This window comes from Podarcis melisellensis (assembly GCF_964234715.1).
Source record: "Podarcis melisellensis genome assembly, chromosome: 8".
NCBI lineage: Eukaryota > Metazoa > Chordata > Lepidosauria > Squamata > Lacertidae > Podarcis > Podarcis melisellensis.
The window spans coordinates 16,747,650-16,819,738 of NC_138540.1; the positions used below are offsets into that span (position 1 = coordinate 16,747,650).

A 72,089-nucleotide genomic window follows, 5' to 3' on the forward strand; every position below is an offset into this window, starting at 1 on the left:
TCATCCTCCTTGAAGCAGACATGAAGCACGGGGCGTTTCATGACGCCACTTGTCAATCAACTGATAGGAGGTTATCAGCATGATGGTTGGAGTGTCAAAGCCCTGCATTTGCATGCTTTTCCAGCCCCTTCAAGGAAGGGGGCTTCATCACCATTTGAAGGAGTCCATTCCACTGTCAAACAGCTTTTACCATCACAACATACTTCCTAATGTTGAATCAGAATCTGCTTCCGTGTAATGTGAAGCCATTGGTTCTGGATCTACCCTCCAGAGCCTAAGAGAAGAACCTCACGCCATCCTCCATGTGACAGCTGTTTAGATATTTGAAGATGGCTAGCATATCTCGTAAGGAACATGGTTAGCGCTGTAGTCTAAACCACTGAGCCTAGGGCTTGCTGATCAGAAGGTTGTGGTTCAAATCCCCGCGATGGGGTGAGCTCCTGTTGCTTGGGCCCAGCTCCTGCCAACCTAGCAGTTCAAAAGCACATCAAAGTGCAAGTAGATAAATAGTTACCTCTCCAGCAGGAAGGTAAACGGTGTTTCTGAGCACTGCTCTGGTTTTGCCAGAAATGGCTTAGTCATGCTGGCCACATGACCCAGAAAAACTGGGTCTGTGGACAAATGTCGGCTCCTTCAGCCAGTAAAGCGAGATGAGTGCCGCAACCCCAGAGTCATCCGCGACTGGACTTAACTGTCAGAGGTCCTTTACCTTTTTAGCATATCTTCGGCCTTTCTCTTATGCAGGCAAAACATACCCAACTCCCTCAACAGTTCCTCATAAGGCCTGGTTTCCAGACCCTTGATTATCTTGGTCACCCTCCTCGGCACACATTCCAGCTCATCAATATTCTTCTTAAACTGTGCCAGCAATAACAAGACACAATACTTCAGGTGTGGTTTGCCCAAGGCAGAATAAAATGGTACTATTACTTCCTTTAAATGGCACACTATACTTCTGTTGAGGGACGCGGGTGGAACTGTGGGTTAAATCACAGAGCCTAGGACTTGCCGATCAGAAGGTGGGCGGTTCAAATCCCCGCGACGGGGTGAGCTCCCATTGCAGGGGCAGGGGGACTCTTGCTGCACTTGAAAATTAACAAGTCATGGGGGAAATAAATTAACAACCCCCACCCTGCACTTAAGGATGGAGTTGCATGACCAACGTCTCATGTCGTTGGAGAACCAATGAGGTGGTGAGAAAGATTAGGTACCATGGGGAAGTAATCCCCTGTGCCCGGAAGAGTCTTGGGAATGAAGTTGAATTGGCTGTACCTACAAATGAGCCATGGAATCTGCTTAGGAGGTCCCGTTCCAAACAGCAATGCAATTTAACACATGAACCATAACACAGGTAAAATTAATGATCAGGGCAACCCTGGCCAGATGGGGATGATCTGGGGCATTTAGTACGAAGTTCGTTGCAGCCTCATTAGCCAAGAATGGTGCATGTTCCTTGCCATGTGGTGCTTAAACAAACTGAACTGTAAAGTGTGTCCACTTTGTATCAAAGAGCTCAGAGTGTTCAGCTACGCTGAATGTCCTCTCTTTACTACAGAGTGGACACACTTCCCTGTTCAGTTCGTTTACCACCACATGCCAAGGAACATGCACCGTTCCAGGCCAAATGAGGCTGCAACGACTTTTGTAATAAATGCCCCAGATTGTCCCCATCTGGCCAAGCTCACCCTGACCATTGGTTTTACCTATGTTATGGTTCATCTTGCTGGGACCCTCTAGCAAGTCATCCTCCTTGAAGCATACATGGAGCACGGGCTGTTTCATCACACCACCTGTCAATCAACCTGACAGGAGGTTATCTACATGATGGTTGGAGTGTCAAAGCCCTGCCTTTGCATGCTTTTCCAGCCCCTCCAAGGAAGGAGCCTTCATCACCATTTGAAGGAGTCTACTCCACTGTCACACAGCTCTTACCATCACAGCATACTTCCTAATGTTGAGTCATTGATTCTGGACCTACCCTCCAGAGCTGGAGAGAACAAGCTTACACCATCCTCAATGTGACAGCCATTTAGATATTTAAAGATGGCTAGCATATCTCCTGTCATTCTCTTATCAAGGCTAAACATACCCAACTCCCTCAACAGTTCCTCATAAAGCCTGGTTTCCAGACCCTTGATTATTTTGGTCACCCTCCTCTGCACACATTCCAGCTCATCAATATTCTTCTTAAACTGTGTCAGCCATAACAAGACACAATACTTCAGGTGTGGTCTGACCAAGGCAAAATAAAATGGTACTATTAGTTCCCTTAAAGTGCACACTATTCTTCTGTTGATGCAGCCTAGGATAGCATTAGCTTCTTTCTTGCTGTTACATCACACTCTTGGCTCATGTTTAGCTTGTTGTCTACCAAGACCCATAGATCCTTTCCACATGTAGTACTAGCAAGCCTGGTCCCCCCCACCACCACCACCAAATTTCATCTGATTTCAAAAGGGGAGACCTTTCCAAAACGAGGAGGTTGGGGAAAAGGAAACAGAAAGGCAAAGTCAAGAGCAGGCATAGGCAAACTCGAACCTCCAGATATTTTTGGCCTACAACTCCCATGAACCTTAGCTAGCAGGTCCAGTGTTCAGGGATGATGGGAAATGTAGACCCAAAACATTTGGAGGGCCAAGTTTGCCTATACCTGGTCAAGAGTGTTAGATAACTCCAAAATGCTTGGGAGTTGTTTAAAGATACAATATGAGAAGCTCAACTTGAGTTTATGCCGCAAACCAGGGTAGGTACAATGAAGGCCAAGGGCAAACAGGCATAAGAATCTAAGTGGAAGAAGCTATTGGAGGCAAGAAAGCTTCCTTCAAAAAACTGAAGTCTTGTCCAAAAGAAGAGAGCAGTAAGGAACACAAACTCGGGCAAGGATTTGGGACCAATACAAGAAATTATTTCACCATGCAGCACATAGTGAAACTATGGAACTTGCTCCCGCAAGAGACAATGACGCCCACCAACCTAGATTGATATAAAAGAGGTTTAGACAAATTCATGGAGGAGATGGCTATCAGCCGTTGTGGCTATGCTCTGCCACCACAGTTGGAGGCAGCAATAGTGGTTACTGGAAAGCACAGGAGGGGAGGGGGCTCTTTTTCTCAAATCCTGCTCTTTGGTTTTAGAACAGGATGTTGGACTAGGTGGGATTCTGGCCTGATGCTGCAGAGTTCTTCTTATGTTCTTAATGGTGCATGACTCCATTTCCAGAGCGGAATGAACCAGAAGAAAAGTCAAGGAAGGAGAATGAAGGAAGTCCACTCAACCCTGGCAAGGAGCTCCATGAAATGGCTAATTGCTCTTCCAACAAAGCCTAAAAAGGGTTATATAAAGAAAGCAGAGAGCACCATCTCGGGCAGAGCCAAACACTTCCTCACTTCTTTTCCTCTCTGCTGACCAAAGGGAGACACCCTGATTCTGAGCCATCATGAAATGGTCTATCCTGCTAGCTGTAATGATCCTGGTTTGTGCTACAAGAATTTTGGCTAACGAGGAGAGCCACATTGAGGACCAGGCTGGCGTCCTAGATGATGTGAGTAGAATTAACACTGAAAGCAGTGGGTGGGAGAAGGTCTTGACACCTGGAAGCTACCACCATGTCTTGAGTCATGGTGTTTTCTGTGGAGGCTGGTCCAAGAGGGCAACCAGGGCTTAGCCCTACCAAGAGAAATGCCCAGCATTTATTTATTTTTAACTGCATTCAGACTCTGACCCCCCTCCAAAGGTATTCGAGGGGCAGAAAACAAAGGACATGGAGGAAGGGATGAAGAATCTCTAGACGGGAAAACAAGTAAACTATTTTTAAATTTTACCAGGCCAATGTCCAGCACATCTTGAAGCGCCATACGTCCTCCAGTAACACCAGGGGCAGCAGCAACAGGGGCGCATTGGGAGGCTCTCGAGCCAACATTGCAGGCATCATGGGTGCTGATGTGCCCGATTTCGGTGAGGACGTAGACAACCGTATTGGAGAAATTACTAGAATTAATACTAAATGCTGCGTATCTGTTTCTTTGTGTGTGTGTGTGTCTGTGTGTGTGTGTGTGATCTTATTTTTATTTTATCAGTGCAAATGGCTACAATCCAGCCAAACTATTTGGGTTAAACGGGTTTACTTACTGATTGGCCAGGCAGCTCTTCTGAGCATGCTCAATGCTCTAAGGCCGCACCTGCACAGGGTTAGCTGTGGTTTTGACTATCATTGGAAATAACCCAGCGGACATGCTCCAAGTAGGATCAGCAGGAGTCACATATGGCTCCACATGTTGAACCCCTGTGTATTATTTTTTGGAACTCCCAATAAATAATCCGTAGTCCTGGTGAAAATCAGTTTGGCTCCTTCAATAAATTCTGAGATCGCTTCTTTGAGCTTTTTCAGGAGTGACTCTCCCCCACACCCGTGTGGAATGCTCTCCCGAAGGAGGCATGTCTGGCATAATCTTTACCTGTTTTTGGGTGCCAGGCAGAAACATTTGGCTTCTTAAGGGTGGCATTGTGACCTGTTTCAGTGGGGAAGGATCTCAGAAGCTGTATTTTTAGTTTACATTGGACCTTCCAGGTTGCTTTTAATGTACGGCACTATGGGTCACCCTGTGAGAAAAGCACACATGATGGTGATAGTTTAATTAAATTTATTCATTGCTTGTTAGGAGAAAAGAGATCTCCAAGTGACCTGCTAATGCCTGCATTGTGGGAGTTTAGACTAGGTGACCCATTGTGTCCCAACTGTACGGTTCTATGATTTCATGATCAGTTGAACAGCATATGATTAAGGGGTGGGGGTGGGGTGGGGGAGCCTATTTCATTTGTTGGACCCATGGCCATGGGTAAGTAGTTCTAGAGCCAATTACAGGCAGAACCCTTCCTCTACAGAGATGAGTTCTGCAAGGGCAAAAGATGAGAGGAAGGGAGCTGACTGGCAGTGCCACCCCTTGGGTCTGTTGTAATTAAGAAGCTGGCAGGTGAGGTGAAGGTTGATTGAGGTTATGGGGCACTGTGCCTCATTCATCCTGAGACATTAGCCCATTCCTGCCCATAGCATTGGATACAGCCCAAGGAAAACAATGAGCAGTCCCCCCCTCCCCATCTACTACACTGACCTTCCTGAAGCAAATCGAAAAGATGTTCAGGGGAGGAAAGTTACTGATAAGCAAATCAATGTAGGGAGGGTAGAAAGCCACTTCTGCAGCAGTGAGGCCTTAACCTCTCTTCTTTCTACAAATAGGGTCTGCTGCTTCAGACCTGTCTTAAGGAAAACGTGTCATCATTCAGTGAAGCCACACAAGACAAGGAGCCAGTGCAACAGATTAGTCCTCATTGCGGATCTTCCTCCTTGGCACCTCAACCCAGAATGCAGAATCCCAGATTGATCTAAAAATCAGTTCCTTTGGACCCCACCCACCCACATATCTGAGGACCTTGATGCTTATGGATTCGGTTCAGTTCCAGGGTTTATTTGTGGGGAGGGGGCAGGAGTTCTTCATTTCATGCACAACTCCACTCTGCCCCCCATCCCAAAAGGCTCTGGAAGGGGTTGAATTGGAGCCCATTTCAGGGAAAGAATATGCATAGCCATAACCACATAACATGAACCTACACATTACAATAGTGATGGAAAGAGGAGCTTAACCGAATCTGTATGACATCAAGCAATCTACACACTCCTTACTGTACAATCCTACATAGAAAACTATCCTTAATATAACTGCAAATAATGAAACATTCTTTGTTTTAATTTCTGTTGTGTAACCGATGATCAAAGTATTGATTGATTACCAGAATCATGGAAAAGGCTATTAATAACTCTGATGTTTTCATTTCTTTTCAGCCTTGGCACTCTTTGCTATAATCTCATATAACACAAGTGTAATACAAGGAATAAAACATTCTTTGTTTCAATTTCTAAAGTATAAGCAATCAATTGTGGCAAGAGGAGAAAAGCTTTAAAAAAACTTCAATTGATGTTTTGTTTTCACATAATTAATAAAGAGGGCATTGTACGGCACATCGCTCCCTTGTGTATTTTTTCTTAAATGTGTCATTTCTGTCCTTGAATTGTGAACATGCCTCCTGCTCGCCTGGCAGAGAGATGTGTGATTGCGGAAAATGTCAGAGGTTTGCAGCAGAGTTCATTCAGTGTGTAATTTAAGGGTTAACTCTGTTATGAGTAAAGTCAGCAAACCGAGATGGTGATGGTGGAGGCATTGCATTCCTTAGGCCAGCCTATTCATACATGTAGCTACTGATGTGTTTGAATGTCTTTTCCTGTTAACCTTATTATTATTTTTTAAAAAATTAAATTATTTTCAACTGGTTCCTAATGAATACACACACAGAGAGAGAGAGAGAGAGAGAGAGAGAGAGAGAGAGAGAGAGAGAGAGAGAGAGAGAGACCCCTTAGAGGTTTTACTACAATCAAGAGGTATATAAATTTTGTTGAATAAAAAAAGGAAACAAACCAGGGATGATCTTCAGGGAGGTAGCACTTCGTCTGCTTGGCTGCTTAGTACAAAGTTAATTTTTTCCACTCTATGTTTGGTTGCGTGTCTCACTGCCCAATGCAAGTCATGGCTTAAGAATGACCAAATAATAATAATAATAATAATAATAATAATAATAATAATAATAATAATAATAATAATTTATTATCTATTCCCCGCCCATCTTCCTCCTTGGCACCTCAACCCAGAATGCAGAAACCCAGATTGATCTAAAAATCAGTTCCTTTGGACCCCACTCACCCACCAACATATCTGAGGACCTTGATGCTTATGGATTCGGTTCAGTTCCAGGGTTTATTTGTGGGGAGGGGGCAGGAGTTCTTCATTTCATGCACAAGTCCACTCTGCCCCCCATCCCAAAAGGCTCTGGAAGGGGTTGAATTGAAGCCCATTTCAGGGAAAGAACATGCATAGCCATAACCACATAACATGAACCTACACATTACAATAGTGATGGAAAGAGGAGCTTAACCGAATCTGTATGACATCAAGCAATCTACACACTCCTTACTGTACAATGCTACATAGGAAACTATCCTTAATATACTGTAACTGCAAATAATGAAACATTCTTTGTTTTAATTTCTGTTGTGTAACCAATGATCAAAATATTGATTGATTACCAGAATGATGGAAAAGGCTATTAATAACTTTGATGTTTTCATTTCTTTTCGGCCTTGGCACTCTTTGCTATATAGCACAAGTGTAATGCAATTTCTAAAGTATAAGCAATCTAAAGTATAATTTCTAAAGTATAAGCAAAGTAATTTAATTTCTAAAGTATAAGCAATCTATTGTGGCAAGAGGAGAAAATCTTTTAAAAAACTTCGATTGATGTTTTGTTTTCACATAATTAATAAAGAGGGCATTGCACGGCACTTCGCTCCTTTGTATATTTTTTCTTAAATGTGTCATTTCTGTCCTTGAATTGTGATCATGCTTCCTGCTCGACTGGCAGAGAGATGTGTGATTGCGGAAAATGTCAGAGGTTTGCAGCAGAGTTCATTCAGTGTGTAATTTAAGGGTTAACTCTGTTATGAGTAAAGTCAGCAAACCAAGATGGTGATGGTGGAGGCATTGCATTCCTTAGGCCAGCCTATCCAGACATTTTAAATGCTTTTTAAAAATTCTTTTCAACTGGTTTCTAATGAATACAAACACACACACACACAAACCCTTAGAGGTTTTACTGCAATCAAGAGCTATTGAAATTTTGTTGAATAAAAAAGGAAACAAACCAGGTATGATCTTCATGGAGGTAGCACATGGTCTGCTTGGCTGCTTAGTACAAAGGGAATTTTTCCACTGTATGTTTGCTTGCGTGTTTCGCTCCCCAGTGCAAGTGCTGGCTTTTGTTCTGTTTGCTCAGTAAATTAGGAAATGTTATTTTCCATTGGCAGAGTTTTAATTAATGGTGTGCTAAAACCCACCATCTGATTTCTAGAACCTGTTTCTTCCCCTGAGAAAGAGGCATCAATTCTCCTGCACACGAGAAATTCTTTAGAATTAATTCATAAGGACTTCATTTTTATGAACAACAGCACACCAGCAGATAAGCAATTTTTTTATTACATAGTTGGCAGGTACTGCCTTTCCCTGTACTGACAAGGGAAAAACTTAGCTGAGGATGTGATGAGGGGTTTTGAGGATGAGCAGGAAGTTGGAGAGGCATTAGTTGGCAACACCTCTCTCTCCAGGCGAAAGGATTCCTCTCAGATGACCCGTGAACACCTTTTGCCATGTTAACAGATTTGCTCTTTGCTAGGCCATCCAGGCTGGTTTCATAAGCTAGCCCAGGGATTCCTTGTCTGACACAGTTCTGCAGTTTGTACTTTCATCCATATCCCAGTTCATCAAAATCCTACCTGTCAGGGGCTCAGGAGCAGAGGCACAGGAAAGGGAGGAAATGGAGAGCGAGGGGGAGGAATCCGAAGGAAACGTAAGCGATGACAGTGGTCCGAGGTCTCTGAGTCTTTCCAGCGAATCGGAAGATTCACAGAAAGGGGCTCCCATGGTCAGAGCAAGGGGGGTGCCTAGGGGGACACCCCAGGAAGAAGGGGCCAGAGGGGACTCAGAGAGCAGCAGTTGGAAATCAGGACCAGCTTCCCCACCAGAGCGCAGTAGGGGGGAGGAGTCCCAGGTATCGGGATCAGGCTGCTCACCACCAGCGGGAGGAGATGAGTCAGGATTGGCCACGCCTCCATCGGAGAGCGGGGAAACGGTCAAGAGGAAGGTTGGAGGCTGGGCACGCGCGCCAAGTTCAAATGTACAGGCAAGCGGCACAGTCGGTAGCCCGGATAGGGAGCCAGGTCCTAAAGCCCGCCGAAAGGAGGGACAGGAGTCAGGGGGGTCAGCGTCAGAAGAGTCCAGAAAGGAGGAGACCCAGGGGGGCAGAAGGACCCAGAGGAGAAAGGAGAGACGGAAGAGGTGGAGTAAGGCTAGAGTCTTAAATTGGTGTACAGGGGGTGGAGACTCAGACGGAGCTTCGCCGATCTAGCTTCTAGACGTAGAGCTGCACGCTGCAGCTTGTAAATGGAAACTGAACTTCAATAAAGACTTTTGTACATTACTACCGGCTAGCGTTGGTCCTCTGTGAGCTGGGACCTGGAGGCAGCTCTGACAGTAAGCTCCGTCTCTTTTCTAAATACCCCTCGCAACGTGAGTGGACGCAGCGAGGGGCGAAGATTGGTGCTTCGCGAGCTCACAAAAACTGGACAGGATGACTACCGAAGAGCAAATGGCAGCCCTGCAAAAGGCAGTGACGCAACTTAACGTGGAGATACTAGCATCCAGGAAGAGGGAAGACGAAGCAGCTGCCGCCTGCAGGGATCTGCAAACCAGGTTGGATATGCTGACTAAGCAGGGGCTACCGGGACCCAAACCAGAGGGGATTGGGCTGGGAAAGAGAGGAGGCAGCCTTGTGTCCCATTTCGATGGGAGTCTGCAGCAGTACCCTAACTTCCGAGCAGACGTGGTGTTTGCGCTGCAGTTGCTGGAGAAAGACTTTAGAGATGAGCAGGAGAAAGTGGGATTTATATTAACTCATTTGCATGGAGAAGCTAAAGCGTGGCTGCGCAATCTGTGGAGAGATAAGGATCCGGCACTCCAAAGTGCGCATGCCTTCATTAAAGCGATGGATGAGTGTTTTTTATCAACAATAGACGTTGATATCGCCAGAAAAGAGATACATGGACTGAAACAAGGGAGAGCCACTGTAAGGCAGTATCATTCCCGCTTTTTTGCATTGGTCAATGCGCTGGGATGGGAGAAAGATTCAGCTGCAGTCAGAGACCTTTTCTGGGAAGGGTTGAATGGAGCTGTGAAAGACGAAATTGCAAGGGGGGAACGACCCCAAAACACTCAAGAAGTGGTCCAGAGGGCGCTGACGATTGGGGTGCGTCTGGAGGAACGTCCTTGGAGCAAAGACGAAGGGCGTTGGGGACGCACGCCAGCGAGAGCAACTCCCTTCTTTCCCAGGGATGCAGTGCGCGCTCAATCCACGCCTCCGCTGGGAGGGGGAGAGGAACCGATGGAGATAGGTGGTGCATGGGCTCAATCAGCAACCAGAGCCCTAACACCGGGAGCAGTCAAAGCAAAGCCTCCTAGAGGGAACAGGAAGTGCTACATCTGCGACAATGCTCAGCACATGGCGAAAGAGTGCCCCCAGAGGCTCCACAAGCACACTGCAGCCTCAGCAACAGTAACAGAGGCAAATCAGCAGAGAGAACCGCAGCAGGGAAACTGCAAAGTCTGGCTGGAAGCAGAGGCACTGGGGCCCAGCCAGACGAGTCAGTGAAGCAGTCCCCAGAAATTTTGCAGCCCACAGACCCTCTCCCGCCCAAACCAGTGGTGCAACTCACTGCATCGCTCCAGCTACCCAATGGACTCACAATGGAAGTGCCCATTACCATTGACTCTGGTAGTAACGCAGACTTTATAGGACTGGATTTCATTAAGCAACACAGCATAGCGCTCCTGCCAGCCACGCTGCCCCTGAAGGTTGTCACGGTGGATGGCAGGGAATTGCTGGGGGGGCAGGTGGTAAAGCAAACGCCGCCGATGGTGATGCAAATTGGAAATCACCGGGAAGTCATCAGCTTCAATGTCACCCAATTGTCGGACATGCCTGTAGTATTGGGCATGAGTTGGCTGCACAGGCACAGCCCAGCATTGGCTTGGTACCAGCACCAACTGACTTTCGGCTCCTCCTACTGTGCAGAACACTGCATTCTGCCTAGCCCGGAAGGGGAAGAGGATGACCCGCAACTACAATTAGGCACGCTGCAAGCAGTGCCCCACAAGTACGCAGCATTTTTGGAGGTTTTCTGCGAGAAGGAAGCGGACAAGCTACCTCCCCACAGGTCCTATGACTGCAAGATTGACCTCCTGCCGGGGGCGACGCTGCCGACCGGGAAACTGTATTCCATGTCTGAAGACGAACTGCAGGAACTCAGGGAGTTCATAGATCACAACTTGAAGCGCGGTTTCATCCGGGAGTCCAAGGCAGTGGGGGGCAGTCCCGTATTCTTCGTGAAGAAAAAAGACACGCCCCAAAAAAGGCTTGTGGTGGATTATAGAATTTTAAACTCGAAAACCAAGCCCACGGCCTTCCCCATGCCCAAAATCGACAACCTGCTCGCGACGGTGAGAAAAGGACGCATTTTCACCAAGTTGGATCTGCGAGGGGCGTACAACCTTATTCGCATACGGGAGGGCGACGAGTGGAAGACGGCCATGTTCACGCCCCTGGGCACCTATGAATACAGAGTTATGCTGTTTGGATTACAAAATGGATCCCACTGTTTTCAAGCCTTCATGCATCACGTGTTAGCAGGACTCCTCTACAAAAAGTGCGTCTGCTTCCTGGACGACATCCTGATATTCTCAGAATCGCAGGAGGCTCACGAGAGGGACGTCAAGGACGTTCTGCAGAGACTACAGGAGCACAGACTGTACGCCAAGCTGGAGAAGTGCCAGTTCGACATGACGGAGGTGGATTTCCTGGGCTACAAATTATCGGACAAGGGGCTCGCCATGGACAGCGCCAAGGTTCGCTCAGTGTTGGACTGGAAGAGCCCGCGCAATCGGAAGGAGGTCCAGCGGTTTGTCGGCTTTGCAAACTTTTATCGCAAGTTCATCAAGGGGTTCGCTATGCAGACGGCAGCCATTACCGACACGCTCAGCTCCAAGAAGAAGAAGTTCATCTGGACGGAGCAGGCGGAGCAGTCCTTTCAGAAACTCAAGCGTCTCTTCTCGTCCGAAGAGCAACTACTGCACGTGAATCCCAGCAGACCGATGAGGGTTGAAACGGACACCTCAGACAGGGCCGTGGGAGCAGTCCTGTTGCAGCAAGACCCGCATGGGGACTGGAGGCCGTGCGCCTTCTACTCCAGGAAGCTCAGCAAGTCGGAGCAGAACTACACCATCTGGGACAGGGAGTTGCTGGCCATTCATGCAGCATTCAAGGCATGGCGGCACTTCCTTATCGGAGCCAAACACACAGTGCAGGTCCGCACAGACCATAAGAACCTGGAGTACTGGCGCACGGCAAGGTTCCTGAACCAGAGGCACATACGCTGGGCGGAGTTCTTTGCGGATTTCGACTTCAGGATAGAGTACATCCCAGGCGACAACAACGTCATGGCGGATGCACTGTCCAGGAAGCCGCAATACCTCGAGGAGGCGGCACCGGCGGCGGCCAAGCACATTTTCGCACCAAAAGCGTGGGCGTGCACTTCGGCAACCGTGGACCTGGATGCTGTGCGTCGCGCGCTGCAGGAGGACTCCTTCGCACAAGCCAAGATGGAGGAGGTGCACAGTGGCACGGCGAAGGACGACGAGTTCCAGATACGCGACGGATTGCTCATCCGCAAAGGGGCCCTCTACGTACCGGGAGACGACCTACGCGCAAAGGTACTGCAGCAGTTGCACGACGCACCCACCGCCGGGCACTTTGGCAAAGAGAAGACTGTAGAATTAGTAGCCAGAGACTTTTGGTGGCCCAAGATGCGGGGGGAAGTCGCGGATTACGTCTCGAGGTGCGACACCTGCCAAAGGGCCAAGCCAGTGCACAAACCGCCGGCGGGACTGCTGGAACCGCTGCAGACACCGCTCGAACTGTGGGAGAGGGTGGCCCTGGACTTTGTCACGGATCTACCCAGCTCGCGGGGCAAGACAGCAGTTCTAGTGGTGGTGGACATGTTCACCAAAATGGCCCACTTCATTCCGTGCGCGAAGGTGGCCACGGCGAAACAGACCGCCAAAGTGTTCATAGGCCATGTGTTCAAGGTTCACGGTCTACCATGGTCTATCCTGTCCGACCGGGGGCGCCAGTTCATCTCGAACTTCTGGCAGAAGCTGATGGGCATCCTGAACGTCAAGATCAACCTAGCGTCAGCGAGACACCCGCAGACCAACAGACAAGCGGAGTGGGTCAACGCCATCATGCAGCAGTACCTGAGATGCTACGCGAATCAGCAGCCTACGACATGGGTGGACTACCTGCCGCTCGCCGAGTTCGCCTACAACAACACGAAGCACGTGTCCACGGGGGTGACACCGTTCTTCGCCAACAATGGGAGGCATCCCAGAACCTTCCCGGGATTGGAGAGAGTGGGGGAGGGGGAGCCACAGGCAGCGGACGCCTTCGCGTCAGAGTTGCAGGAGGTCCACGAACAGCTCCGAAGGCAGTTAGAACTAGCAAAGCACGCATACAAACTGCAGGCTGACAGACACAGGAGGGTTGGGGAAGACATACAGGTGGGAGACTGGGTTTGGTTAGCAGCCCAGGCAGTGCCGGCCAGATCGTTAGCGAAGAAGAAGCTCGGACATAAGCAGCTAGGGCCTTACCAAGTCGAGGCACAGGTCAACCCAGTGGCCTTCCGGTTGACACTTCTGGAGGGATCCAGAATGCACCCGGTCTTCCATAGATCAGTACTCATGCCCTACAAGGCACCTCACAGATTTCAGGAGCCAGGGATGGCACCAGACCCACTCAGGGAAACGCCCGCAGAGGGGGGGTCGCCAAGGGGGGAGCCCATCAACGAGGTCACAGAGATTTTAGACTCGAGATGGGGGGAAGAGGGGGTTGAGTATCTCCTCGCCAGGGAAGGTACCCCGGCAAGCGCCAACAGCTGGGTGCCGTACTATGAGGTGGAGGAGCACTAGCTCAAGGAGGAGTTCCATGCACTCTTCCCACACAGACATATGCCGGCAGACTATTTCGACGAATATCTTTTCACACCCACACTTTCAGCCAGCACGTTCCAGGGGTTCGCCTCGGACGAGGAACCGGCACCAGACACACGTTCCCCGGAGGGATCACCCTCGGGGTCTGCCTCAGACCGCTCTTATTGGTGGGATGATCGACCGGAGGAGCAGTGGCGCAGGAAGTGGCTGGAGGGTCCTTGGAAGGCAACATCCCCCGAGGAGACCGGGGGAGAGACGGACATGGACGTGTTGGGAGAGGACCTTGGGTTCGAGCACGGAGGCAAAGAGATGGAAGCAGAGGAGATCGACGTCGGCGAGAACATGGAGGACGATCCGGACTTATACGGCTGGATGCACGCCACGGGGGACGAACTGTATCCGGCACTCACCCCCACAACGATGGAGCACCCAGTACCCACACCTGAAGGAGGGGAGGGGGGAAGGGGGGCTTCGAGGGGGGATGGATGTCAGGGGCTAAGGAGCAGAGGCACAGGAAAGGGAGGAAATGGAGAGCGAGGGGGAGGAATCCGAAGGAAACGTAAGCGATGACAGTGGTCCGAGGTCTCTGAGTCTTTCCAGCGAATCGGAAGATTCACAGAAAGGGGCTCCCATGGTCAGAGCAAGGGGGTGCCTAGGGGGACACCCCAGGAAGAAGGGGCCAGAGGGGACTCAGAGAGCAGCAGTTGGAAATCAGGACCAGCTTCCCCACCAGAGCGCAGTAGGGGGGAGGAGTCCCAGGTATCGGGATCAGGCTGCTCACCACCAGTGGGAGGAGATGAGTCAGGATTGGCCACGCCTCCATCGGAGAGCGGGGAAATGGTCAAGAGGAAGGTTGGAGGCTGGGCGCGCGCGCCAAGTTCAAATGTACAGGCAAGCGGCACAGTCGGTAGCCCGGATAGGGAGCCAGGTCCTAAAGCCCGCCAAAAGGAGGGACAGGAGTCAGGGGGGTCAGCGTCAGAAGAGTCCAGAAAGGAGGAGACCCAGGGGGGCAGAAGGACCCAGAGGAGAAAGGAGAGACAGAAGAGGTGGAGTAAGGCTAGAGTCTTAAATTGGTGTACAGGGGGTAGAGACTCAGACGGAGCTTCGCCGATCTAGCTTCTAGACGTAGAGCTGCACGCTGCAGCTTGAAAATGGAAACTGAACTTCAATAAAGACTTTTGTACATTACTACCAGCTAGCGTTGGTCCTCTGTGAGCTGGGACCTGGAGGCAGCTCTGACACTACCATTTATCAGTTTCTAGGGTTTAGGGGGTTTCCCCAAAATCTATAGAAATATGTTCCTGAATATGCAGCATCCCCTGAATTGACCTGATGCTTTGCAAGGGTCACCAACTGACCTGAAAAGACCTGGCCCAGAAGTATCCTGAGCAGTAAAGTCTAGCTGCTCATTCACCAAGGAATTGGTCCATTCTAGGGAGTCCTCAACCCTGAGGCCCCCTTTCTCCCTGACAGCAAGGGAGCTTTCCTTGTGGGAGTGGGACAAAGCTAGAACACTCCTGGAGGCCTCATCCACCAACCTCTCTGTCTCCCATTAGTCACCTTGGCCTCAAGGGAAATGATGCAGAATAATAGCTAAAGGAGCTGAAAGCCAAGACCAAAAAACCAAATGAAGAGATATATGAACCTTTTCCTCAGTTTTGCCTTTTAGTCTGCTCTCATTTTAACTCGCTCCTCCCGTTATTTCTCTCCTTCGAATCCTTTCTTTCCCTTTGTCAAATAAAGCATTTTTCTTTCTTCCCTGCACTGCCCATTACTCTATTTCCTGAATTGTCTGCATAGGTGCCAACTATGCAAGGTCCTGGATGCCTGGGCACCCACAAATTTTAAATGAAGAGGACACCCCCAACATTCTATTGCATGGTGTGTACATGGTCCACAGGGTGTGCAATTGATGTCACACAAGATCTACCCACCCTGGAAGAATGGCAGATGAAAGTGATAGACTATATGGGACTGGCAGAAATGACCGGCAGAATCCGAGACCAGGGAGAAGAGTCAGCGGAAGAGGATTGGAAGAAATTCAAAGACTATCTACAGAAATATTGCAAAATTAATGAATGTTAGAATGATGTCGGATAGAAATTAAGCGGTTTCCAGATGTAATGTTTTAAGAGAATATGGAAAAAAGGTTTAGAAACAGGTTAAAACTTATTGATAAGGATTTGCTGAACTAACAATTGAATTGGAATACAAAAAAGGGAGGTACGAGGAGGTCTGGGAAATAAGTTAATGAAAAATAAGTTATTGAAACTTTGTGTGTTTTTAAGTATTTTTTGTTTTTGTATTTTTGTTATATTTTTCTTTTTTCTTTTTGACTTTTTATATTGTATTAATATTGAAAACTTTAATAAATATCTTTAAAAAAATTGATGTCAGCACGCTGCGGGAGTGCCGACATCACTCACGCACGGACGCATGCCACAGTAACGTCACCTTGCCCCAGGCACCCACTGTTGTGGGGGCAAGGCGACGCACCTGATTGTCTCCATTTGTGCCTTCAATACTTCACCTTTAATAAACTCCCTTCTCTTTTAGTATTTCTGACTATCTGATCTTGTTCAGAGCACAGTTGAGACAAGCCTAGTTAGCTCAGTTGGCTAGAGCGTGGTGCTGGTAATGCCAAGGTTGCAGGTTTGATCCCCGTATATGAGACAGCGACATATTCCTGCTTTGCAGTGGGTTGGACGAGATGATCCTCAGAGTTCCCTCCAACTCAACAATTCTGTGATTCTACTCAAGAATACATGGATAGAAATGCACCCTGTGTGTGCTCAGAAGGGCTCTTTTAAAGCCTGCAAAAGACATGGTGCCTCCAAGAGGTAGGTGCAGGGGGACTGATGTCCAGGGCCCACAGCCAGCAGGGAACCCAGACTTGGAGCTTTCATGTTCTTTCTTTCAGAAGCCCATCTGTGTTCCCGCTGGAAATGAAGTTATGAAGCAGAACCCCCACCCCTCTAGTGCCTTGTTCTCATCCTCAAGTTGTAACCCTTTGAATAACCACAATCTGCCTTTTGTTTTTTACTAGCAAGAAGTACAGATCTTTCCTGGGGTGCGTTTGTCTGCAATCAGGGGCTCCCTAGAAATGATCTTCTGCAATAAGTGTGGGTGGGTCTAAGAGGATTCCCTGACCCCAAATAACAAATGCAAAATGTAACAACTGTTCAGTGAGGCTTAGGCAAGAAGAAGAAGAGTTTGAACTTTATATCCCGCCTTTCACTCCCCTTAAGGAGTCTCAAAGCAGCTAACAATGTCCTTTCCCTTCCTCTCCCACAACAAACACTCTGTGAGGTGAGTGAGGCCGAGAGACTTCATAGAAGTGTGACTAGCCCAAGGTCACCCAGCGGCTGCATGTGGAGGAGTGGGGAAGTGAACCCAGTTCACCAGATTACGAGTCCACCGCTTTTAATCACTATACCAGAAGCTAAAGACTGGGCCCTCAGTGAGAACTCACAGTATATTTAGATTATTGTAAAAATGTATACATGTCTAGTTTGAACTCTCTTTGTGGCTTTAACAGATGTGTGTGTCTGGGAGAAATTCAACAGGTTAGGCTTTTCTTCTAGGAGATTCCATTCTGGAGAAAAGCTTCACTACCAGGTATCAAACTATCAGTGTGTACATAAAAGGGTATATCTTGGGGCCTGACAATTTACCTAAAAAGGGGACACCACTTCGAATATGACATGAAGCATATGCAATTGTTTTGCAGAGCTGTTTCTGCTTTTCAGAGTAGGTTGGAGGGCCCAGTATGTGGGGGCACCTCTGGATAAACATCTTGTAGGTTCACATTCAAGACACCAAACAGGCTTGAAGACCACAATTTATTTGCAATTGCTGAATTTTGACAGGTTCCTTGAGGCAACTGGGGTGACTGCCCATGAAATCAGGGTTCAGGGCTAATGGAAGACGGGAATGGAGTGGAGGTGTCAAGCAGTGGAGGTGTGCCTTTGAGATCTTTTGGGGAACCTGCTGAGCATCTGGGTTGATTGCAATCTGCTTCTCAGTTTTCTTCAGCCATAGCCGCCTCTGCATCTGTGAGGAGAAAGTAGAGGGCATGTGATTCATTTCTCTGAAAGATCAGCCCTCAGGAAGGCAGGAACCACACAATTAGAGAACTGAGAGGGACTTTGGAAGTCACCAAGTCCAGTCCCTTTCATTACAAGCATCCCCAACTTGTGGCTTTCTAAAGAAAGTAGGGGCATTCTTGCTCTCTCAATCCCAAACACAAATCTGTTGGGATTGGGTCCATTGTCCCCCTGTTTTTACCATCAGGAATTGCCTCCTAACGTTCTACCAAAATCTACTTTCCTGCAACTTAAGCCACAAGACCCACTCCTCTCCTCTGGGGCAGCAAAAGATGATTCTTTGCCATCTTCCAATTGAGAGCCTTCCATGGATGTAAAGAGTGTTCTCCTCTCCCCCTTCACTCTTCTATTCTCTAGGCTGAACCAACTATGTGTTGTATCCAATGTTAGTGCCAGTTCAAGTAGGCCCATTGAAATTAAAGAGCATGCCTAACATAGGTCCATTAATTCCAATGGCTCTAATCGGAATATAAATCAGTTGGATATGACTATAACCTTTCCTCTGAGGGCATGCTTCTTGGGTCTCTGCTCATCCTTATTGCCCTCCCCCCAACTCATTCTGAGTCCTCTATTGATTGCCTTCTCATCTTCCTAGAGCAGCATTCACCTTGTTTAATACTTGAGCAAATGATAGACATTCAGCAGGTCAGTAACTTCCCATCATGGATACTTCTTTGTTAGCAAAGTTACACCTGCTGAATTCTTGTCTGCTAGAATTAAAGGAACAGGAGCACTTGGAATGAACAGAACAGCCAAAACAGAAAGCCATCTTGACCAGGAAGTTGCCATCCTAGGTGTTCTCTCTCACTGCCCAAATCACGTTTGAAAGGACAATTCTGCTGAAGCCCAGAGAAAGGGTTGAAGCGTGTAGTTGGCGTTAGTTGATGTTTAATGCCTGAAAAACTTTTCCCTGCTCTTCCATGTGCCCTCAAGACAAGATGTTAGCGAACCATGATCAAGACCATAAATGGTGCGGATCTCATTTCTCAGTGAAGAAGGACTTTTAAATATTTCATAGGAGGAAAAGGGAAAGCTGCCAAAGCATAGAGCGTATCCAAAAGGTTCATCATCCTTTTCCCCCCATCCCCCAGAATTTCCCGGTCCATACCAACCTCTTTTGCTTACATAACTTCCTGTGGGTTTCCAGTGTTCGTCGTAACAAATACATTCCATTTTCCCCGCACTAGAAATAGAAAGAGATGCAGCTTAAGATCTGAGTATGCATCTCCAACACATATTAAAAATGACTGAACAGCTTCCTCCACCGCAACAACCATGCCTCTGAATCCTGGAATGATTGTTTGGATATCAGCTGAAACAGCTATCCTTAAAAATTATTTAGGGGAATTCAAGGCACTCAGAAAACAATAATGCACTGTATCCCATATTAGTCCTCCGCAGAGGAGACTGAATTTGCATCAATGGACGTGACTAAATAGATTCCATGAATCTAAGCCCACTATTTATAGTGTGTGTCCTTTGAGGTAGACGTAGGCTTACAGTGAAGACGTCGTAGACCATTGATGAGCAGAAAATCGGCATCCATCAATTTAGTTGGTTTGCAGGTGGTTTAGCCACAATCTTACATGGGTGCAGAGTGGTTGACTGTGCAATGGCACCAGCCTTCCTGAATGCACAAAGTGCCCTCCAGGTGTTTCATACTACAGCTCCAGCCAACTTGGCCAACAGTTAGAGGTGTTGTAGCATCCAAAGGGTACCAGGTTAGGAGCATGGAGCACACTAATAACATTAATCATAATGATAATAATAGAGAATGGAGAATAGCTTCCTGCTTTCAGCACACCTATGTGATGAACACAGAGTATTCCCGGAGCTTCACAAATCCCCACTATCTGCCTTTCCTTAGCTTTTAAACCAGGAGAGCCTCTCTACCCTTTCCCTGCTGAGAAATTTCCAGAAGGCCAACTGGGTGCCCATTCTTGTGTCCCTGAACCTCCACCTTCTTTGAACTGCTCCTTGTGGGACTCTGACCTTCCTTTGTTTAGGATTTTATGATCTGCTACACACCAGTCTGCCATGCCTCTCCAGGTACAAAGATGTCCTCACCAAGCATCTGAAAGGATTTCCTTTCCCTTTCATACTTACGCATTTGGTGTACACTTCTGACGACCGCAGCCTCCGGCCATTGCACAGCTCATGAGTGCCAGAACAGACACCAAGATCACAAGATTCTTCATGATGAATGGAGAGGGAACTGACTTTGAATCAACTGAAAGGAGAAGCGGGAGGAACTTCCAATTATATTTTTAGTGAACTCCAGAAAACATACAGTAAGCACAAAGCAATAGAGTCCACGAGAGCAATATCTGCAACAACATTTAGAGTCATATTACAAAGGATAATATCACAAAACATCTGAGGAAGTGAATCAGAATCGTAGAAATGTAGAGGTAGAAGGGACCCTGAGGATCATCCAATCCTCTGCAATTCAGGAATCTCAGCATAGGCACACTTGACAGATGATTTAGAGTAAGACTTAGAGCACATCTCTGACATGAGCAAATGTTCTTGAGCAGCATGTAGGCTACTTAGGAATGCCCTCCACTGTGCAGCAGGACCCATTGGAAGTTGTAGACAATGTCCATTCTTGTTCACGTAAGATGACCAACATGCTGTGTCAGATTTGTCTTTAGAAACCTACTCCTCAATCCACCCAATTCGGATAAATGAATCTTTCTGAGAATGCCATGTCCCATGTTTTGTCCAGCCAGCCAACCTTTCATCGAAAATCCAGTTGACTTCCATTGGCTGTCTATCTCTAGTAGTGTCATTGCCCCCCCCCCCCAAAGAGCCTTCAGGCCAGAGGGGAAACATTAGGGAACCCACCCACCCCTTTTTATTCTTTTATACTTTGGGAGTTTCTCAGTACAGTGGTGCCTCGCAAGACGAAATTAATTCGTTCCGCAAGTCTTTTCGTCTTGCGAGTTTTTCGTCTTGCGAAGCATGGTTTCACATAGGAATGCATTGAAAATCAATCAATGCGTTCCTATGGAAACCGCCTTCAGACCAGGTCCGGGGACAGTCTGTCCCCCGACCTCTTCTGAAGGCTGGCGGGGAGCGAAGGTCTTTGCTTCCCCCCCCCCCGCCTGCCTTCCCGGGACAGCGGAAATTCTCCGCTGTCCCGGGGCGATTTAAAAGCCCCCGGGAAGGCAGGCAGGGGGGGACAAAGACTTTTGCCCCCCGCCAGCCTTCAGAAGAGGTCCAGGACCTCTTCTGAAGGTGGGCAGGGGGCAAAAGTCTTTGCTCCCCCCCCCGCCTGCCTTCAAAAGCCGTCCGGGACAGCGGGAAGCACTTCCCTGCTATCCCGGACTGCTTTTAAAATGCTGGCGGTGGGGAGCAAAGCCCCCGCCGGCCTTCCTGGACCTCTTCTGAAGCCCGGAGAGGGGGGGGAAGGCTTTGCTCCCCACCGCCAGCATTTAAAAGAGGTCCCCGGAGATTTCCCTATGGGCTTTCTTCTTGCGAAGCAAGCCCATAGGGAAATTCGTTTTGCGAAGCGCCTCCAAAACGGAAAACCCTTTTGTCTAGCGGGTTTTTCGTCTTGCGAGGCGTTCGTCTTGCGGGGCACCACTGTATACTCCTAAACAGGCAGCACCCCCTGAACAGGCCTGATGCTGTGCAACAGTCACCAACTGACCTTAAAATACCTGGGCTGGAAGAGTCAAAGCAACGTCTTAACTGCCGAAGTAACACACTAAGGGGTTGGCAAAAAGGATATCCCTTGTTTCTAGAGAGAATCCCAATCCTAATTGCTGCTGAAAACAGGAAACATTAGGGAACCCTCCCCACTTTTGAATGTTTTTATTAAAGATTGCCTTGGGTTAGTACATACATTGTTTCATAAATTTTTCTTTAGAGATCAATGATATTCTTTCTGAGACTTTAACGTATAAAGTATAAGGTTGGGGGAGAAGAGCAGGGGGGAGAGATGGGGGGTTAGTGAACTTTCATTCTTTTACATAGTGCATGCACAAGGTTTTGGGTCAGCGCCACGTGGGTAGGTTCTCTTCCTTTTTTCATTTATTAGTTTTTGTTGGCACTGAGTGGCATTGGGGGGCCTAGGGCATGGTTGATGGCCCCCTTCTTTAAAGAAGAGACAGTGGTACCTTGGTTTAAGAACAGTTTAGTTTATGAATAACTTGGATTGGGAACGCTGCAAACCCAGAAGTAGGTGTTTTGGTTTGTGAACTTTTCCTTGGTTTAAGAACATGTTCCACATCCTGTTGAGTGTGTTCCATTTGTAAATTGAGTCCCCCGCTGCTATGGGAAAGCATGCCTTGGTTTAAGAACGCTTTGGTTTAAGAACGGACTTCTGGAAAGGATTAAGTTCATTAACCAAGGTACCACTGTACTCACCCTCTTCTGGTGAATTCTCAGACAGGCATGCAGACAGAAATTGACTTGGCGCTTCCCAAAGCAAGAGGGACCTTCTAAAACTATTAATTCAAGAGTATCAATAAAGGCAAACTTTAAAAAAGCACACATAACATATTTAAATAGAAAGATGTTTAAATAATATACTGTTAACAACTCCTTTAAAAACTATTATTTATACATAAAGTTACATGATAAAAACATTTTCAGTATAGAAGAAAGGGCACTAATAAACACATTGAGCATTTGAAAAGTGCCGTAAAACCCAGCACTCCACTCAGGAGATTCTGGCCCAAATTTCCTCATCTCTCAGAGCATTTTTTCTGCAGTTTCTTTTTTCCAGGTATTTCTGGGGAACAGCCAGGACAGCACTGGGTTGAATCTAACTGCTGCAGGTCAAAAGAAAATGGGATTCTTACCAAGCTAGTGGTCTTTCACTCTTTCTCCAGGGATGGAAAGAAATTCGCTTTCAGAGAAGTTCAGAGATGTCTTGAGCAGAGGAACCCACCTTTGGCTGGTTTAAATAGCCAAATGATCAGTATCTTAATCTTAATCAAGATTAAGATGCTCATTGACATTTGGAACAAACACACTCGTTCCGCCAGGGACAAGCCGTTACAGAGCACAGGGAGTTACTTCCCCAAAGCACTTCACATTTCTCATTGCCTCGTTGGTTCTCCAATGTGAAGAGACGTTAAGTCGTGTAACTCTGTCCTTAAGTACAAGGTGGGGGTTAATATTCCCCCACCAATTTATGATAGTTCAAATGCGGCATGAGGCACCCCTGATGTGAAGTGGGAGATTAGTGGGGAAGTGTGAGGATGATGTCAGGAGGTTATCAGCTGGTGGTTGGGACTTCCAATCCTGCCTTGGGGAGTTTCCCCAGCCCCTTTCCAAAAGCCCTTTGCTTCTCATTGAAGCTCAGCACTTGGGGCTTCCAAAGGGCCACCGATCAGCTGATAGTTGGTGCTCCAGAGACCCCTTTTGCCCTCACCCAGGCACCTTTGCACTTGCCCATACCTGACCTCAGATAGGATGTCAGGTGATTGGGAAGCTTGCCCAGAATTGTCTGATGGGCGAAATGGGGAGGTCTGTTAGGCCTCCTTGAGGCTGAAGGTTCATCATCCTTGCCCTGGCACAATAATGTTTAGAAAAGAAACACATCTCAAAATACCCTGCAAAGAAGTGGGAAAGAGGAAGATGTGGGAACACTCTGCAAAAAATATTAAGAAGGAATGCAGGATGAATGCTCCTTGTCATGTAACATCAACACAACATGCACATCAAATATGCTTAATAAAGGCCAGGTATGCCCAATCTCCATGTGAACTTTGTTGGAGGAAATTGGGAAGAAGCCTCACTGAATGTTTCACCTGGAGGAGACCTCCCATCAAATTGTGAATGACAGGTACCAAGGAGTCCATGTGGTGGCAAGAAGCTGTTCCCTCCAAGCCCTGCTTGTGGGCTTCCTGTAGGCATCTAACCGATCCCTGTTGGGAATCAGAGCCTGGACTGGTTGGAGCCATTGATGGATTAAGCAGTGCATTTTATGTCACTCAAGGCAAGTGAAGGGGAGCATGGAGGATAGCATAGATAAGCTGAAATATACATTCCAGTTTATCAATATTCTTCATTAACTGTGTTGCCCAGAACTAGACACCATGCAAGAGATCAACTTCATTGCCCTCCTCTGCACACATTCCAGCTTATCAATATTTTTCCTGAACTTCTTGAACTAAACACAGTGATCTAAGTGTGGTCTGAACAAGGAAAAATAGAGCTGTAGCACAAGATACTCTAGGATCAATCAAGCATGTGTGTGTGTGTGTGTGTGTGTGTGTCCCCAAATGGAAGCAAATAGATAATATCAAGTCAACATAAAACATCTCCCCTCCTCTCATAACAGAACAGGAGAGCAGGAGCATTAGCACCTGTGATGGCCTGGGAATCCGATTCAGAGGCTGAACCGGAGGAATCCCAGCCTGCACAGGAGTCCCCGCCTCCAGGGCCGGCTGAACTGGGGCAGGGCCTTGATTCTGAAGCGCCTGCACCTGTGCTGGATCCTCAGGAGCAGGCACCAGGTGAATCCACTCTGGCTCCGGAGGTGGTTGAGGACTCAGTGCCTACAGGTGAGTCTCCCCCTGGGCCCAGTTACAGATAGGTAGCCGTGTTGGTCTGCCATTGTCAAAACAAAAAAAATTCCTTCCAGTAGCACCTTAAAGACCAACTAAGTTAGTTCTTGGTATGAGCTTTCGTGTGCATGCACACTTCTTCAGATACACTACTGAATAGTGTAGTGTATCTGAAGAAGTGTGCATGCACACGAAAGCTCATACCAAGAACTAACTTAGTTGGTCTTTAAGGTGCTACTGGAAGGAATTTTTTTTCCCCTGGGCCCAGTAACCCTTCAGCCTCTCCTGAACTGCAGAGGCTCAGGGCAGAGAGGTGAAGGGAACTGGTTTCTCCCAGGAGGAGTGCTCGCCTTAAGGCCAGGAGAGGCGGGTCTCAGAGAAGATAAAGGCCAGTCAGCCCGGTCCCAGGTTGCGGGAGCAGGTTGTTGAGTATCTGTTCCTGACCCTCCAGTGTTCCTGTCCCCACCCGGCTTCCTGCTTTGGACCTCGCCCCGCTCCTTGTGAACTGTTTCCAGGCTAGTGACCCAGGACCGGACTTTGACTACACCAACGGTAACCTTCCCCCCGGGACCAGCACAGCACCATATATACAGAAATCATACATGAATGAAAGGCAAAAATAAATGCACACAGGAATAAATGTCTGATTCAGATATCTGAAGATGCACATCAATGAGCAGCTGTTCAGAACCTTTGATTCTCCAGCTGATCAAAAACTCTGGGAGTATAGCCAGAGATAAGAGTGAGTAAGTCCGAGAGACAGGGAGTCTGACATGTGGGAGTCAACTTTTCTTGGTGAGGAATGCATTGAGGTTTTCTCCATACGAAATAATGGAAATCACTGGGCAGCTTGTTTTATAAACTGTTTCTCAGGAGCAGATTACATTCACATAGTAGGACTTGCATGTACAAGTACAGAAATAGGAGCTGGACCTCAGCCGAAGACCAGGAGAGGTCTTGGTGGTTTCCAATAGAGATTCTTATCTATGTGATTCAGAAGTCTCTAAAGTAAAGTCCCACTATAGAGCATTAAAGGATAATGACCTTTCTTCACCCCACAGCAAATAACAGTCTGTGGGTAATCTTTTCTAAGACTGCAATGTTACTAATGTTCTTATACCATGTTTGCAAGGATAGATTGTCCAAAAGTTCCTATTGTTGTACTACTGTTTGCCTGACAGCACCCGGTAAGGATGCTAGAAGTTCTTTTGAATGGAAGCCCTTGTCTGAGTCCAGAAATAAAGGTAGTAATGATTGGTCTAACAGATACCTGGTTATCATGTTGCACTGTTATATCAAAGCATCACTGTAAGCCAAAGACAGAATAGCAAATAAGGAGCTGTCCTCTTAAATTAAGATATATAATACATAATTCCCTCCATTGTTTCAAATCCAGGATTGTGATGCAGCACTACAAATCTTCCAATGGCAATGGCTGTCTTAAATTTTTAATATCTATAAGAAGACCTAATTCCCTCCATTGTTTCAGCACGTCCAGGAAATGAATATTCCTCTTAAATCCTGTGTCAGACAGTGTATCCGTGCCAGAGGCATGATTTTTAGTCTTAGCCACATACCCATTGATGAGGCTGTGGATTTTGTGTAGATAAGGACAGGACTGCAGGATGTGTTTCAGGGGCTGTGTGTCTAGGCATTCAGGCTATGCTATCAGATCCTTCAAGTGTCCCAATTTAATCAGGACATCCTGAATTGACAGAAGCTGCTCTGGCTTCTGATCCCAATCCGGGATGCCCTGATTTTCCCAAAGACCGCTCTAAGCTGCGCTGCATCTCAAAATGCAGCATGGGCTGGAGTGATCTTCCTGGAGACTGCTCTAGGCTATGGGAAAGGAAGAGGTCAGCAGCAGGGAGGCGGCGAGCGACGGAGATGGGTGGTGGTGGTGGGGTGCCCTGAATTTTTCTCACAAAATGTTGAAGGGTGTATGCTAACAACAACCAAGAAATGCATCAATGGGTCCAATGGGTCCTTTGGGGAGCTTTCTCCAATGTGCACATTCATATTTGTGAGATGGATGGTGGAGAAGAAAATGATTGGGGAACTGTGCATTATGCAATTCTGACATGGATATAGGAAACAGTCAGGATATAGGAAACAGTCAAGAAAGAGGACAGAAGACCACACAGCCTTGGCAAGGTGCGCCCTGTTCTCCACGTCAGCACAAGATGACTAATTGCCTTCCCTAAAGGCACTTGGTCTTAGTCCAGAAAGAGGTAGCATCACCCAATAGAGCTGAAGAAGGGCTATATAAAGAAAGCAGAGAGCACCATCCTGGGCACAGCAGGGACCAAAGGCAACTCTTCCTTGCCTCTATTCTTTTTGGCCAACTCAAGGAGGACACTCCAATTCTGACGCACCATGAAGTCGTGTCTCATCCTGCTAGCTGCAATACTGCTGGTATCGACGCTGAGTGGTTCAGATGGTGAAGATAAACTTGGCCGCGTAGTAAGTAATGTTAAATGTTTGTGGGTGTCTGTATGTGGGATGGTATGTGGGTGTGAATTGGCTCCTTGCTGTATAGGGCGAAGATGTGTTCTGTTGCTTGTTCTAAAATGAAACAAATGGGTTGTGAGTAGAAGATGAGAGCCTGAGTTGTTTCCAATGGTGGTCCTACTCAGAGCAGACCCATTGAAATTAATGGGTGTGACTAACAGGCCCAGGGGGGGGGGACAACCCAAATTGTGCATGAGTTGAACTTAGTACAAAGTTCTGAAGTAAAAAAGGAGAGGGAGGGAGGAGAAAATGCATTGTGTCTGATGTTGGTCCTACACATTAGAACATATGAAGAACATATGAAGAACCAATGACTCATCCAATCTAGCACAAGAGCCAAGCACAAGAGCAGTTTCCTCTCCTGCAGGTTCCATCAATTGGGTTAGGGCTGCCATATTCCCCCAAGTGAAAGTTGCCATGCGGAGTTCCCAGAAATTTTAGTCAATTTGGCGAAATCCACCCGGATGTCATTTTGCCAGTCTAATTCCCTGGAAAACTTGGATATGTGGCAGTCCTAATTTGGATGCATTTCAGCCTCTGACAGTGGACGTAGAACAGAGTCATCCTGACTAGTACCCATCAGAGTAGACTCACTACAGTTAATGAGCATGGTTAATTTAGAACCTTTAATTTCCATGGATTTCCTCTGAGCAGGACTTAGCTAGATTGCAACTCTTTGTCTAATGCTTCAGTTACAAGAGCTGGTTAATTTGTAACTCAGAAATCCTGGCCGGGGGGGGGGGGAATAAAGGGAGCCAAGGTATCATCTAGTCCTGTCCCCTTCAATGCAGGAATCACAGCCCCCAAATCCCTAGCAGATGGCCATCCAACCTCTGCTTAAAAACCTCCAAGGAAGGTGAGTCCACCACCTTCTGAGATTATCCATTCTATTCTCTGCTCTGACTACCTGTATTAGGAAGCTCTGACTATTAGGAAGCTCTTCCTGGCGTTTAACTGGAATCTCCTTTCTTACCTTTGGAATCCACCGGTTCAAGTCCCACTCGCTGGAGCAGTAGAAAACAAGACTGCTCCTTCTTCCATGTGACATCCTGTCAAGAGGTCCATCCCACACAATGTCAGAATCAGGCCAGCACCCTCCAATTGGCAGGTGTCTCCTCTATTGTCATTTCTGTGCCCGCTACAGATGTTCTATATTTGATAAGCATTCTAAAAACTTTGTCTCTCTTGGATTTTCCATTGCTTTCATAGGTGTGCTATTGCACTTTTAAAACTGCTTTTATGTTTCATATATATGGTATTATATTGTAAATCACTTTGGGAAGTGCTTCACTAATAATAGTAGTAAAGGTAAGGTAAAGGGACCCCTGACCATTAATAATAATATTATAATAATTTATTATTTATACCCCGCCCATCTGGCTGGGCTTCCCCAGACACTCTGGGCGGCTTCCCCAAAAAATATTAGAATACTGTAATACATCAAACATTAAAAGCTTCCCTAAACAGTCATGGACGACTCTGGGGTTGCAGCGCTCATCTCACTTTATTGGCCTAGGGAGCCGGTGTACAGCTTCCGGGTCATTTGGCCAGCGTGACTAAGCCGCTTCTGGAAAACCAGAGCGGCATACGGAAACATTGTTTACCTTCCCACCAGAGCGGTACCTATTTATCTACAGTGGTACCTCAGGTTACATACGCTTCAGGTTACAGACTCCGCTAACCCAGAAATATTACCTCGGGTTAAGAACTTTGCTTCAGGATGAGAACAGAAATTGTGCGGCCGCGCAGCGGCAGCAGGAGACCCCATTAGCTAAAGTGGTACCTCAGGTTAAGAACAGTTTCAGGTTAAGAACGGACCTGCAGACCGAATTAAGTTTTTAACCCAAGGTACCACTGTACTTCTCCTAGCAGTTCGAAAGCACGTCAAAGTGCAAGTAGATAAATAGGTACCGCTCCGACGGGAAAGTAAATAGTGTTTCCGTGCGCTGCTCTGGTTCACCAGAAGCAACGTAGTCATGCTGGCCACATGACCTGGAAGCTGTACGCCACTCCCATGGCCAATAAAGCGTGATGAGCGCCGCAACCCCAGAGTAGGTACCGCTCCGGCGGGAAGGTAAACGGCGTTTCTGTGTGCTGCTCTGGTTCGCCAGAAGCAGCTTAGTCATGCTTGACCCGGAAGCTGTATGCCGGCTCCTCGGCCAATAAAGCGAGATGAGCGTCGCAACCCCAGAGTCGGTCACAACTGGACCTAACGGTCAGGGGTCCCTTTACCTTTACCTAACATTGTAGAATGGCATATCTACTATTGTTCTAATAGGCAAAAATAATGTTAAATAGGTCAGTGTAGATCCATCCTTGGATACATTTCTCTTCCTCTCCCTCTCTCTGACCAGGGCAATGACAAAAACGTCTTCAAGCGCAAAGTGGTCTATATGAAAGACAGGATCAAGTCTGCGGCCAAAGCAGAAGCGCTAGGAAAAGCTATCAAAAGCAGTTTGTTTCCTGATGACTCCGATGATGATGATGATGGTGAGGACCTAGACAACCTTATTATAGAAGAAGTAATACTAAATGTACTCTCTCTCCCTCTCCCTCTCCCTCTCCCTCTCCCTCTCCCTCTCCCTCTCCCTCTCCCTCTCCCTCTCCCTCTCCCTCTCCCTCTCCCTCTCCCTCTCCCTCTCCTCTCTCTCTCTCTCTCTCTCTCTCTGTGTGTGTGTGTGTATGTGTGTTTGTGTGTGCGCAATCTTATTTTTATTTTATCAGGGCAAATGGCCACTATCCAGCCAAACTATTTGGGTTAAACGGGTTTACTTCCTCATTGACCATGCAGCTCTTCTGAGCATGCTCAACGCTCTAAGGCCACACCTGCACACCGTTAGCTATCCTATGGGTATGATTATCAGTGAATACAACCCAACGGACAATCTCTGAGTAGGAATAGCAAGAGACATATATGGCTTCACATGTTTCACCCCCGTGTATTATTTTTTTGGAACTCCCAATAAATCATTCGTGGTCCTGGTGAAAATCAGTTTGGCTTTTTCTAATTTTTTTTTGAGATCTCTTGCTTGGGCTTTTTCCGGGGTGACTCTCCCCCACCCCCATGTGTGGAATGCTCTCCCCAGGGAGGCATGTCTGGCATAATGTTTGTTTGATGCCAGGCAAAAACATTTGGCTTCTTAAGGGTGGCATTGTGACCTGTTTCAGTGGGGAGGGATCTGGGAAGCTGTATTTTTTGTTTAAATTGGATCTTCCAGATTGTTTTTAATGTACGGCACTATGGGTCACCCTGCAAGAAAAACAAATACCGTATTTTTCGCCCTATAGGACGCACTTTTTCCCCTGCAAAAATGAAGGGGAAATCTGGGTGCGTCCTATGGGGTGAATGCAGGCTTCAGAAACACATCCGCAGCTTAAGCAGCCCTGCGGGAGTTCCTGCAGGGCTGTCTAGGCTGCAGATAGCAGTTTGCTTCCCGGAGCGCCGGGCGCCCGGAAAGCAGAGCGCCCGGTGCTTTGGGAACACATACGCAGCCTAGGCAGCCCTGCGGGAGGTCCCACAGGGCTCCCCACACTGCGGATAGCAGCCTGAAGCAGAGCGCCCCGCACACCGGACAGACATCTGCAGCGTGGGGAGCCCTGCGGGAGTTCCCGCAGGGCACCCTACACTGCGGATAGCAGCCTGCCACCCGGCGCAAAGGGCACCCTGAAGCGGAGCGCCCCGCCCGCCGGACAGACATCGGCCAGCCCCACAAGCTCGGGGGACAGCAAGGAGGCGCAGCGACGCCATCCCGCTGTTCCTCGACCTGGTTCAGTTTCCCCGACCTGGTTTTGGGGGGGAAATAAAGGGAATTTCCCCCCCTTTATTTCCCCCCCAAAAAACTAGGTGCATCCTATGGGACGAAAGATACGGTAACACATGACAGTTGTGGTTTAATTAAATTTATTAATTGCTTGTTAGGGGGAAAAAGAGATCTCCAAGTGACTTGCTACATGCCTGCATTGCAGGAACTTAGACTAGATAACCCATTGGATCCCCACTGTACTGTTCTATGATTTCATGAACATTTTAAACAGCATGTGGTTAAGGTGTGTGTGTCTGTGTGTGTGGTGCCTATTTCATTTGTTGGACCCATGGCCATGAGTAAGTAGCTCCAGAGCCAATTGTAGGCAGAGCCCTTCCTCTACACAGATGCAAAGGCAAAAGATCGGAGGAAGGGAGAGGACTGGCAGTGCCATCTCTTGGGTCAGTTAAAATTAAGAAGCTGGCAGGTGAGGGTAAGGTTGATTGAGGTTATGGGGCATTGTGCCTCATTCGTCCTGAGACATAACCCATTCCTGTGCATAGCTTTGGGTACAGCCCAAAGCAGTCCCTTCCCCCCATCTACTCCTCTGACCTTCGCAATGCAATTCAATTTTTTTAATACTTTTTTATCATTTTGCACAGTACTTAAATTTTCATCACGTATACCATAAATGAAATCAAATTCTAAAGAAAAAGAAAAAGGGAAATGGAAAGGGGGGAAAGGAAAAAAGGAAAGAAATGGGAAAATGGGAAAAAATGAAAACAAAGCATTTTCATTCCATATTATGTCCATATTTTGGGATTATGCAAATCCCTTGACTTCCTTCCATTCTCTCCCCTGGTTCTTTTGTAATTTTTTATATTATACATGTCTATAATTTTCTTATCATTAATTTTTCTGATTTTGTACAAGCGTTTTCTAAAACACTACTATTGTATTTATTTTGTTACAATGCTTTAGTAAATATGCAATAAACATTTTTTATAATTGTTGTCTTCTTGATTTCGTAGTCTTCCAGTTAATCTAGCCACTTCAGCATTTTCCATTAATTTTCGTTGCCTGTCTTCTTTAGTTGGGGCTTGTTCTTCTTTCCACTGTTGGGCTATCAATGTCCGTGCAGCTGTTGTTGCATACATAAACAAACTTTTGTGTCCTTTTGGTATATCCATTCCAATTATATCTATTAAGAAAGCTTCCGGGGGCTTTTACGAAGGTTATTTTTAACATTTTTTTCAACTCATAAATCATTTCCCCCATACTTTTCATAATCTTACATTTACACTACATATGGAAGAATGAACCTTCTACTTCTTTACACTTCCAACACTTATTATCTTTTGTTTTGTACATTTTTGATAATTTAACTGGAGTTGAATACCATGTATACATCATTTCACCATACATGCAGTAAATTTTATATCATTTTTCCATAGTCTTTTCCAGTCCTCCATTTGTATATTATGTCCCGTGTCTTTTGCCCATTTTATCATTACACATTTGACCTCCTCATCCTTTGTTTCCCATTCCAGCAAAATAATCTGCATTTTTATAGTAATTTATATTCACTATCTAGTATTTCTCTGTTGAATCTTGAAATTTTGTATGTAAATCCTTTCTTTTTATCATTTTAAAATATTTAATTTAATTGAAAATATCGTAGCCAGTCTGTTACCTTTTCTTTTAATCATTATATTCTTTTAATTTTAATTTATTGTCCAATTCCGTTAAAAGCTCTCAATATGTTACCCAATTGGATTTTATATTTACTTTTCTCAATGCTATTGCTTCCAGTGGCAAAAGCCACCATGGTGTTTTTTGTTTTAATAAATCTTTATATTTTTCCCAAACTTTGAAAATCCCCTTTCTCGTTATATGATTCTGGAAGCTTCTACGTACCTTGGCCTTCTGACACCACAAGTATGCACGCCAACCAAATCTGTTGTTGTGTCCTTCTAAATCTAATAAGTCTACATTCTTCAATGTTATCCAATCCCGTATCTAGCACAAACAAGAGGCTTTATAGTACAATTTTATAACTGGTAGCGAGAAGCCTCCTCTTTCTTTTAGATGTGTTAATAATTTATATTTTATTCTTGGCTTCTTGCCCCTCCAGATAAATCTTGTAATATCTCTCTGCCACTCTTTAAAACAGTTTACATTACTTATTACCAGGATTGATTGAAACAGAAATAACATTTTTGCCAATACATTCATCTTTATTGCTGCTATCCTACCTAATAGGGATAGATTCATAGATTCTAGTTTCTTTTTATTTCTTTCATATTTTTTCATAATCATATTTAAATATATTAATATTTTTTGCTGTTAACCATATTCCCAAATATTTCACTTTTTTATATATATTTATATCTGTCACCAGCTGTAACTTTTTTTTATCTTGTTCTAGCATATTTTTTTTACTAGGAGCTTTGGTTTATTTTTATTTAATTTAAAGTCTGTTATCTGTCCAACGTTTTGTATTTTTTCTATTTCCTTTACTAATGAATTGGTTGGGTCTTCCACCGTGATCACTAAATTATCTGCAAATGCCTTTCATTTATATGACTTATTTCCTACCGTTATTCCTCTAATCTCATCATCTACTCTTATATCTCTCACCACTACTTCTAGAACTAAAATAAACAACAGAGGCAGCAAGGAACATCCCTGTCTTGTTCCATTCAGTAATTTTACACTTTTCTGCAATTACATTATTAATTATTAATCTTGCTTGTTGCTCTGAATATATGACTTCTATTCTTTTAAATGTTTCTCCAAAATCCATTTCTCCCAGAACCTTTAACATAAAGGTACAGGAAATATTATCTTTTTTTTTTCCTTATAAATTTTTATTGGTTTTCCATTAATTATACATATATACAGTCTGGATTACATAAGTTGCATATAACATAGCTGTTACAAGAATCATATATATAATACTGTACACAGTTATTTTGGGCTCCGCCGAGCCTCGGACTTCCCTTCACTTCGTTGGTAAGTATCAGATCATTTCTAAAGTTACGTGTTTTATCTCCTTTACATATTTGCCAAACACTGTTAGAGTTGTTCTAACCCTGCCAGAGTCATCGAAGTTCTATACTTATCTCTTATATACGTCAGATATTTGTTCCAATTTTCATGAAACTTCTGGTCATCCTGGTCTCTTAGTCTTCCTGTTATTCTAGCTAGTTCAGCATAATTTTTCATCTTGGTCTGCCAGTCATTTATAGTAGGTATTAATTCCATTTTCCAACTTTGGGCTAACATAGTTCTAGCGGCCGTTGTGGCATATAGAAACAGATTTTTATCCTCTTTTTTTATTTCCTTGCCAACTATTCCTAGCAGGAAAGCTTTAGGCTTTTGGGGAAAAGTATACTTAATTTTTTTTTTAAGTTCGTTGTAAATCGGTTCCCAAAAGCCTTTTACTTTACTGCATGTCCACCACATATGATACCGTTCTATCAAAGGTACAGGAAATATTATCAAATGCTTTTTCTGCATCTACAAACATCAATGCCACCTGTTTCTCATTCCTTACTTCCAGGTACTCAATAATATCAATTACATTCGGACATAGAAAGAAAAATGGGGTCTCGTCAGGAAATTCAGCTTCTTAGGGAAGACTGGACCTTCAGAAAGAGCACATTTTTGAGGCTCAAACCGGTCGGGAAATAAACAGGCCAGGCCAGGCTATACGGAAAGCAAATCGGCTATAAGCCTGATCTTTATTTTTAAAAAACAGGACTGTTGGCAACAGTGTTCACACTCACATAGCAGGTGACAGAGAGAACCCAGAACAAAAGGTGATTCTTACTATTATACCCTTTAATTTCTATACAGATTTCTGATAATCACAAACAGAAGACGTCAGAAGAGGCACAGTGAGGGGATTAGAACAGGTAAGTGGTGTGTCGGAAGGGGGTAGAAACTTGGTAATGGTGGTGTCATTATTTGTGAATGTTGTAAACAAAAGGCTTGGGCTGGTTCCTGCTTCCCAGCAATACTGTTAATGGTCAGGTTTTTCCTTTATTTACAGGAAAACTGCGAAGCTGTCTGGGGCTTCTCGATAAGAAAATTGAAGACAGGGTTTGGGAGTTACTTATTTGTATGGGTGTGATGCCCTAGTCTACATTTCTTTATTTGAATAAAAACATCTAGACTTGTGTATTTGTGTGTGTTCATTGCAGACTCAGTAGATGGCACTGGATGGTAGTCTGACAGTTTGTAAGCGGCAGGAAGCCAATTTTCCAATTCGGGTACAAACTTTGATAAAGGTAAAGGTAAAGGTACGCCTGCCCATACGGGCCAGTCTTGACAGACTCTGGGGTTGTGCGCCCATCTCACTTAAGAGGCCAGGGGCCAGCGCTGTCCAGAGACACTTCCGGGTCATGTGGCCAGCGTGACATCGCTGCTCTGGCGAGCCAGAGCCGCACACGGAAACGCCGTTTACCTTCCCGCTGGTAAGCGGTCCCTATTTATCTACTTGCACCCGGACGTGCTTTCGAACTGCTAGGTTGGCAGGCGCTGGGACCGAGCAGCGGGAGCGCACCCCGCCGCAGGGATTCGAACCGCCGACCTTTAACCCACAGCGCCACCTGCGTCCCCTGCAAAGTTTGATACAAAGTTATAAAAAACATAGTACATAACGATACAAATTTATATAAAAACATAAAAATCACTAAGCTGTAGGGAAATCGATACAGAGAACTACGTTTAAATACACTCAAAGAGATAACATACACAAAAGTAGCAGTTTTAAAGATACAGCTACATAGAGTTACATAGCAATGGTAAAGGCAATAGGCATAAGGGCATAGTTTGGTCTGTATATAAATTTATTTAGGGCAGTGTTTCCCAACCTTGGGCCTCCAGCTGTTTTTGAACTACAATTCCCATCATCCCTGACCACTGGTCTTGCTAGCTAGGGATGATGGGAGTTGTAGGCCAAAAACATCTGGAGGCCCAAGGTTGGGAAACACTGATTTAGGGGTCCCTGCTCTGGTAGTTGATTCTCTTATAACACATTCCTTATATTATCTTTCATTTGTCTTCCTGGTAGAAATCCTGTTTGATCTTGATTAATTATTTCTAATAATATATTTTTCATTCTATTAGCTAATATATTTGCATACAATTTATAATCAGCTCGGAGGAATATATTTGCATACAATTTCCTTCCAGCTCGGAGGAATCTGTCTACATCGGCAGGGAGTATCCGATCGAAGTGGTCCAATACTAGACCCGAGGACAGTCGAGGGGCCTCCAGTTCAGCTACTGTATCCAAATTGTCAGGGAGGTCATGGCGGAGCAGCAAGACTTTCTCCACAAAAAAGCTTGCAAATGCCTCACAGCTATGGGTAAAATTCATATTTAAATTTGGCAGTTCCTCTAGGGCTGTTAGAGACCTAATTAATCCAAAAAGTTGCGCCGGGCGAGAGCTAGTGGATGCAATGGAAGCTGAGAAGTAAAACCTCTTTGCAGCTTTCACTGCCATCTCATAGGCTTTCATAAGCATCCTATAAGATGTCCTTGAGGCTCCATCACGAGCACATCACCATTCTCGTTCTAGCCATCTGAGGTCCTGCTTCATTTTCTGGAACTCCTCAGTAAACCAGGGGGCCCGGTTTCGGTGGGGTCGCAGAGGGTGCTTAGGTGCAATCTCATTGATGGCCACCAAGAGCCGGTTATTCCAGTTCTTGACAAGCTCATCTAGTGAGCCACCAGGGGGAGCAGGGTCCCGCAAGGCCTGATGAAATCCATCAGGATCCACCAGCCTACAGGCTACAGGAATGTAGAGGAAAACCATGAAAGCTTTAGAGAAGGGGCTGGATCCTTACAACATGCTACCACCCAAACGATATGCTGGAACAAAGGAAGATCCCAACATAGTCCCTTCAATTACAGACAATAGGCTTGTGGGCTGCATCTGTGAAGAGGACAACAGCACTGTGATCTGGTTCTGGCTGCACAAGGGAAATCCCCAGCGCTGCCCCTCCTGTGGAGCCCATTACAAGTTGGTTGGCTACCAATTGCCTTGATTTGGCTTCAAAGCTTTGCTGAGCTTTCCATTTATGATTTCTGGATACAGGGCTGAGCTACGTAGCTGTTTATGTCACGATGTATCACATTCCTTGAAACCTAATAAAGTCTTTAACTCATTGTGTGTGGGGGGGGGGGGAAGGATCCACCAGCCTTCACAGGCCAGACCAAATAGGCTCACCACCCAAGCGGGTTGGGGGCGGGAAGTCAATCCTGGCTTTCAGAGTGTAGTGATTAGACCATGGCATTTCCACAAGTGAGGACATGATCACATCTATACCCACAGCAAAAATCAAATCCAGCGTGTGGCCTGCTTGGTGTGTGGGACCCAAAAGAAACTGGGAGAGCCCTAATGTCACCATGGAAGACACCAGGTCCAGAGCCCGTGAGGAGGGGGTGGCATCAGTATGGACGATGAAGTCCCCCAAAACCAGTAGGTTAGGGAACTCCAAGGCCCAGCCTGTCACCACATCCAACAGGCCTGACAGGGTGGCTGCTGGTGTGCTAGGTGGTTGGTACAGCAGCCAGACAGCCAAGCTCTCCTTGGTGCCCCACACTAGGCCAACACATTCAATGCCGGAGATTGATTGTGATGGCAGAGCCCTGAAAGAGCAATCCTTCTGGATTAACAACGCTACCTGTCCCCCCGTCCCTGACCCACAGTCCACGACAGGTGGAGGACAGAGAAACCCAGGGGTGCTATCTCATGCAGTGTGACTACTTTGCCTTCAAGCACCCAGGCCTCCATCACACAAGCCAGGTCAACCCCTAGCGAGATAAAAAAAAAAGTCTCTCATGGTGGCGGTTTTATTGCCTCTAGACCGGGCATTGCACAACACCAGTGATGGAGGTGGATAATCCCTGCTCACCCTACCCTTGTCCCTCAGGATGGGGCATAGATTGGAAGGGGTTTGAGCATCAACACATCTCAAAATCCTTTGCCTGTAGTATCTACCCCCACCACCATACCTCCCTTGCCCTTCAACAGTGGCGATCCCAAACCCCATGTTTGCCTCCTCTATAAAGAAATGATATCCCCTCACTAGCAAGTTGTCCCTGGACCAGGTCTCCTGAATCAGAAGGGTACAATGTTGAGATACAAAATCCGCAGGACAAACATCCCCAATAGGTGCAGCCCATCCCACCGCACCCCAGGCAAGGAGGGTGGCCCCACAGTGGCCCACTAGCTGTCAATTCCTCCCTCCCTCATGGGATGGCTGAGGGGCTGTTAACTGAAGTTGCAGCAACTGCAGCTAGCAGCTGCCTCTGTAGCAGAGATCTCCAAATTCCAAAAACAGACAGCAGTGGATGAGTTCGCAAAAAAACAACAACACACAAGCTAGGGGTGCTGAGAGGAGATGAAGGCAGTGCTGAGGGGCTTGTGGAAAAGGGTGGCTCTATGTTCCAGAGGGGGAATTACGAGCCAAGGTCTGAGGTTAGTGCCATGACAACCCCACAACCCCACAGTCTGGCATTTCAGGCTGCATAGGATGCTATACCAGGTGAGGAGGCAGTTTTGGTGGCTGAGGGTGAAAGAGGAGACAAAGGAGTATGCACGAGCCTGTTAGTGGGTGAAGAGGCCCAGGGAAGCGCCTGCAGGATTTCCCCAACCACTACCGACCCCACATGGACCATGGGAGACAATAGCTATGGATTTCACCACTGATCTACCAGAGTCACAGTGGCAGACAGTGATGTGGCTGGTGGTAGACCTGTTCTCAAAGATGGCACACTTGGTGCCATGCAAGAAGCTGCCAATAGCACAGGAGACAGCACAGCTCTTTGTTGATCATGTGTTCAAACTGCAAGGATTACCCTTGAGGGTAATCTCAGATTGACGAGCTCAGTTTACCTGGCAATTTTGGTTTTTTTTGGTTTTTTTTGTTTTGTTTTTTTAAAGATATTTATTAAAGTTTTATAGACAGAAAAAAGTTACAGAATAAAAAAATAAAAAAGGTACAAAATTACAAATGAAAAATACAAAATACATGAAAAATAGATAAAAAATAGAAAACAATTCAAATCAATCTTTTCATGTCTTATATTTCATTTACTTATTTCCCTGACCTCCTCACACCTCCCTTTTTTGTATTCCAGTTCACATGGTTAATTCAGCAAATCCTTCCCTCTTTGTTTTTATCTTAATCCTATATCTTAATATATTAAAGCTTCATATTTTCATCTGATTATCAATCCATTTTTACATATTCTTTTAACCTTGTTGCTAAAGCCGTTTCATTTCAATCCAACATCATTTTAACATTCATTAATTTTACAGTCTATCACTTTCATCTGCCATTCTTCCAGGGTGGGTAGATCTTGTGTCTTCCAATACTTTGTGATGAGTATTCTTGTTGCTGTTGTAGCATACATGAAGAAAGTTCTGTCCTTCTTTGGCACCAATTGGCCGACCATGCCCAGGAGAAAGGCCTCTGGTTTCTTCAGGAAGGTATATTTAAATACCTTTTTCATTTCATTATAGATCATCTCCCAGAAAGCCTTAATCCTTGGGCACGTCCACCAAAGGTGAAAGAATGTACCTTCATTCTCTTTACATTTCCAACACTTATTATTGGGCAAATGATATATTTTTGCAAGCTCGACTGGTGTCATGTACCACCTGTATATCATTTTCATAATATTCTCTCTTAGGGCATTACATGCCATGAATTTCATACCTGTGGTCCACAACTGTTCCCAGTCAGCAAACATTATATTATGTCCAACATCTTGTGCCCATTTAATCATAGCAGATTTAACCGTTTCATCCTGAGTATTCCATTTCAACAGCAAGTTATACATTCTTGATAATATCTTAGTTTTGGGATCTAACAGTTCTGTTACCTGGCAATTTTGGAAGAAGGTCGTTCAGCTGCTCGAGGCAGAGGTGTGCCTCACCTTGGCAAGGCACCCACAGACAAACAGGGAATCAGAAAGGACGAATGCCATGTTGCAGCAGTACTTCAGTTGCTATGTGAATTATTAAAAAGATGACTGGATGTCCAAGTTACCCGTGGCGGAGTTTGTGTACAACAATGCCCTTCATGCATCTTGGCAGCAAACTCACTTTTTGCCAGTCGCAGGTGCCTTTCCATCACAGGTAGACAGTCTTTCAGTGCAAGCTGTGGAAGAGTTCGTTGAAAAGATGGCAGCTATGCAGAGTTGGTTAAAGGAGCGATTGGACTTGACTAAAGATTCATACAAGAAAGGGGCAGATAAGCATAGCAACCAGGTAGAGAGATAAAGGTGTGGTTGTCCACAAGAGATTTGCCCCAGAAAGGTAGATGCAGGCAGTTGGATCCTCAGCATGTGGGGCCCTTTGAAGTAATAGAACAGATCAATCTGGTGACGTTCCAGCTTAGGTTACCAGCTTCCATGAAAATACACCCTGTGTTCCACAGAGCACTGTTATCACCAGAACTTTCTGCACACCTTTACCAGAACCCTAGGGAAGCTGTAGTGGTGGAGAGAGAAGAGTTCAAAGTGGTGCAGAGTTTGGACTCTTGCTGGAGGAGGAGGACGCTTACAGTATCTGATAGAGTGGAAGGGTTATGGACCAGGAGATAGATCCTGGGAATTTGCAGAGCACATCTACGCTCCAGAACTATAGAGGGAATTTCACCACAGCCACCCCAACAAACCTAGACCCAGAGGGTGGAGGGGGGGAGAAGAGGAGGAGGAGAGTTATGTAGGGGGTGGTTGTGTCAGGAACATCGCTCAGCCGAGCACAGGGTAACAGGCAGAGTTGAGCCAAGTGAGAGAGAGACCTTTCTGCAGACGAAAGTTGGCTGTTAGAGATGGGAAGCGAGAACTTGACTCCCTCTTCATGAAGAAGTCACTGACACAGATAGCTCTTAAGCAGGGGGAGAGTTAGGAGGCAGTCAGAGTGTTACTAGGCAACCAGAAGAGAGGCAGAGGACAGAGACTGTGTCTTGTGGAAGTGGAGAGGGGGAAGTCCAACCTCTCACTCCTTGTTCTCAGAAACTGGACAAGGACAAAGTGCAATGGAAAGTCAAAAGGTGAAGGGTGGGAATCTGCTGTGAGAGGGGGAAGATTCAGACTGACCAACTCCTTTAATGAGAGGAGGCTAGAAGCCGTGCTCTGGATGTGTTTTTGTAAATAAAAGTACCAGGGGCTATGTGTCTATTATTGCTGTACTACTGTTTGCCTGACAGCTGCCAGTAAAAATGCCAGAAGTTCCTTAGAATGGAAGCCCTTGTCTGAGCCCTGAAATAAAGGTAGTATTGATTGATCTAATAGATACCTAATTATCATGTTGCATTGTTATATCAAAGCATCATTGTAAGCCAAAGACAGAATAACAAATAAGGAGCTGTCCTCTTAAATTAAGATATATAATACATAAGTCCATCCATTGTTTCAAATCCAGGATTGTGATGCAGCACAACAAATCTTCCAATGGCAATGGCTGTCTTAAATTTTTACCATATATAAGAAGACCTAATTGCCTCCATTGTTTCAGTATGTCCAGGGAACAAATATGCCTCTAAAATCCTATGTCAGACAGCTTCCGGGTTGGCGCCATCGCCGAATGGCAGACTCCCTCTGAGCTCTGGAGGGAGCCTGCTCGGCAGGGGCTGGGTTCTACCGCGCCGGCGACGCAGGGACCCTCAAAAACCATGGGTGCTGAAACCCATGGGCATGGTGACTCGGCTGGCACCGTTTGCGCCCCCCCGACCCGCGAAGGAGCCTTTTTAAAGGCTGCGGAGCGGGTGACGGGGGGGTGGTGCTATGAGTCCTCCGCTTCCCCTGCCGAGCGAAGCCGCATGCCATTCGACGGAGAGCGCTGACTTCTTCCATTGAAAATTTGGACTTAAAAGAATAACCCGTGAGTAATTGGAACTTGGTTTAAAAAAGGAGAAAAAAAAAATTTTGAAATTCGGAGCGAGCAGGGGAGGTGCAAAAAGGAAGTCAGCCTCCCCCCTGTTGTAGAGGAGTTAAAGCAAAGGATTTGACAACTAAGATCGAGTGCAACCTCATTTTGATAAAGTTATTAAATTTCGCGATGGAAAATTATAAGACTGGGCTGGAGGAGAAAAGTGGAATGTGAACTAAAATGCAACCCCCCCCCCCCCGGGAACCCCGGGAGCGATCCGTGAGAGCGCCGGGAGAGGAGAAAGAGAGGTTTTGACAGCTGTCAAAGGAGCTGTCAAAGCGGAAGAACAAAAAGAGAACTTTGTTACGAGGACTTTGCCGGTTACATTTGTTATAAATTGGATATAAATTGTTTAAAACAAGGAATAACAAGTTACTTTGACTGTTGGGTGTGATCTGGAAGGAAACAGAGTTACTATAATCCCTCTAGAGGAGCTGTGGGGACACTACAAGTATTGCTGGCATGGAATTGGAATAGGACTTTTTATCTCCTGGGAAACTGCAGAAGTGGAACACTATTTTGTCTACAGAGGTCTATACACTAAAGGAGACAATAGATTTATCTATTGAAGAATGGAAGGGACTTGACGTAATGTTTTGTACCTGAATAACAAAGCCTCTGCAGAGGAATTAAAAGCTTTTGGAATTAGAACATTTGTGCAGTAGAGCAGGGGGAAAAAGGAGGAGAGAGATCAACAAGAATAACAAGAATAACAAGAATAACAAGAACTGGACAAAGGTGGAAGTGGGAACATTTGGGACATCCAGATTTGAAAGGTCTAAAGAAATAAAAATGGAGTTTCTACTCTTAAATACAAAGATCTGGATGGAAAAAATGGACCTTTTTGAGTCAGACTCCTTCCAAGATTGGACATTCGATATTAAAGATGACCAAAAGACGGCAAAGACTATTAAAAAGACGGCAAAGCGGACTGGTGAAGAACTATGGTTTAGATGTGGGAGCTCCAGGATGACAGTAGACATTGATGGACATTGGGAACGCAACCGGGAAAGGGGGGGAGGGAAACTTGGAATCCAAAGGGTGTTAAATTACATTTTATTCTTCTTTCTATCTTTTTTTATTCTAATTTGTATTGCATATTAAAGAGGGGAACTCGTGGAAGGGACCAGGTCGATTTTAGGGGATGGGAAAATATTTTTTTTTAATTGGGTCAATGATAATAAGTTTAAAACTTGGGGTAAGAATTTGTTGAATTTACTCGAAAGAATTGGAATACAAGAGGGGGAGGGGAGGGGTCCTGGAAAGATGCCAATGAAAATAAGGTTTTAATTTTGGATGTTTTTCTTTTTCTTTTTCTGTTATATTTGAAAACCTTTAATAAATATTATATAAAAAAAAATCCTATGTCAGACAGTGTATCCTTGCTGGAGGTAAAACTTAATTTGCAGTCTTATCCACATACTTGGCAAGGTGCGCCCTGTTCTCCACGTCAGCACAAGATGCCTAATTGCCTTCCCTAATGGCACTTGGTCTTAGTCCAGAAAGAGGTTGCATCACCCAACAGAGCTGAAGAAGGACTATATAAAGAAAGCAGAGAGCACCATCCTGGGCACAGCAGAGACCAAAGGCAACTCTTCCTCACCTCTATTCTTTTGTGGAGGACACTCCAGTTCTGACGCATCATGAAGTCGTGTCTCATTCTGCTAGCTGCAATGCTGCTGGTTTCGACTCTGAGCGGTTCGGATGGTGAAGATAAACTGGGCCGCGTAGTAAGTAATGTTAAATGTTTGTGGGTGTCTGTATGTGGGATGGTATGTGGGTGTGAATTGGCTCCTTGCTGTATAGGGCGAAGATGTGTTCTGTTGCTTGTTTTAAAAGGAAACAAATAGGGTGTGAGTAGAAGATGAGAGCCTGGATTATTTCCAATGGTGGTCCTACTCAGAGCAGATCCATTGTAATTAATGGGTGTGCCTAACAGGCCCAGGGGGGGAACAACCCAAATTGTGCATGAGTTGAACTTTGTACAAAGTTCCAAAGCAAGAAGGGGGATGGAGAGTGTGGGGGGGAATGCATTGTGTCTGATGTTGGTCCTACACATAAGAACATATGAAGAACCAATGACCTAGCATCCTGTTCTTCCCATAAAGCAGGAGCCAAACACAAGAGCAGTCTCCTCTCCTGCAGTTTCCATAAATTGCGTTAGGGCTGCCATATTCCCAAAAGTGAAAGTTGCCATATGGGTTTTCCCAGACATTTTGCCAATTTGGTGAAAACCCACCCAGATGTCATTTTGACAGTCCGATTCCTGGGAAAACACAGTCATATGGCAGTCCTAACTTGGATGCATTTCTGTCCCTGACTGTGGAAGCAGTTCAGAGTCATCCTAACTAGAACCCATCAGAGTAGACCCACTGCAGTTAATGAGCATGGTTAACATGCTCGTTCTTCCATGTGACATCCTGTCAAGAGGTCCATCCCACACAATGTCACAATCAAGCCAGCACCCTCCAATTGGCAGGCGTCTCCTTTATTGTCATTTCTGTGCCCGCTACAGATGTTCTACTTTTGACAAACCTTCTAAAAGCTTTGTCTCTCTTGGATTTTCCATTGCTTTCATGGGTGTGCTATTGTTCTTTTAAAAATGCTTTTATGTTTAATATATAGATATGGTATTAGACTGTAAGTTACTTTGGGAAGTGCTTCATTAATAATAGTAGTAGCAACAATGAAAAGCAACAACCCACTTTTCCCCAGATTTCTCCTTCGCCTGATCTTCCCAATCCAATGCTAAAGAGGATTGAGGGGGTGGCACATCAATATGGGAAAGGTCCAAGAGGCACCTACTCCAAGTGATAAACCTAACCTGCACCTTCTTCCTACAGATCAGGGCTACTTGCAAAACATTGACCCAGCAGATCCCAGTTGGGCACAATCCCCCCAACTCCTGCTGGGACCCTAGTCATCCTCCTTGAAGCAAACATGGAGCATGGGGCATTCCATGATGCCAACTGTCAATCAACTGACAGGAGGTTATCAGTATGATGGTTGGAGCATCAAAGCCCTGCCTTTGCATGCTTTTCCACTCCCTGCAAGGAAGGAGGCTTCATCACCATTTGAAGGAGTCCATTCCACTGTTAAACAGCTCTAACCATCACAACGTACTTCCTAATGTTGAGTTAGAATCTGCTTCCTTTTAACTTGAAGCCCTCAGTTCTGGACCTACCCTCCAGAGCTGGAGAGAACAAGCTTACACCATCCTCCATGTGACAGCCATTTCGTTTAGCCATCTGGCTAGCATATCTCCTGTCATTCTCTTATCCAGGCTAAACATACCCAACTCCCTCAACAGTTCCTCATAAGGCCTGGTTTCCAGACCCTTGATTATCTTGGTCACCCTCCTCTGCACACATTCCAGCTCATCAATATTCTTCTTAAACTGTGGCACCCATAACATGACACAATACTTCAGGTGTGGTCTGACCAAGGCTGAATAAAATGGTACTATTACTTCCCTTCAACTGCACACTATACGTCTGTTGATGCAGCCTATGGTAGCATTAGCTTCTTTTTTGCTGTTTCGTCACACTCTTGGCTCATGTTTAGCTTGTTGTCTACCAAGACCCCTAGATCCTTTTCACATGTAGTACTGGCAAGCCAGGTCACCACCACCATCACCAAATTTCTTCTGATTTAAAAAGGGGAAAGTTCCCTAAAATGAGGAGGTTGTGGAAAAGGAGACAGAAAGGCAAAGTCAAGGGGGTGAAATAACTCCAAAATGCTTGGGAGTTGTTTAAAGATACAATATGAGAAGCTCAACTTGAGTTTATGCCGCAAACCAGGGTAGGTACAATGAAGGCCAAGAGCAAACAGGCATAAGAATCTAAATGGAAGAAGCTATTGGAGGCAAGGAAGCTTCCTTCAAAAAACTGAAGTCTTGTCCAAAGGAAGAGAGCAGTAAGGAACACAAACTCGGGCAAGTTGAAAGATTTGGGACCCATAAAACAAAGTATTTCACCATGCAGCACATAGTAAGAGACTATGACGGCCATCAACCTAGATTGCTATAAAAGAGGTTTAGATAAATTTATGGAGGAGGAGAGGGCTATTGATGGCTACTAGACATTGTGGCTATGCTCTACCACCACAGTTGGAGGCAGCAAGTGTTTCTGGAAAGCACAGTAGGGGATTGGGCTCTTGTGCTCAAATCCTGCTCTTTGGTTTTGAGAACAGGATGTTGGACTAGGTGGGATTCTGGCCTGATGCTGCAGAGTTCTTCTTATGTTCTCAATAATGCATGATTCCATTTCAGCAGTGGGATCAGGAATGGTCAAATTTGGGAAGGGTGAGACCAGAGCAGAATGAACCAGCAGAACAGTCAAGGAAGGAGAATGAAGGAATTCCACTCAGCCCTGGCAAGGAGCTTAGTGTTCTCCATGCCATCATGAAGCAGCTAGTTGCTCTTCCAAACTTCACTTTGTTTTTGACCAGAAATAGATAGTATAACCAAACAGAGCTCAAAAAGGGTTAATAAAGAAAGCAAAGAGACCATCTCAGGCAGAGCTGAGACAAGGGGCAACTCTTCCTCAAGAAGGAATCTGCCTCTATTCCTTTCTGCTGACCAAAGGGAGACACCCTGATTCTGAGCCATCATGAAATGGTCTATCCTGCTAGCTGTAATGATCCTGGTTTGTGCTACAAGAATTTTGGCTAACGAGGAGAGCCACATTGAGGACCAGGCTGGCGTCCTAGATGATGTGAGTAGAATTAACACTGAAAGCAGTGGGTGGGAGAAGGTCTTGACACTTGGAAGCTACCACCACGTCTTGAGTCATGGTGCTTTCTGTGGAGGCTGGTCCAAGAGGGCAACCAGGGCTTAGCCCTACCAAGAGAAATGCCCAGCATTTATTTATTTTTAACTGCATTCAAACTCCGACCCCCCTCAAAAGGTATTCGAGGGGCAGAAAACAAAGGACATGGAGGGAGGGAAAAAGAAAAGGAAGGAGGAATAATTAAAATGTGACACCAGAGAAGGTAGCAGAGCGACCAGTGACCAGCAGCAGGTGGGTGAAACCGTGTTTTGGAAAATAGAGTTGCTGAGTATCACTTACATATAATGGAAATAAACCAAGGCAAAAAATGTTTTAACTAACTGGTAACGTTGTGGAATGACATATCTAAGATTGTTCTACTAGGGGAAAAAACATTAAATAGGTCAGTGTAGATCCATCCTTGGATTCTTTTCGGTTCCGCCTTCCTCTCTCTGGCCACTCAGCTCTCAGCAACACTCAGCAGTATCATTCCAAAAGGATTGCTATTGTCATGAATCTCTAGACAGAAAAAAAACTTTAATATTTATTTTACCAGGGCAATGTCAAGTACGTCTTCAAGCGCAAGGCGGTCCCTTTCAAAACCAAGGTCAAGAGGTCGCTCACGGGCCTACTCATGGGAGCTGCTGTTGTTGACAGTATGTTGCCTGATATATCTGATGAGGCCATTCAGGGTGAGGACCTAGACAGCCTTACTGGAGAAATTAGAAGAAGTAACACTATATGCGCTCTCTCTCTCTCTCTCTCTCTCTCTCTCTCTCTCTCTCTCTCTCTCTCTCTCTCTCTCTCTCTCTGTGTGATCTTATTTTTATTTTATCAGGGCAAATGGCCATTATCCAGCCAATCTATTTGGGTTAAACGGGTTTACTTCCTGATTGGCCAGGCAGCTCTTCTGAGCATGCTCAACGCTCTAAGGCCACACCTGTACACCGTTAGCTATCCTATGGGTATGACTATCAGTGAATACAACCCAACAGACAATGTCTGAGTAGGAATAGCAAGAGACACATATAGCTTCACATGTTGCACCCCCGTGTATTATTTTTTGGAACTCCCAATAAATCATGCATGGTCCTGTCGAAAATCAGTTTGGCTTCTTTAAATAAATTATGAGATCTCTTGCTTGGGCTTTTTCAGGGGTGACTCTCCCCCACCCCCCTATGTGGAATGCTCTCCCCCAGGGAGGCATGTCTAACATAATCTTTACCTGTTTTTTGGTGCCAGGCAAAGACGTTTGTCTTTTAAAGGGTGGTGCTGTGACCTGTTTCAGTGGGGAAGGATCTCAGAAGCTGTATTTTTAGTTTACATTGGATCTCCCAGATTGCTTTTAATGTACGGCACTATGGGTCACCCTGTAAGAAAAGCAAATAACACATGGCGGTGATGGTTAAATTTATTCATTGCTTGTTAGAGATCTCCAAGTGACTTGCTACATGTCTGCATTGCAGGAGCTTAGACTAGATGACCCATTGTGTCCCAACTGTATGGTTCTCTATGACTCCATGAACATTGTAACAGCATATGATTAAGGGGTGGGGGTGCCCATTTCATTTGTTGGACCCATGGCTATGGGTAAGAAGCTCCAGAGCCAATCACCCTTCCTCTACAGAGATGAGATTTGCAAGGGCAAAAGATCAGAGGAAGGGAGCTGATTGGCAGCGCCACCTCTTGGGTCTGTTGTAATTAAGAAGCTGGCAGGTGAGGTGAAGGTTGATTGAGGTTATGGGGCACTGTGCCTCATTCATCCTGAGACATTAGCCCATTCCTGCCCATGGCATTGGATACAGCCCAAGGAAAACAATGAACAGTCCCCCCCCCCCATCTACTACACTGACCTTCCCTAGGCAAATCTAAAAGCAGTTCAGGGCAAGGAGGCCACTGACAGGCAAGTCAATGTAGGGAGGGCATGAAAGCCACTACTGCAGCAATGAGGCCTTAATCTCTTTTCTTTCTACAAATAGAGTATTTGGACTTTTGATTACGAACCGTACCTCAGTCATCCACCTGATGCCAAAGTTCAGTGAAGCCACATAAGACAACAAGCCTGTGCAGCAAAGTAGTCCTCACTGTGGATGTTCCTTCTCAGCACCACAAACCCAGAATGCAGAATCCCAGATTGAGCGAGAGATGTTCCTTTGGACCCCAACCTACCAATATATCTGAGGAGCATGATACTTATAGATTTGGTTCAGCTCCAGGTTTTTTTGAGGGAGAGGTGGGCAGTGGTTCTTCATTTCACATTCAAATCCACACAGGAAACTGCAAATAATGAAGCATTCTTTGTTTTAATTTCTGTTGTGCAACCAATGATCAAAGTATTGATTAATTACCACAACAGTAGGAAAGGTTTTTAATAACTTTGATGTTTTCATTTCTTTTCCTCCTTGGCAATCTTTGCTATAACTGCATATAACACAAGTGTAATGCAAGTAATAAAACATGCTTTGTTTTAATTTCTAAAGTATAAGCAATCAATTGTGGCAAGAGAAGAAAAGTTTTAAATAACTTCAATTGTTGTTTTATTTTCATATAATTAATAAAGAGGGCATTGCATGGCATATCACTCCTTTGTCTATTTTTCCTTTAGTGTGTCATTTCTGTAAATTTTAATGCCCCCAGGAGAGGAGAGGGGATTATTTACAGAGGGGAAAAGTTGATAATGCTTAAATCACAATTAAACTAAAAGGTGAAACAGGACAATTTGAAACTTGTATTTCTGGGGGTGAGCAGAGCCTCACCAGGTCCCCTCTGAAACCCAGAGACAGACTTTGGATTCTGAAAGGACCACAGCCATGGAAATTTGCTACCCACCTCATAAAGAAATAAATATGTAACATCAGCAAAACAAATAAAAAGCATGATAAATCAGGTCACTAAGTTTCCCTGAACCTTCGAAGTACTTTTAATAAAACACAACTTATTTCAGTTCTCCTCCAGGATTTTTACTCACAATTTAGCCAGGTGTGCAAGTATATCACAATCTAATGATCCCTGGCATGCAAACATCTGATAAGCAGCAATGAGTCTCTGTCAGCTTTTTGTACATTTAATTACAAGAAAGACACATCCAGGGCTTCCCACCTCCTCTCAGCAAAGGAGTTGCTCAGCCTAAATCAGAATCCCACCCGCAACAGGAAGGATGCCAGAACCCTGCTTTTCTCCTCCTTCCCTTCCACAGTTCTCTGAGCCTCACCCATCTCCCTGTGCCAGGACTGATTGGTTGGCCTATCTCTTCCCCAGGAAACACAGACTCCGGCTTATTTGATGGTTGCCTGGCAACGCTTTGGCCGGCTTCCAACTCTTCCACTCCTTGTGAACTAACGGCTTCTTCCCTGGGAAGGAGGGGTCCCGGGCTGTCCTGTCTGGAATCTAACAGTTCTCAATCATATGCCAAGTCAACCTCTTGTTCACTCAGCTCAAATTTTGAGTCTGAACCTTCTACTGCACCCTGGAGGGCCAAGTTCCTGACACACAAGATACACTAGGAGTGATCTAGCAGATGTTTTAAAATATTATATATATCCTCATCATCAACAACAACAACCTTTATTATGGTCCAGAGACCCAACAAATCGTTATAAAGCAATATACAATTCATACAGCCTACCTCCAGGTTAAACAAGCATTTTGTTCAGAATATAAGGATCATTGGTTCTTGCAACCACCGATAAAAACTTTGCCACTGCTAATGTTCTAGCATTTGTCCGGTCTTCCAATAGGAACCCAACATAGTGAGCCTCTGATTTTCCCAGGAAAGGTACTAGAAAGGGTAATATCAGTTCAGCACTGGCTTGCTCATATTTTGCACAGTACAACAAAATATGTTTTATGGAATCGATGTCTTGAGCACATGAGCAAAGTCTGTCCTGGTAGGGTACTCCTCTCAACTTGCCATCCAACACTGCAGAAGGAAAGACGTTTAGTTTACACAGCTGTATATGAAGCAAACAGAGAATATCAAGTCTGCATAAAACATTTCTCCTCCCCTCATAACAGAACAGGAGAGCAGGAGCATTAGCACCATATATACAGTAATCATACATAAATGAAAGACACACACAAAAATACGCACAGGTCCTGCTATGTGAACGTTCAATACACAAACCATCTGGGATAGCTCAGTCCATGAGACTCTTAACCCCAGGATCATGGATTCAAGCCTCACCTTAGGCAAAAAATTCCTGCATTTCAGGGGGTTGGACTAGAAGACTGACATGGTTCCTTCCAATTCTATACAATTCTATAATTCTAGGAACCTTAAGTCACCCATACATAAAGGGTTTCTACCCTAATGTCACAATAGAAATGCCTGATTCAGATATCCGAACATACCCATCAGCGAGCAGCTGTTCAGCACCTGTTTTCAGGGATGTGGATCAACCCAGCTCAGGGGAACAGGCAGACTCAGAAATTGAGTCAAGTGAGGGAGAGACTGTCTCTGCAGACAAAAGCTGGCTGGATGTGTTTTTGTAAATAAAAGTACCATAAAACTGCCAGAGAGTAATTAATTCTAATCAAGGCTTAAATTAGTTGAAAGGAATATGAAGATAAGTGAAAACATATGAAAAGCTAATCTTTGGTTAAATAATATGTTAAAATTAAGTTTTTAAGATTGGGGTAAAATTATTTAACATCTGGGACATAATATCTGAAAGTTATAAAATAAGAATTGAAACAAGGTAATAAATTGCTGGACAAAGTTTGATAAACTTGGAACGCAGGAACGAGAGACGTGAGGAAGTCCAATGAAGTGAAGAAAGTATGATTATTGTAAAGTTATATGTCGTTTTGTTTGTTTTTTACATTGTATTAAGAAAATTTTGAATAAATATCTTATAAAAAATAATAATAATTCTAATCAAGGCTTGATTTCCTGCCTGAGATCATTACAGCTTGGTCAGTCTCCAACTCCTCACATCGAGGGATGGGAAAGGATGGGAAAGGAGGCGAAGATGTCTGAGGAGCACGGCTGCAGGCCCTGGCACACACAGAGATACAACTAGTGAGCCACAGGTACTATTTCAACAGAATTCAGTACTAAAGACTCAAATTGACCAATTAGCAGGGGTGTTAAATCAACAATGGCTAGAACTGTTGGAAGAAAAAGATAGAAGAGCCACCAAATCACCTATTGGGCCCCCCTCCAAGTTTTCAGGGGGAACTCTGAATACTTAGTGTTCAAAACCAGTTTGAAATTGTTTCTGGAGCTGAGAGAGAGAGAATTCCGAAGTGAAAGTGAAAAGGTGTTTTTGGTGGTCAGTTTGCTGGAAGGGGAGGCCAAGCAATGGGTGACTCCCCTCCTTGTTGATGGACATCAGGGCTTGTCAGATCTGGACTCATTCTTGAAACTAATGGATGCAATTTTCCAGGACCCCCAGTGGGATACCACCACATCCCAACAATTACTGAGTCTAAAGCAAGGGTGTAAAACCATGATGCAGTACACCATCTGCCCCCCTTTATCCCTGGTGTTACGCTGATTTCCTTCCCCAGCCAATGAGTTGCATCTCTCCCTGCTGGGCCCTTCTCCAGCATCGCTTGCGAGCCTTGCCTCCGCCTCTGGCTCTGATGGCAGTTCCCTGACATCCACCTCCCCCCCCCGGACCCCCACCACCCCCGGCCCGACCTTTTGATCCAACTTAATAATAATAATAATAAATTTTATTTATATCCCGCCCTCCCCAGCCGAAGCCGGGCTCAGGGCGGCTAACAACACTAAAACAGTACATTATAAAACATTATAAAAATGAATTAAAATCAAAATTAATGGCAACCATAAACTAAAGTCTTGTAAAGATTGCCAAAGGAGGGAGTCAGGCTGCGCCCTGACCAAAGGCCAGGTGGAACAGCTCTGTCTTGCAGGCCCTGCGGAAAGATGTCAAGTCCTGCAGGGCCCTTGTCTCTTGTGACAGAGCGTTCCACCAGGTTGGAGCCGCAGCCGAAAAAGCCCTGGCTCTAGTTGAGGCCAGCCTAACCTCTCTGTGGCTTGGGACCTTCAAGGTGTTTTTATTTGAAGACCGTAAGTTCCTCTGCGGGGCATACCAGGAGAGGCGGTCCCGTAGGTACGAGGGCCCTAGGCCGTATAGGGCTTTGAAGGTTAAAACCAGCACCTTAAACCTGATCCTGTACTCCACCGGGAGCCAGTGCAGCTTGTATAGCACCGGATGAATGTGATCTCTAAGCGAAGACCCCGTAAGGAGTCTCGCTGCAGCATTCTGCACCCGCTGGAGTTTCTGGGTCAGTCTCAAGGGCAGCCCCACGTAGAGCGAGTTACAATAATCCAGTCTGGAGGTGACCGTCACGTGGATCACAGTGGCTAGGTCAGGGCGAGAGAGGTAAGGAGCCAACTGCTTAACTTGGCGGAGATGAAAAAATGCCGCCTTTGTTATAGCTGCAATCTGCGACTCCATGGAGAGGGAGGTATCGAAGATTACACCCAAACTCTTAACGGACGGTGCTGGCACTAATTGTACCCCCGCAAGAGATGGGAGTTGCCCCCTCAGTCCCATGTCGTCCCGTCCCAGCCAGAGGACCTCTGTCTTCGAAGGATTTAACTTCAACCGGCTCCCACGAAACCATCCAGCCACAGCCTCCAAGCATCTGATGAGTGTGTCTGGGGCCGAGTCCGGGTGGCCATCCATCAACAGATAGAGTTGGGTGTCATCAGCATACTGATGGCAGCCCAGCCCAAAACTCCGGACAAGCTGGGCGAGGGGGCGCATAAAGATGTTAAAAAGCATTGGGGAGAGTATTGCACCCTGGGGCACACCACACACCAAGGAGTGGCGGGATGACAATTCCCCCCCCAAGTGCCACCCTCTGTCCCCGACCAGAGAGAAACGAGCGCAGCCATTGAAGGACTGTGCCCTGGATCCCCACGTCGGCAAGGCGGTGGTCCAGGAGTTCGTGATCGACCATGTCGAAGGCTGCTGACAGGTCTAGAAGAATCAGCAGCCCCGACCCGCCTCGATCCAGCTGCCTGCGGAGATCATCTGTTAGGGCGACCAGAGCCGTCTCGGTCCCATGACCAGCGCGGAAGCCGGACTGGAATGGATCCAGAGCCGATGTTTCATCCAGAAACCTACCAAGCTGTTCAGCAACCGCTCTCTCAATCACCTTACCCAGGAATGGAAGATTCGAAACCGGGCGGTAATTGGATAGATCTAAGGGATCTAATGATGTTTTCTTTAAGAGCGGGCGCACCACTGCCTCCTTCAGTTCCCCTGGGAATGTCCCGGTGCCAAGGGACAGATTGATGATATCCCCCAGGGGGGCCCGCACCTCGTCTGGACACGCTCTAATCAGCCAGGACGGGCACGGGTCGAGAGGACAGGTGGTGGGCTTTCCAGCTCGGAGGAGTCTGTCCACATCGGCTGGGGATATCCAGTCAAAGTGGTCTAATACTGAACCCGAGGACAGTCGAGGGGCCTCCAGTTCCTTTATTGTATCCAAATTGGCAGGGAGGTCATGGCGGAGCAACAAGACCTTCTCCGTAAAAAAGCTCGCAAATGCCTCACAGCTGTGTGTCAAATTGTTATTTAAATTTGGCTGTCCTTCAAAGGACGTTAAAGACCGAATTATACTAAATAATTGCGCCGGGCGAGAGCTAGCGGATGCAATGGAGGCCGAGAAGTAGGACTTCTTAGCGGCCTTCACTGCCATCTCGTAGGTTTTCATAAAAACCCTATAAGATGTTCTTGAAGCTCCGTCACGGGCACCCCGCCATACTCGCTCTAGCCATCTGAGGTCCCGCTTCATTTTCCGGAGCTCCTCGGTAAACCAGGGAGCCCGGTTTCTGCGGGGTCGCAGAGGGCGCTTAGGTGCGATCTCATTGATGGCTGCTAGGAGCTGGGTATTCCAGGCCTCAACAAGCTCAGTCAATGAGTCGCCAGGTGGAGAAAGGTCCCGCAAGGCTTGACGGAATCTATCAGGGTCCATCAGCCTCTGCGGGCGAGCCCAAATTGGCTCGCCACCTAAGCAGGGTGGGGGTGGAACGTCAATCCTGGCTTTCAGAGCATAGTGATCAGACCATGGCACCTTCATCGAAGGAAACATGATCACATCTATACCGATGCCAAAGATCAAATCCAGCGTGTGGCCTGCTTGATGTGTGGGGCCCGAAACAAACTGGGAGAGCCCTAGTGTCGCCATGGAAGACACCAGGTCCAGAGCCTGTGAGGAGGGAGTGGCATCAGCATGGATGTTGAAGTCCCCCAATACCAATAGGTTAGGGAACTCCAAGGCCCAGCCGGCCACCGCCTCCAGCAGGCCTGACAGGGTGGCTGCTGGTGCGCTAGGTGGCCGGTACACCAGCCAGACAGCCAAGCTCACCTCGGAGCCCCACACTAGGCCAACACATTCAATGCCGGGGATCGATGGCGATGGTAGAGCCCTGAAAGAACAATCTTCCCGGATTAATAACGCCACCCCTCCCCCCCGGCCCACAGTCCGCGACTGGTGGAGGACGGAGAAACCCGGGGGCGCCATCTCTCGTAAGGTAACAGTATCCCCTTCGCGCACCCAGGTCTCAGTCACACATGCCAGGTCAACCCCCTGCGAGGTGAAGAAATCTCGCAGGGTGGCGGTTTTGTTGCCTATAGACCTGGCATTGCACAACACCAGTGACGGAGGTGAGTAATCCTTGCTCACCCTACCCTCGTTTCTCGGGATGGGGCGCAGATTGGAAGGGGTACGAGCATATCCGTATCTCAATCCCCTTCGCCTATGACATCTGCCCCCACCGCCATACCTCCCTCGCCCCTCCACAGTAGGAATCCCAAGCCTAATATTCGCCTCCATTTACAGAATATAAAAGCAAGCAAACAAAAAACAATTACATGAAAACAAAACCAATCCCCACCCCACTCCACAACCACCCAACCCCAACCCAAAGTAAACCAAAACAAAATAAAAATACATGGATAAAAACCACCGCTTATGGTGGTACAACAAAGCAAAAAATAAAAACAGTTTAAAACATATAAAAACACTTCAACCAACCGCTGCAGCAGCACTAGTGTCCCCAAAGCTGCGGCAGTGGTGAGTGTGGGCCCCGCCCCCTGGCCTGGTGGAGAGTGGGCCTGCAGGGGGAAGAGCCCTCCCCACAAACGCACGGCAAAGCGGCAGCAGCAATGTTCCGAGGCCTCCTTGGAGTCTTTTATGCTGAGGTGGAGTATGGGGCCCGTCCCCAAGCCCAAGATGGAGAATGGGCTAGCAGGGGGAAGAGCCCTCCCCACAAACGCACGGCAAAGCGGCAGCAGCAATGTTCCGAGGCCTCCTTGGAGCCTTATATGCTGAGGTGGAGTCTGGGGCCCGCCCCCAGGCCCAAGGTGGAGAATGGGCTTGCAGGGGGAGCGGTCCTCCCCAAGACTCACCGGCAAAGCGGCAGCAGTAATGTCCCGGGCCTCCTTGGAGTCTTTTATGCTGAGGTGGAGTCTGGGGCCTGTCCCCAAGCCCAAGATGGAGAATGGGCTAGCAGGGGGAGCGGTCCTCCCCAAGACTCACCGGCAAAGCGGCAGCAGCAGTGTTCCGGGCCTCCTTGGAGTCTTTTATGCTGAGGTGGAGTATGGGGCCCATCCCTTTCCTCGGCCGACGATGCGGGGAATCCCCGGAAGGAGCTGTCGCCATCCTCTGAGGATTCAAAACCCGCTTCCCACCCACTCCGATCTCTTCCCATGGGGTGGGCCTCTCAGTCTGATTCTTCTCCCTCTGACGCCTCTCCTCCCTCCTCTTCGGAGGCAGGAAAACCCACAAAATCCTCTTCATCGTCTGTGGTTCCAAATTGTTCCTCCCAGAATGTCGCTAGTGATTTTGGTTTATCTGGGAACAGGCTGTAGAACTCCTCCACAAGATATCCATCACTGATTGCCTCCGCGGGAACCCATGTGTTTTCTGACCTGGGTTCTCCCTCCCAAGCTACCAAGTACTCCACCTGGCGCCCTCGCCACCTTGAATCGAGTATTTCCGTGGCTTGGTTGTGGTGTTCCCTCTCCTCTACTTGTGGGTGTGTGGTGACGTCTCCCTCCCGCCCCGGGAATTCCCGCCCCTCCCTGTACGGTGAGCGTAGGGACCTATGGAACACCGGGTGTATCTTCATGGTGTCAGGCAACTTGAGCTTGAATGCCACAGGGTTCACCTGCTGTGTTACCTCAAAAGGTCCCAGCCGCCTTGGCTGCAACTTCTTTCACCCTCCCTTAAAGGGTAACCCTTGGGTTGACAACCACACCCGGTCTCCCACCCGTATGGTCTCCCCTTCCCGACGGTGCTTGTCTGTCTGCCTCTTGTAAATTTCCTTGGCCCATTCCAAGTTCATCTTAAGTTGCTGGTGCAAGGCCTCCATTTCTTCCACAAACTGCTCTGCCGCAGGTACGCTCCACCCTTCCTCCCCCCTCCCCGGGAAGGCCCTGGGGTGACACCCATAATTGGCCATGAACGGGCTCATTCCTGTGGACACATGTTCTGCATTATTGTACGCAAATTCAGCCAGCGCTAGTTTCTCTACCCAATCGTTCTGTCTCTTGCTGACGTAGCAGCGTAGGTATTGCTGGAGTATAGTGTTCGCTCTTTCTGCTTGCCCGTTGGTTTCCGGTTGTCTCGCCGTCGAGAAGCCCACCTCAACCTGCAGCAAGCTCATGAGCTTCCTCCAGAACCAGGAAGTAAATTGTTTCCCGCGATCTGAGATGACCCTCGAGGGATCCCCATGCAGCCTGAAGATGTGATCCACAAACAACCTGGCTGTTTCCTCTGCCGTCACCGCATGTGAGGACTCTATGAAATGGCACATTTTAGTCAGTAGATCGACTACTACCATGACTGCTGACTTCCCCCTTGACTTGGGCAAATCTGTCATAAAATCGATGGACACCACCTCCCAGGGTCTTCCCAGCGTGGGTAAGGGTTCCAGTAACCCTGCGGGGGCAGCCCTCTCCCCCTTTGCCCTCTGGCAGTGGTCACACCCCTGTACATATTCCCGTACATCTTCCCTTACCCTTGGCCACCAGAACTGCCTGGTGACAAGCAACATGGTTTTGTGTTGACCAGCTGTTGGGTTGTCGTGGAGTTGTTTGAGTACCCTTCCCCTCAAGGTCTCCCCCGGTATGTACAGCGCCCCCTTATAGTACAGTAGCCCTTCCTTTTCTTCAAACCCTCCATGGTTTTCCCTTCCGTCCCGGAGTTCCCTGATTTTAGTTTGAGCGAATTCGTCGTTTCTAGTAAGCCCGGCCAGTTCTCGTTTCCCAACCAACACTCCCCCACACACACACCGGTTCTCAGGGAACACGTGTCTGACTTCCGGCGGTCCCTCTCCTTCCATGTACTCCGGCTTCCGGGAGAGAGCATCTGCTCTTACGTTTTCCTCTCCCAGCACGTACCGGATCTCGAAGGAAAACTTGGAGAACTCCTGTGCCCATCGAATCGGTCTCTGGTTGAGTACTCGCGCAGTCCTCCAGTATTCCAAGTTCTTGTGATCCGTACACACCTGGATCTTGTGCTGGGCCCCTTTTAGCAGATGTCTCCATCGTCGAAATGCTGCATAAATTGCAAGCAGTTCGCGGTCATACACCGTGTAGTTTTGCTCCAACTTGCTCAGCTTCCTCGAGAAAAAGGCGCACGGCCTCCAGCTCTGCTGGGCCCCTGGCTGCAACAGTACCGCTCCGATGGCTCGGTCTGACGCGTCGGTCTCCAGCCTCATGGGCTTCTGCAGATCCACGTGCAGGAGCTGCTCTTCCGAAGCGAATGCCTTCTTCAGTCTTTCAAAGCATTGCTGGGCCCTTTCTGTCCAGACAAACTTCTTTTTGCTACTGAGACAATCTGTGATGGGCGCTGTCAAGTGGGCGAAGTTCTTGATGAACTTCCTGTAGAAGTTGCTGAACCCTGGGAACCTCTGCACGTCCTTCCGGGGTTTGGGGGCCTTCCATTCCAGCACCGCCTGCACCTTGCTGGGGTCCATAGCTAGGCCCTTGTCTGACAACTTGTACCCCAGAAACTCAACCTCTCTTGCGTGAAATTGGCATTTTTCCAGCTTGACCCACAACTGGTGCTTCTGCAGTCTCTTTAGCACTTCCCTGACGTCTCTGACATGTTGCTTCTCATTGTCAGAATAGATTAAGACGTCGTCCAAAAAGGCTACACAGTTCTTGTACAGCAAGGACCCCAACACATGGTGCATGAATGCTTGAAAGCAGGCGGAGCCCGACTGTAATCCAAATGGCATAACTAAGTACTCAAAGGCCCCCAGGGGGGTGAACATGGTGGTTTTCCATTCGTCCCCCTCCCTCATCCTAATCAAATTGTACACTCCCCAGAGGCCCAGCTTAGTAAAATTTTCCCCTGCCTCACCCGTGTTAACATGTCGTCAATCCTGGGCATTGGGAAGGTCACGGGTTTGTATTCTTAGATCACGGACTGCAGTTTCTTAAAGATGGACTTCTGGCAAGCGATGGGCTGCACCTCACAACGGTTGGGAGGAATGTTTTTGCCAAAAATCTCAGAAACCTCATCAGGAGGGCTTTAAACTGACTAATGTGGGGGAGGGAGACAGTGCTCCTGAAGGTAGGAGTCTATCAATTGATGAAGATGATCATCCAAATGTCATAGACCAAATGGAGCAAACAGCACGCAGACCTAGTGGTGGGAGGAAAAAATCCTTAAATAAGAGACACGGGGGAATGATTAATGGACTTCAATGTCTGTACACTAATGCGCAAAGCATGGGAAATAAACAAGATGAGCTTGAGCTCTTGGTACAGCAAACTAAATATGACATAATAGGCATCACTGAAACCTGGTGGGATAAGTCCCATGATTGGAATGTAATAATGGAGGGATACAATCTATTTCAGAGAAACAGACCAGACAAGGAAGGAGGAGGAGTGGCATTATATGTCAGGGATGTGTATACCTGTGAAGAGATCCAAGATTTAGAACCTCAAAGCCAAAGTGAGAGCATTTGGGTCAAAATTAAGGGAGAGAAGAATAACAGTGACCTCATTGTGGGAGTTTACTATAGATCCCCAAGCCAAACGGAGGACATAGATGATGCCTTCCTGGAACAGATGGCCAAGCATGCAAAAGGAAGGGAGATAGTAGTAATTGGGGACTTCAATTACCTGGATACTTGTTGGATGTCAAACTCAGCCAAGAGCATAAGGTCAAACAGATTCCTCACTGGCCTTGCAGACAACTTCATTGTCCAGAAAGTGGGAGAAGCAACAAGAGGAACAGCCATTTTAGATCTGGTCCTAACCAATCTTGATGACCCGGTTAGTGGGGTAGAAGTGGAAGGATCATTAGGCGCAAGTGATCATGCTCTTCTGAAGTTTACTATACAACGGAAAGGAACAGCCAAGCATACTAGGACTCAATTTCTTGACTTTAAGAAAGCCGACTTCATAAAACTTAGGGAAGTGCAGGGTGAGATCCCATGGACAGTAATACTAAAAGGAAAGGGAGTTCATGATGGCTGGGAGTTTGTTAAGAGGGAGATAGTAAAAGCACAACTTCAGGCAATACCAATGAGACGGAAACATGGAAGGTGCCTAAAGAAGCCAGGGTGGCTATCTAAAGAACTTTTAACTGAGTTAAGATTAAAAAAGGATGTGTACAAAAAATAGAAAAGGGGGGGAACCACCAAAGAGGAATTCAAACAAATAGCCAGCACGTGTAGACACAAAGTCAGAAAAGCTAAAGCACAGAATGGGTATGTTGATAGCAAAAGGAAGAACAAAGAAACAGTGGGGTCACTCAGAGGAGAAGATGGTGAAATGCAAACAGGGGACACAGAAAGGGCTGAACTCCTCAATGCCTTCTTTGCCTCAGTCTTCTCCGATAAAGAAAACAATGCCCGACCTGAAGAATTTGGAGCAAATGATTCAGCAGAGGAAACACAGCCCAGAATAACTAAGGAGATAGTACAAGAATACTTGGCTAGTTTAGATGTATTCAAGTCTCCAGGGCCAGATGAACTGCATCCAAGAGTATTAAAAGAACTGGCAGATGTGATCTCAGAACCACTGGCAGTCATCTTTGAGAATTCCTGGAGAACAGGCGAAGTCACGGCAGACTGGAGGAGGGCAAATACTGTCCCTATTTTCAAAAAGGGGAAAAGAGAGGACCCAAATAATTACCGCCCAGTCAGTCTGACATCAATACCAGGGAAGATTCTGGAGCACACCATTAAGCAAACAGTCTGTGAGACCTAGAAAGGAATGCTGTGATCACCAATAGTCAGCATGGATTTCTGAAAAATAAGTCATGTCAGACTAACCTGATCTCGTTTTTTGACAGAATTACAAGCCTGGTAGATGAAGGGAATGCAGTGGATGTAGCCTACCTTGATTTCAGCAAGGCATTTGACAAGGTGCCCCATGATATTCTTGTAAAGAAGCTGGTAAAATGCGGTCTTGACTATGCTACCACTCAGTGGATTTGTAACTGGCTGACTGACCGAACCCAAAGGGTGCTCATCAATGGTTCCTCTTCATCCTGGAGAAGAGTGACTAGTGGGGTGCCACAGGGTTCTGTCTTGGGCCCGGTCTTATTCAACATCTTTATCAACGACTTGGATGATGGACTCAAGGGCATCCTGATCAAATTTGCAGATGACACCAAACTGGGAGGGGTGGCTAACACCCCAGAGGACAGGATCACACTTCAAAACGAACTTGACAGATTAGAGAACTGGGCCAAAACAAACAAGATAAATTTTAACAGGGAGAAATGTAAAGTATTGCACCTGGGCAAAAAAAATGAGAGGCACAAATACAAGATGGGTGACACCTGGCTTGAGAGCAGTACATGTGAAAAGGATCTAGGAGTCTTGGTTGACCACAAACTTGACATGAGGCAACAGTGTGACGCGGCAGCTAAAAAAGCCAATGCAATTCTGGGCTGCATCAATAGGAGTATAGCATCTAGATCAAGGGAAGTAATAGTGCCACTGTATTCTGCTCTGGTCAGACCTCACCTGGAGTACTGTGTCCAGTTCTGGGCACCACAGTTCAAGAAGGATACTGACAAACTGGAACGTGTCCAGAGGAGGGCAACCAAAATGGTCAAAGGCCTGGAAACAATGCCTTATGAGGAATGGCTAAGGGAGCTGGGCATGTTTAGCCTGGAGAACAGGAGGTTAAGGGGTGATATGATAGCCATGTTCAAATATATAAAAGGATGTCACATAGAGGAGGGAGAAAGGTTGTTTTCTGCTGCTCCAGAGAAGCGGACACGGAGCAATGGATCCAAACTACAAGAAAGAAGATTCCACCTAAACATTAGGAAGAACTTCCTGACAGTAAGAGCTGTTTGACAGTGGAATTTGCTGCCAAGGAGTGTGGTGGAGTCTCCTTCTTTGGAGGTCTTTAAGCAGAGGCTTGACAACCATATGTCAGGAGTGCTCTGATGGTGTTTCCTGCTTGGCAGGGGGTTGGACTCGATGGCCCTTGTAGTCTCTTCCAACTTTATGATTCTATGATTCTAAGGAGCTGCTTGCTATCAGAGACTCGTTGGAAGTGTGGAGACATTTTTGACAGGGTGCACAACACCAAGTAGAAGTATGCACTGATCACCGAAATCTAGAGTATTGGGAAACAGTGAGATGCCCCAATCAAAGGCAGATTTGGTGGGCAAAGTTCTTTGACAGATTTGACTTTAGAGTACAGTATGTGGCCGGCAGTCAGAATCAGAGGGTGGATGCCATTTCCAGGAAGCTAGAGTATACAAAGGAATGTATATTGGATCCATTGACTTATTTCTTGGTTGCTGTTAGTGCACACCCTCCAACATTTCGTGAAAAAATTTGGGGCCACCTCCCATCTCCGTTGCTTGCCCCTTACCTGCTGCTGACCTCTTCCTTTCCCAGATCGCTCCAGCCTGTGACGCATTTTGAGATGCAGCACAGCTTAGAGTGGCCTCTGGGAAAATCAGGGCATCCCGGAGTGGGATCAGAAGCTGGAGCACACAAAGCATTTAAAAACCATATTATCAGAAGAGCATTGTTTAATGTCTGGACAAGATATAAAGATTTACTTGAAAATAAAACCCCAAGGTGGCTATCACCGATGGAAGCGAAGGCTCAGAAAAAGCTCAATATGGAGGCTAAATGGCCAAAATATTGGGAGATCTTGGAACAGGAGGGTGACAAACTGAAATTGCAGAGTTTTGAGAAATTAAAAGATAAAGTGCAAGACTGGCTTCATTACTATCAAATAAGGGAGGTTTACAACTTGGACAAAAAAAATGGTTTCCAGGTGGAAAAATCATAATTGGAAACAGAACTGTTAGATCCCCAAACTAAGATATTATCAAGAATGCATAATTTGCTGTTGAAATGGAATACTCAGGATGAAACGGTTAAATCTGCTATAATTAAATGGGCACAAGATGTTGGACATAACATAATGTTTGCTGACTGGGAACAGTTGTGGACCACAGATATGAAATTCACGGCATGTAATGCCCTAAGAGAGAATATTATGAAAATGATATAGAGGTGGTACATGACACCAGTCAAGCTTGCAAAAATATATCATTTGCCTAATAATAAGTGTTGGAAATGTAAAGAAAATGAAGGTACATTCTTTCACCTTTGGTGGACATGTCCAAGGATTAAGGCTTTCTGGGAGATGATCTATAATGAAATGAAAAAGGTATTTAAATATACCTTCCTGAAGAAACCAGAGACCTTTCTCCTGGCCATGGTCGGCCAATTGGTGCCAAAGAAGGATAGAACTTTCTTTATGTATGCAACAACAGCAGCAAGAATACTCATCGCAAAGTATTGGAAGACACAAGATCTACCCACCTTGGAAGAATGGCAGATGAAAGTGATAGACTATATGGAATTGGCGGAAATGACTGGCAGAATCCGAGACCAGGGAGAAGAGTCGGTGGAAGAAGATTGGAAGAAATTTAAAGACTATTTGCAGAAACATTGTAAAATTAATGAATGTTAAAATTATGTAGGATTGAAATGCGACGGCTTTAGCAACAAAGTCAAAAGAATATGTAAAAATGGATTGATAATTAGATGACAACATGAAGCTCAATATGTTAAGATATATAATTAAGATAAAAACAAAGAGGGTAAGGATTGGCTGAATTAACCATGTGAACTGGAATACAAAAAAGGGAGGTGTGAGGAGGTCAGGAAAATAAGTAAATGAAATATAAGATATGAAAAGATTGATTCGTTTTTAATGTTTTTTATTTTTCATCTTTTTTTAATGTATTTTGTATTTGTTAATTTGAATTTTGTATCTTTGCTTCTTATTTTCACTTTTTCTCTTTTTATTCTGTAACCCTTTTTTGTCTATAAAATTTCAATAAATATCTTTAAAAAAAAAAAAAAAGTTTACTCGGAGAAATTGGCTGCTCACGATCGCCGGACTCAGGAGCTTCACGCAGTGAGGGAAGCGCGTTGATTCCACAGAACCCGTGTCTCGAACCCAGCTCACGTTTGGGGCTCTAACAGAGCTTACCGGGAAGCGAGGGAGTCGCTATGGGTACCCACCGGAACACCAGGTCCTCAGAACGCTCGATCTGAGGTTTTTAATGGGGTGCCTCAACGCTCTTGCAGTCACCCCCAGTCTCAATGCGCAGAGCTCTGAAAGAGCTCCTGTCTGCCGTGAAAGGGCGACCAACCCGGAAGTCAGAACGAATTAAGTTCTTAACCCGAGGTTCCACTGTATTTTGAGAATGTTACATCCCATGTTTTTTTCCAGTCAGCCAACCTTTCATAGAAAATCCGGCTGACTTCCAGTGGCTCTCTATCTCTATCTAGAGCCATCAGGACAGAGGCACTGCGCTAAGGGTCACCAGGAAATTGAATCATTCAAAGTGCTAGTGCTGGATCAGGTGGAGAGGGTTTCCTAAACTGTCAGCATCCCCTGAGTGGACCTGATGCTGTGCAAGGGTCCCCAACTAACCTTAAAAGACCTGGCCTGGGTTGCCCTTCTGCTTACCTAAATTCCAGGGAGAGTGAAAGTAACGTCTTGTCTGCAGAACAAGACACACCAAGGGGTTGGCAAAGATAAGATCCCATGCTGCTAGAGAGAATCTCAATTCCAATTGCTGCTGAAAACAGGAACCATAAGGAAACCCCACACCCCCTTTTTGAATGTTTTTATTAAATACTGACCCTCTTCTGGTGAATTTTCAGACAGGCATGTAGACAGAAATTGACTTGTTGCTTCCCTAAGCAAAAGGAACCATCTAAAACTATTCATTAAAGAGTATCAATAAATAGAAGCATACATAAATAGAAGCATACATAACATATTTAAATAGAAAGATGTTTAAATAATAGATTGTTAATCCCTCCTTTAAACACAGCTATACATAACGTTGCATGATAAAATCATTTTCAGTATAGAAGAAAGGTCACTAATAAACACATTGGGCATTTGAAAAGTGCCGTAAAACCCAGCACTCCACTCAGGAGATTCTGGCCCAAATTTCCTCATCTCTCAGAGCATTTCCATCTGCAGTTTCTTTTTTCCAGGTATTTCTGGGGAACAGCCAGGACAGCTACAAGTAAAGGGGAAATTGACATCACAGAAGCAATGGAAGAATTCGTTTTCAAGCTTTGTTTCCGGAGGAAGGGGAACAATGCTGAGGATTTAATTGAGTCATCATCAGGGTAGCCATAAGTCACGCCGGCAGAGAGCTCCGGACGAGTGGCATGCTTTTTCCGGAGTAAAACCGACTTTTAATTGACTGTACGTGTACACGCCTTGCTGCCACTACAGGCAGCTTGACTTATGAACCATTTCTCAGGAGCAGATTCCATTCGCATAGTAGGACTTGCATGTACAAGTAAAGAAATAGAAGCTGGACCTTTGCAGAAGACTAGAAGAGGATGATGGAAGCCAAATTGTCTTCGTGGTTTCCAACAGAGATTCTTATCTAGGTGATTCAGAAGTCTTTTCCAAGACTGCAATGTTCCTAATGTTCTTATACTGTGCTTACAAGAATAGATTGTTCAAGAGTTCCCATTGCTGTACTACTGTTTGCCTGACAGCTGCCAGTAAAAATGCCAGAAGTTCCTTAGAATGGAAGCCCTTGTCTGAGCCCTGAAATAAAGGTAGCATTGATCTAATAGATACCTAATTATCATGTTGCACTGTTATATAAAAGCATCATTGTAAGGCCAAGGACAGAATAGCAAATAAGGAGCTGTCCTCTTAAATTAAGATATATAATACATAAGTCCCTCCATTGTTTCAAATCCAGGATTGTGATGCAGCACAACAAATCTTCCAATGGCAATGGCTGTCTTAAATTTTTACCATATATAAGAAGACCTAATTGCCTCCATTGTTTCAGTATGTCCAGGGAACAAATATACCTCTAAAATCCTATGTCAGACAGTATATCCTTGCCGGAGGTAAAACTTAATTTGCAGTCTTATCCACATACTCATTGAACTCGATGTGAGTGTGGATTTTGTGTAGCTAAGCACAGGACTGCAGGATATGTTTCAGGGGCTGTGTGTCTAGGCATTCAGGCTATGCTATCAGATCCTTCAAGGGTCCCAATTTAATCAGGACTTCTTGAATTGGCAGAAGCTGCTCCAGCTTCTGATCCCAATCTGGGATGCCCTGATTTTCCCAGAGGCCACTCTAAGCTGTGCTGCATCTCAAAATGCGTCATGGGCTGGAGCGATCTGGGAAAGGAAGAGGTCAGCAGCAGGTAAGGGGCAAGCGACGGAGATGGGGGGTGGACAGTGCCCCAAATTTTTTCATGAAATGTTGGAGGGTGTGCACTAACAGCAACCAAGAAATAAGTCAATGGATCCAATATACATTCCTTTGGGGTCCTTTTTCCAATGCGCACATTCATATTTGTGAGATGGATGATGGAGAAGAAAATGACTGGGGAGCTGTGCATTAGGCAATTCTGACATGGGTATAAGAAATGGTGAACTTCAGGAAGCATAGGACACAGAATGGAATGAAGAAGAGAAACAGTCAAGAAAGAGAACAGAAGACCACACAGCCTTGGCAAGACCACACAGCCTCCATGTCAGCACAAGATGGCTAATTGCCTTCCCCAATGGCACTTGGACTTAGTCCAGAAGGAGGTTGCATCACCCAACAAAGCTGAAGAAGGGCTATATAAAGAAAGCAGAGAGCACCAACCTGAGCACAGCAGAGACCAAAGGCATCTCTTCCTCGCCTCTATTCTTTTGTGGAGGACACTCCAATTCTGACGCACCATGAAGTCGTATCTCATCCTGCTAGCTGCAATGCTTCTGGTTTCAACGCTGAGTGGTTCAGATGGTGAAGATAAACTGGGCCGCGTAGTAAGTAATGTTAAATGTTTGTGGGTGTCTGTATGTGGGATGGTATGTGGGTGTGAATTGGCTCCTTGCTGTATATGGCAAAGATGGGTTCTGTTGCTTGTTCTAAAATGAAACAAATTGGTTGTGAGTAGAAGATGAGAGCCTGGGTTGTTTCCAATGGTGGTCCTCCTCAGAGCAGACCCATTGAAATGAATGGGCACAACTAACAGGCCCAGGGGGGAAACACCCCCAATTGTGCATGAGTTGAACTTTGTACAAAGTTCCGAAGTAAGAAGGGGGATGGAGAGTGTGGGGGGGATGCATTGTGTCTGATGTTGGTCCTACACATAAGAACATATGAAGAACCAATGACCTAGCATCCTGTTCTAGCATCCTGTTCTTCCCATAAAGCAGGAGCCAAACACAAGAGCAGTCTCCTCTCCTGCAGTTTCCATCAATTGAGTTAGGGCTGCCATATTCCCAAAAGTGAAAGTTGCCATATGGGTTTTCCCAGACATTTTGCCAATTTGACGGAAACCCACCCGGATGTCATTTTGACAGTCTGATCCCCAGGAAAACATGGACATACGGCAGTCCTAACTTGGATGCATTTCTGTCTCTGACTGTGGAAGCAGAGCAGAGTCATCCTAACTAGTACCCATCAGAGTAGACCCACTGTGGTTAATGAGCATTGTTAGCATGCTCGTTCTTCCATATGTCCTGTCAAGAGGTCCATCCTACACCATGTCAGAATCAGGCCAGCATCCTCCCATTGACAGGCGCCTCTTCTATTGTCGTTTCTGTGCCCGCTACAGATGTTCCACTTTCGACAAACCTTCTAAAAACTTTATCTCTCTTGGATTTTTCATTGCTTTCATGGGTGTGCTATTGCTCTTTTAAAGCTGCTGTTATATTTCGTAATTGTGTCTGTGTGTTTCGTAGTTGTTTGTGTGTGTTTTTAAATGATTTTATATATGGATTCATTTTTCAAAAACAGTTTTAGTATATGTATATGGTCTTATACTTCAAGCCACTTTGGGATGCCTCACGGGAACTGAGTCGTTAATAATAATAATAGTAGCAACAATGAAGAAACGCCATCCCACCTTTTCCCAGATTTCTCCTCCTGTGTTAATCTTCCCAATCCAATGCTAAAGAAGGTTGAGGTGATGACACATCAATATGGGAAGGGTCCGAGAAGCAGCTGTTCCAAATGCTAAGTCTTACCTGCCTCTTTTTTCCTACAGGTCAGGAATAACTTGAAAAACGCTGATGCAGGAGGTCCCAATTTATTAAAGAATAATATAAAACCAATACGTTTCGTGCCAAAAGAGCGAAGAGCGTTGCCAGTGAAGTAAAGAAGTCCTCATGTCTGGACGGGTGTGGACATTCCTCCTTGGCCTCTCAACCTCTCAACCCAAATCGCAGACTCCCAAATTGGAGGTCGACCAGAGATCAACTTCCCCTTCACTGGATTGCCCACTGTCTAAACCATGGTTGCGGCACTCTATACCTCTCTCCTTCTCTCTTGGGATTCTTATGGGCCTTGCTCTTCTCGCGCAGTTTGATTGCTTTTGCCTGACTAAATGTTTTCCTTGAATTGTGATCATGCCTCTTGCTCACCCAGTGGGTGGTTGTGGAAACTGTCAGAAATGTAGCATCAGAGATCATTCAGTGTGTTATTTAAGGGTTAATTCTGTTATGAGTAAAGTCAGCTAACCAAAAAGGTGGTGGTGGAGGTGTTGCATTCCTTAGGCCAGCCTATCTAGACAAATAGATACCGATGTGTTTGATTCTCTTTTAATGTTAATCTTAATTGTTTTAAAATGTTTTTCATTCTTTTAAACTGCTTTTTAATGATTATATAAATTTGTAATCCCCTTAAAGGTTTTACTACAATCAAGAGGGATATACATTTTGTTAAACTAAAAATGGAAACAAACCAGATATGATCTCCATGGAGGTAGCACATGGTCTGCTTGGCTGCATAGTTCTAAGGGAGGTTTTCCACTGTATGTTTGGTTGCGTGTCTCGCTGCCCTGTGCAAGTCCTGTCTTAAATTATATGCTGCTTTTGTTCTGTTTGCTCAATAAATTAGGAAATGTTATTTCCTGTTTGCAGAGTTTTAATTAATGGTGTGCCAAAACCCACCATCTGATTTCTAGAACCTGTTTCTTCCACTGAGAAAGAGACCTCAGTTTCCCTGCACATGAGAAATTCTTTAGAATTAATTCATAAAGACTTCATTTTTATGAACAACAGCACACCAGGGGTGGGAAGATGTTCACTTTTGGAGAAGCCGCAAGATGCCTTCATAAGAAAACCCCACCTGGGTTTGTTTTAATAGCCAATAGATGGGTATCTGTCCTGAGGGTGGCAGGTAGTGCTGTGGTCTAAATCACTGAGTCTCTTTGGCTTGCTAAACAGAAGTTTGGCTGTTTGAATCTGTGTGACAGGGTGAACACCTGTTGCTCTGTCCCAACTTCTGCGAACCTAGCAGTTTGAAAGCATACCAGCAAGAGTAGATAAATAGGTACACCTGTGGCAGGAAGGTAAATGACATTTCTGTGTGTTCTGACACTCGTCACGGTGTCCCATTGCACCAGAAGCTGGTTAGTCATGCTGGCCACAAGTGGTGTGTCTGCCCACCTGTCAATCAACTTATATCAGGAGGTCATCAACTGATGGTTGGAGTGTCAAAGCCCTACATTGGAGCTCTTTTACAGCCCCTTTCAAAGATCCCTTCATTGTGTGGGAATTTTGTGGATAGTAGGAGAGTATATATTGATTAAATATTATCCTTCCCAACTCACACTAGTGAATCTCTCATATGTGTGTGAGTGTATAGATAGGTAAAGGTAAAGGTAAAGGTAAAGGGGACCTCTGACCATTAGGTCCAGTCGTGGCCGACTCTGGGGTTGCGGCCATCATCTTGATTTATTGGCCGAGGAAGCCGGCATACAGCTTCCGGGTCATGTGGCCAGCATGACTAAGCTGCTTTTGGCGAACCAGAGCAGCACACGGAAACACTGTTTACCTTCCTGCCGGAGCAGTACCTATTAATCTACTTGCACTTTGATGTGCTTTCGAACTGCTAGGTTGGCAGGAGCTGGGACTGAACAACGGGAGCTCACCCCGTCACGGGGCTTTGAACCGCCGACCTTCTGATTGGCAAGTCCTAGGCTCTGTGGTTTAACCCACAGCGCCACCTGCGTCCCAGAGGTATAGATAGATAGATACAGAGATAAATAGATTGATAGATAGACAGGCAGACAGATAGATAGATAGATAGATAGATAGATATGAGAGAGAGTTTATTCCCGCTTTACACAGCAAGAGTCTAGTTGCATATTCGTTTCAATCTCTTTAGTTAAAGAATCCTATCTGGCAGTTTATTCCTGGTAAGACTGCTTTGATTCCCTCGTAAAAGAATAAAGACACAAGAGTCTTCCGTATAAGTATTAAAGGTTTACTCACATTCAATTCTCAGATCCCTGAAAGCAAGCTTTAGCTTGTAGTGACAGAAACAGTGTGGCTTACATCCTTGTTAGGATGGGCTCATGGGCTGCTGGCAGAGAGCCAGCAGTGCTATACAAGAGAAGAAATGGCATCAAAAATGAGCAGCATCAAAAGAAGCTGACTACATGACTGGACCATTTGTGGGGTCTGCAAGGGTCATGTCCACCTACCTGGTCACATGCAGAGGGAGGATTCTTGAGACCAGGTGTAACAGGAAGTTCAACTGACTGGAGTAGCATCCCCTGCTTGTGTCCACTCTAGGCAAACAGGAAATGTAGTATTTGTCTGCTCCAATGGATTACATCCCACCCATTGCATGTGGAAGCTCAGCACTACCTGACACACCTAGCACCTAATGGGCTACAGGTGATTAATGTGTCCCTTGTCTGCACTGGGCACTCCTCCCACTCAATTCCATGTTCATCTCCCTGATCACTCTGCAAGGAGCACAATCACCCCAGCTCCTGCAGGACTTTATACCAAGAAGAAGAAGAAGAAGAAGAAGAAGAGTTTGGATTTGATATCCCGCCTTTCACTCCCTTTAAGGAGTCTCAAAGCGGCTAACATTCTCCTTTCCCTTCCTCCCCCACAACAAACACTCTGTGAGGTGAGTGGGGCTGAGAGACTTCACAGAAGTGTGACTGGCCCAAGGTCACCCAGCAGCTGCATGTGGAGGAGCGGAGACGCGAACCCGGTTCCCCAGATTAGAGACTACCGCTCTTAACCACTACACCACACTGGCTCTCCTTGTTGTCCTTGAAGCAGACATGGAGGATGCGGCGTTCCATGATGCCACCTGTCAATCAACTGACAGGAGGTTTTCAGCATGATGGTTGGAGCATCAAAGCCCTGCATTTGCATGCCTTTCCAGCCCCTCCAAGAAAGGAGGCTTCATCACCACTTGAAGGAGTCCATTCCACTGTCAAACTGCTCTTTCCATCACAATGTACTTCCTAATGTTGAGTCAGAATCTGCTTCCTTGTAACTTGAAGCCGTCAGTTCTGGACCTACCCTCCAGAGCTGGAGAGAACAAGCTTGCACCACCCTCCATGTGACGGCCATTTAGATATTTAAAGATGGCTAGCATATCTCCTGTCATTCTCTTATGCAAGCTAAACATACCCAACTCCCTCAACAGTTCCTCATAAGGCCTGGTTTCCAGATCCTTGATTATTTTGGTCGCCCTCCTCTGCACACATTCCAGCTCATCAATATTCTTCTTAAACTGTGGCACCCATAACAAGATACAATACGTCAGGTGTGGTCTGACCGAGGCAAAATAAAATGGTACTACTACTTCCCTTCAACTGCACACTATACTTCTGTTGATGCAGCCTAGAATAGCATTAGCTTTTTTGCCGTTACATCACACTCTTGGCTCATGTTTAGCTTGTTGTCTACTAAGACCCCTAGATCCTTTTCACATGTTGTACTGGCAAGCAAAGTCCTGCCCCCACCAAATTTTACGTATGTGCAGCTGCTTATTTCTACCTACAGTAAGTGCAGAACCTTGTATTTGTTTATATTGAAACTCATTTTGTTAGTTTTGGCTCAGTTCTTCAAACTATTAAGATCATACTGAATCCCAATTCTGTCATCTGTGGTGTTAGTTACCACACCCAGGTTGGTGTCACCTGCAAATTTGATTAGCATCCTCTCAATTCCTTCCTGAAAGTTATTGCTAAGGAAATTGAACAAGGTGCCTAGGACAGAATCCTGCAGAACCCCACTTATCCCCTTTTCCCAGGATAACGAGGAAGCATTAGTGAGCTCTCTTTGGGTTTAGTCAGTCAATTAGCTCATCTGGAAGATCCTTAGGCAGCCACCCGGGTTTCATTAGATGCCTTCCACTTTCTTTTCTTGTTGGAATAGTTTGCATGGGTGCCAACTATGTGGGGTCCTGAGTGCCTGAGCACCCACAAATTTTAAATGAAGGGGACATCCCTCAAGGTTCTATTACATGGTACATA

The 72,089-nt window shown here is 46.0% G+C and overlaps 3 long non-coding RNA genes across 5 annotated transcripts; 2 read left to right on the top strand and 1 right to left on the bottom strand.

Annotated features, from left to right (window-relative positions):
* The first annotated feature begins 8,574 nt into the window (after window positions 1-8,574).
* On the top strand, window positions 8,575-14,734 carry LOC309377050. The gene is made up of 3 exons (XR_014171408.1): window positions 8,575-8,649; window positions 14,470-14,582; window positions 14,662-14,734. It is a non-coding gene; the product is annotated as an uncharacterized lncRNA (long non-coding RNA).
* A 2,791-nt stretch (window positions 14,735-17,525) lies between these two features.
* On the bottom strand, window positions 17,526-50,663 carry LOC309377005. 3 transcript variants are annotated; one of them, XR_014171355.1, is made up of 7 exons: window positions 49,519-50,663; window positions 48,317-48,584; window positions 47,533-47,677; window positions 23,221-23,327; window positions 19,910-20,033; window positions 18,916-18,986; window positions 17,526-17,750 (listed from the first exon to the last, which is right to left on the bottom strand). It is a non-coding gene; the product is annotated as an uncharacterized lncRNA (long non-coding RNA). The 3 variants fall into 3 exon arrangements; XR_014171354.1 differs by lacking the exon at window positions 23,221-23,327; XR_014171356.1 differs by lacking the exons at window positions 23,221-23,327; window positions 49,519-50,663 and adding an exon at window positions 49,276-49,502.
* Window positions 26,443-48,420, top strand: LOC309376985. Its single transcript, XR_014171334.1, has 3 exons — window positions 26,443-26,790; window positions 29,193-29,328; window positions 48,287-48,420. It is a non-coding gene; the product is annotated as an uncharacterized lncRNA (long non-coding RNA).
* Window positions 50,664-72,089: the final 21,426 nt, after the last annotated feature.